Source organism: Dryas octopetala, chromosome 5 (genome assembly GCF_963921425.1).
Source record: "Dryas octopetala chromosome 5, drDryOcto1.1, whole genome shotgun sequence".
NCBI classification, from domain to species: Eukaryota; Viridiplantae; Streptophyta; class Magnoliopsida; order Rosales; family Rosaceae; genus Dryas; species Dryas octopetala.
In genome coordinates this window covers 3,762,441-3,828,354 of record NC_141370.1, presented here as the reverse complement: position 1 = coordinate 3,828,354, position 65,914 = coordinate 3,762,441, and the positions used below count along the sequence as shown (strand labels likewise).

Here is a 65,914-nt window from a genome sequence, read left to right as displayed (position 1 = left end):
TCTTTCCAGAAAAAGAAGATCTTGAGGCCGGAGATTGGGGATTGTTTTATCTGTTTACTCTCCCTTTCACTGAGCAGTGACCTTATCAGTTTCTCACGGGGAGCATAAGGACCAAAAAATGGGAGACTGACATGGGAAAAAGGAACCTCCAGTTTGATTTTCCACTTAAAGATACTTTAGCCAGTGTAATTGACTATGCTAAGAAAGACCATATTGATCTTATTGTAATGGAGTATAGATTGATTATAAAGGAGGGAGCAGCTAAAATGAAGGTAATGAACATTTATCTGCTATCATTTGGAAGCGTGAAAATGTGTGGGAACAGGCAAATGATATTGTGCTCTATTACTCTTAAATTTGTTAGCTTTCTATTTCTTGACCACAAATTTGATCAAACTGCAGTCAGCACAAGTTGTGGAGGATGATTCTGGTTCCGTGAATGATGATCATCTAGCTGATTCTCTAAAAAGCAACCAGGTTTGCACTTTTCACCGCACTTATCAGTAGAGTTCGCTTTCTATATATTGACCTCACATTTGATCAAAGTGTAAGAACCAAAAGTTGAGGAAGATGATTCTAAGATCGACGATGATCTCATAAATGATTCTCCAAACCGCTACCAGGTTTGCAGTTTAACCTAGCTTATCAGTAGAGTAAGTTTTTTATTTGTTGACCTCACATTTGATCAAAGTGCAAGAACCAAAAGTTGAGGACGATGATTCTAAGCCTGAGGATGATCTCCTAGCTGATTCTCCAAACCACCACCAGGTTTGCACTTTAACCTAGCTTATCAATAGAGTAAGTTTTCTATTTGTTGACTTCACATTTGATCAAAGTGCAGGAACCAAAAGTTGAGGAGGATGATTCTAAGCCTGAGGATGATCTTCAAGCTGATTCTCCAAACCGCCACAAGGTTTGCACTTTAACCTAGCTTATCAGTAGAGTAAGTTTTTTAATTGTTGACCTCAAATTTGATCAGAGTGCAGGAACGAAAAGTTGAGGAGGATGATCTCCTAGCTGATTCTCTAAACCGCCACCATGTTTTCACTTTAACCTAGCTTATCAGTAGAGTAAGTATTCTATTTGTTGACCTCATATTTGATCAAAGTGCAGGAACAACAAGTTGAAGAGGATAAGTCTAAGTCTGAGGATGATCTCCCAGCTGATTCTTCTACCAAACCGAAGCTAAGAAAAGGGGACGTAGAAGAAGATGCTTTTTTACAACAGGCTCTTCAAATTTCCTTGAATGAAGACGAAGCAAAGATGTTTTTGAAGAATTATAATACTACAAAATTCACCCGCTGTGGGTACAGCGACTTACATGACATAATTTCTAAAGAGGAGCACCAGCTTTGTGTTTTCGTTTGGAATTCCTACTTTTACACCATGTGTATGGTTAGTTATTGATGGTATAATATTATATTTATAGGTTCTCAACTTCTTGGAAAAAAATCTACATAACTCATTCTATTCATTCCATTTGCAGATTGAGGTTAAGCTTTCTGTTTTGGCAGCAGAGATGGATAAGCCTGATTTGATTTGGGAAGAGCTAGATCAGGTAAAGTTTTTCTTGATTTTTCAAAGGATAGATAATACCTGAATTTCTCTTTCATTTCATTTTTTCACCATCTGCTTTTTCTCTTTCCAGAGAAAGAAGATCTTGAGGCCGGAGATTGGGGATGGTTTTATCTGCGTAGTCTCCCTTTCACTGAGCAGCAACCTTTTTCAGTTTCTCGCGGGGAGCATAAGGACCAAAAATGGGAGACTGGCATGAGAAAAAGGAACCTCCAGTTTGATTTTCCACATAAAGATACTTTAGCCAGTGTGATTGACTATGCTAAGAAGGACCATATTGATCTTATTGTAATGGAGTATAGATTGATTATAAAGGTAATGAACATTTATATGCTATTATTGTTTGATAGGTGAATTGAATTCTAATGGTCTTCTTCATCATCTATTATGACAGGCATGAGTTGAAAAGTTGCGTGAATAAGACTTTATTGGGAAGATTGTAGCTTTAGTTGAGGAGGAGGATCTGCCATCTGGCCCATTTGACTTTCCTTGGATCGAAGAAGGTGTATATTCTCCAAAGCTTGAGGTTGAAAAGGTTGATGGAATCGAGCTGCTAATGAGTGAGTGGTTTCTAACCCGTGAAGTAACTCAACGTGCATTTGGTCAATGGATTAAATAGATCATTTGGAAGCGTGAAAATGTGTGGGAACAGGCAAATGATATTGTGCCCTATTACTCTTAAATTTGTTAGCTTTCTATTTGTTGACCTCAAATTTGATCAAACTGCAGTCAGCACAAGTTGTGGAGGATGATTCTAGTTCCGTGAATGATGATCTTCTAGCTGATTCTCCAAAAAGCAACCAGGTTTGCACTTTTCACCGCACTTATCAGTAGAGTTCGCTTTATATATGTTGACCTCACATTTGATCAAAGTGCAGGAACAAAAAGTTGAGGAGGATGATTCTAAGACTGAGGATGATCTCATAAATGATTCTCCAAACCACCACCAGGTTTGCAGTTTAACCTAGCTTATCAGTAGAGTAAGTTTGTTATTTGTTGACCTCACATTTGATCAAAGTGCAGGAACCAAAAGTTGAGGACGATGATTCTAAGCCTGAGGATGATCTCCTAGCTGATTCTCCAAACCGCCACCAGGTTTGCACTTTAAACTAGCTTATCAGTAGTGTAAGTTTTCTATTTGTTGACTTCGCATTTGATCAAAGTGCCGGAACCAAAAGTTGAGGAGGATGATTCTAAGCCTGAGGATGATCTCCAAGCTGATTCTCCAAACCGCCACCAGGTTTGCACTTTAACCTAGCTTATCAGTAGAGCAAGTTTTTTATTTGTTGAACTCACATTTAATCAAAGTGCAGGAACCAAAAGTTGAGGAGGATGATTCTAAGCCTGAAGATGATCTCCTAGCTGATTCTCGAAACCGCCGCCAGGTTTTCACTTTAACCTAGCTTATCAGTAGAGTAATTTTTCTATTTGTTGACCTCATATTTGATCAAAGTGCAGGAACCACAAGTTGAGGAGGATAAGTCTAAGTCTGAGGATGATCTCCTAGCTGATTCTTCTGCCAAACCGAAGCTAAGAGAAGGGGACGTCGAAGAAGATGCTTTTTTACAACAGGCTCTTCAAATTTCCTTAAATGAAGACGAAGCAAAGATGTTTTTGAAGTATTATAATACTACAAAATTCACCCGCTGTGGGTATAGCGAATTACATGACATAATTTCTAAAGAGGAGCACCAGCTTTGTGTTTTCGTTTGGAATTCCTACTTTTACACCATGTGTATGGTTAGTTATTGATGGTATAATATTATATTTATAGGTTCTCAACTTCTTAGAAAAAAATCTACATAACTCATTCTATTCATTATATTTGCAGATTGAGGATAAGCTTTCTGTTTTGGCAACAGAGATGGATAAGCCTGATTTGATTTGGGAAGAGCTAGATCAGGTAAAGTTTTTCTTGATTTGTCAAAGGATAGATAATACCTGAACTTCTCTTTCATTTCATTTTTTCACCATCTGCTTTTTCTCTTTCCAGAGAAAGAAGATCTTGAGGCCGGAGATTGAGGATGGTTTTATCTGCGTAGTCTCCCTTTCACTGAGCAGGAACCTTTTTCAGTTTTTCGCGGGGAGCATAAGGACCAAAAATGGGAGACTGGCATGAGAAAAAAAAACCTTCAGTTTGATTTTCCACATAAAGATACTTTAGCCCGTGTGATTGACTATGCTCAGAAGGACCATATTGATCTTATTGTAATGGAGTATAGATTGATTATAAAGGTAATGAACATTTATATGCTATTATTGTTTGATAGGTGAATTGAATGCTATTGGTCTTCTTCATCATCTATTATGACAGGCATGAGTTGAAAAGTTGCGTGAATAAGACTTTATTGGGAAGATTGTAGCTTTAGATGAGGAGAAGGATCTGCCATCTGGCCCATTTGACTTTCCTTGGATCGAAGAAGGTGTATATTCTCCAAAGCTTGAGGTTGAAAAGGTTGATGGAATCGGGCTGCTAATGAGTGAGTGGCTTCTAACCCGTGAAGTAACTCAACGTGCATTTGGTCAATGGATTAAGGAGATCATTTGGAAGCGTGAAAATGTGTGGGAACAGGCAAATGATATTGTGCCCTATTACTCTTAAATTTGTTAGCTTTCTATTTGTTGACCTCAAATTTGATCAAACTACAGTCAGCACAAGTTGTGGAGGATGATTCTAGTTCCGTGAATGATGATCATCTAGCTGCTTCTCCAAAAAGCAACCAGGTTTGCACTTTTCACCGCACTTATCAGTAGAGTTCGCTTTCTATATGTTGACCTCACATTTGATCAAAGTGCATGAACCAAAAGTTGAGGAGGATGATTCTAAGACTGAGGATGATCTCATAATTGATTCTCCAAACCGCCACCAGGTTTGCAGTTTAACCTAGCTTATAAATAGAGTAAGTGTTTTATTTGTTGACCTCACATTTGATCAAAGTGCAGGAACCAAAAGTTGAGGACGATGATTCTAAGCCTGAGGATGATCTCCTAGCTGATTCTCCAAACCGCCACAAGGTTTGCACTTTAAACTAGCTTATCAGTAGAGTAACTTTTCTATTTATTGACTTCGCATTTCATCAAAGTGCAGGAACCAAAAGTTGAAGAGGATGATTCAAAGCCTGAGGATGATCTCCAAGCTGATTCTCCAAACCGCCACCAGGTTTGCACTTTAACCTAGCTTATCTGTAGAGCAAGTTTTTTATTTGTTGACCTCACATTTGATCAAAGTGCAGGAACCAAAAGCTGAGAAGGATGATTCTAAGCCTGAGGATGATCTCCTAGCTGATTCTCGAAACCGCCGCCAGGTTTTCACTTTAACCTAGCTTATCAGTAGAGTAATTTTTCTATTTGTTGACCTCATATTTGATCAAAGTGCAGGAACCACAAGTTGAGGAGGATAAGTCTAATTCTGAGGATGATCTCCCAGCTGATTCTTCTGCCAAACCGAAGCTAAGAAAAGGGGACGTCGAAGAAGATGCTTTTTTACAACAGACTCTTCAAATTTCCTTGAATGAAAACGAAGCAAAGATGTTTTTGAAGTATTATAATACTACAAAATTCACCCGCTGTGGGTACAGCGACTTACATGACATAATTTCTAAAGAGGAGCACCAGCTTTGTGTTTTCGTTTGGAATTCCTACTTTTACACCATGTGTATGGTTAGTTATTGATGGTATAATATTATATTTATAGGTTCTCAACTTCTTGGAAAAAAATCTACATAACTCATTCTATTCATTCCATTTGCAGATTGAGGTTAAGCTTTCTGTTTTGGCAGCAGAGATGGATAAGCCTGATTTGATTTGGGAAGAGCTAGATCAGGTAAAGTTTTTCTTGATTTTTCAAAGGATAGATAATAACTGAATTTCTCTTTCATTTCATTTTTTCACCATCTGCTTTTTCTCTTTCCAGAGAAAGAAGATCTTGAGGCCGGAGATTGGGGATGGTTTTATCTGCGTAGTCTCCCTTTCACTGAGCAGCAACCTTTTTCAGTTTCTCGCGGGGAGCATAAGGACCAAAAATGGGAGACTGGCATGAGAAAAAGGAACCTCCAGTTTGATTTTCCACATAAAGATACTTTAGCCAGTGTGATTGACTATGCTAAGAAGGACCATATTGATCTTATTGTAATGGAGTATAGATTGATTATAAAGGTAATGAACATTTATATGCTATTATTGTTTGATAGGTGAATTGAATTCTAATGGTCTTCTTCATCATCTATTATGACAGGCATGAGTTGAAAAGTTGCTTGAATAAGACTTTATTGGGAAGATTGTAGCTTTAGTTGAGGAGAAGGATCTGCCATCTGGCCTATTTGACTTTCCTTGGATCGAAGAAGGTGTATATTCTCCAAAGCTTGAGGTTGAAAAGGTTGATGGAATCGAGCTGCTAATGAGTGAGTGGCTTCTAACCCGTGAAGTAACTCAACGTGCATTTGGTCAATGGATTAAGGAGATCATTTGGAAGCGTGAAAATGTGTGGGAACAGGCAAATGATATTGTGCCATATTACTCTTAAATTTGTTAGCTTTCTATTTGTTGACCTCAAATTTGATAAAACTACAGTCAGCACAAGTTGTGGAGGATGATTCTAGTTCCGTGAATGATGATCTTCTAGCTGATTCTCCAAAAAGCAACCAGGTTTGCACTTTTCACCGCACTTATCAGTAGAGTTCGCTTTCTATATGTTGACCTCACATTTGATCAAAGTGCAGGAACCAAAAGTTGAGGAGGATGATTCTAAGACTGAGGATGATCTCATAATTGATTCTCCAAACCGCCACCAGGTTTGCAGTTTAACCTAGCTTATAAATAGAATAAGTTTTTTATTTGTTGACCTCACATTTGATCAAAGTGCAGGAACCAAAAGTTGAGGACGATGATTCTAAGCCTGAGGATGATCTCCTAGCTGATTCTCCAAACCGCCACCAGGTTTGCACTTTAAACTAGCTTATCAGTAGAGTAAGTTTTCTATTTATTTTCTTCGCATTTCATCAAAGTGCAGGAACCAAAAGTTGAAGAGGATGATTCAAAGCCTGAGGATGATCTTCAAGCTGATTCTCCAAACCGCCACCAGGTTTGCACTTTAACCTAGCTTATCAGTAGAGCAAGTTTTTTATTTGTTGACCTCACATTTGATCAAAGTGCAGGAACCAAAAGCTGAGAAGGATGATTCTAAGTCTGAGGATGATCTCCTAGCTGATTCTCGAAACCGCCGCCAGGTTTTCACTTTAACCTAGCTTATCAGTAGAGTAATTTTTCTATTTGTTGACCTCATATTTGATCAAAGTGCAGGAACCACAAGTTGAGGAGGATAAGTCTAATTCTGAGGATGATCTCCCAGCTGATTCTTCTGCCAAACCAAAGCTAAGAAAAGGGGACGTCGAAGAAGATGCTTTTTTACAACAGACTCTTCAAATTTCCTTGAATGAAGACAAAGCAAAGATGTTTTTGAAGTATTATAATACTACAAAATTCACCTGCTGTGGGTACAGCGAATTACATGACATAATTTCTAAAGAGGAGCACCAGCTTTGTGTTTTCGTTTGGAATTCCTACTTTTACACCATGTGTATGGTTAGTTATTGATGGTATAATATTAGATTTATAGGTTCTCAACTTCTTGGAAAAAAATCTACATAACTAATTCTATTCATTCCTTTTGAAGATTGAGGATAAGCTTTCTGTTTTGGCATCAGAGATGGATAAGCCTGATTTGAGTTGGGAAGAGCTAGATCAGGTAAAGTTTTTCTTGATTTGTCAAATGATAGATAATACCTGAACTTCTCTTTCATTTCATTTTTTCACCATCTGCTTTTTCTCTTTCCAGAGAAAGAAGATCTTGAGGCCGGAGATTGGGGATGGTTTTATCTGCGTAGTCTCCCTTTCACTGAGCAGCAACCTTTTTCAGTTTTTCGCGGGGAGCATAAGGACCAAAAATGGGAGACTGGCATGAGAAAAAGGAACCTTCAGTTTGATTTTCCACATAAAGATACTTTAGCCTGTGTGATTGACTATGCTCAGAAGGACCATATTGATCTTATTGTAATGGAGTATAGATTGATTATAAAGGTAATGAACATTTATATGCTATTATTGTTTGATAGGTGAATTGAATTCTAATGGTCTTCTTCATCATCTATTATGACAGGCATGAGTTGAAAAGTTGCGTGAATAAGACTTTATTGGGAAGATTGTAGCTTTAGATGAGGAGGAGGATCTGCCATCTGGCCTATTTGACTTTCCTTGGATCGAAGAAGGTGTATATTCTCCAAAGCTTGAGGTTGAAAAGGTTGATGGAATCGAGCTGCTAATGAGTGAGTGGCTTCTAACCCGTGAAGTAACTCAACGTGCATTTGGTCAATGGATTAAGGAGATCATTTGGAAGCGTGAAAATGTGTGGGAACAGGCAAATGATATTGTGCCATATTACTCTTAAAATTGTTAGCTTTCTATTTGTTGACCTCAAATTTGATCAAAATACAGTCAGCACAAGTTGTGGAGGATGATTCTAGTTCCGTGAATGATGATCTTCTAGCTGATTCTCCAAAAAGCAACCAGGTTTGCACTTTTCACCGCACTTATCAGTAGAGTTCGCTTTCTATATGTTGACCTCACATTTGATCAAAGTGCAGGAACCAAAAGTTGAGGAGGATGATTCTAAGACTGAGGATGATCTCATAATTGATTCTCCAAACCGCCACCAGGTTTGCAGTTTAACCTAGCTTATAAATAGAGTAAGTTTTTTATTTGTTGACCTCACATTTGATCAAAGTGCAGGAACCAAAAGTTGAGGACGATGATTCTAAGCCTGAGGATGATCTCCTAGCTGATTCTCCAAACCGCCACCAGGTTTGCACTTTAAACTAGCTTATCAGTAGAGTAAATTTTCTATTTATTGACTTCGCATTTCATCAAAGTGCAGGAACCAAAAGTTGAAGAGGATGATTCAAAGCCTGAGGATGATCTCCAAGCTGATTCTCCAAACCGCCACCAGGTTTGCACTTTAACCTAGCTTATCAGTAGAGCAAGTTTTTTATTTGTTGACCTCACATTTGATCAAAGTGCAGGAACCAAAAGCTGAGAAGGATGATTCTAAGCCTGAGGATGATCTCCTAGCTGATTCTCGAAACCGCCGCCAGGTTTTCACTTTAACCTAGCTTATCAGTAGAGTAATTTTTCTATTTGTTGACCTCATATTTGATCAAAGTGCAGGAACCACAAGTTGAGGAGGATAAGTCTAATTCTGAGGATGATCTCCCAGCTGATTCTTCTGCCAAACTGAAGCTAAGAAAAGGGGACGTCGAAGAAGACGCTTTTTTACAACAGACTCTTCAAATTTCCTTGAATGAAGACGAGGCAAAGATGTTTTTGAAGTATTATAATACTACAAAATTCACCCGCTGTGGGTACAGCGAATTACATGACATAATTTTTAAAGAGGAGCACCAGCTTTGTGTTTTCGTTTGGAATTCCTACTTTTACACCATGTGTATGGTTAGTTATTGATGGTATAATATTATATTTATAGGTTCTCAACTTCTTGGAAAAAAATCTACATAACTCATTCTATTCATTCCATTTGCAGATTGAGGATAAGCTATCTGTTTTGGCGACAGAGATGGATAAGCCTTATTTGATGTGGGAAGAGCTAGATCAGGTAAAGTTTTTCTTGATTTGTCAAAGGATAGATAATACCTGAACTTCTCTTTCATTTCATTTTTTCACCATCTGCTTTTTCTCTTTCCAGAGAAAGAAGATCTTGAGGCCGGAGATTGGGGATGGTTTTATCTGCGTAGTCTCCCTTTCACTGAGCAGCAACCTTTTTCAGTTTCTCGCGGGGAGCATAAGGACCAAAAATGGGAGACTGGCATGAGAAAAAGGAACCTCCAATTTGATTTTCCACATAAAGATACTTTAGCCAGTGTGATTGACTATGCTAAGAAGGACCATATTGATCTTATTGTAATGGAGTATAGATTGATTATAAAGGTAATGAACATTTATATGCTATTATTGTTTGATAGGTGAATTGAATTCTAATGGTCTTCTTCATCATCTATTATGACAGGCATGAGTTGAAAAGTTGCGTGAATAAGACTTTATTGGGAAGATTGTAGCTTTAGTTGAGGAGAAGGATCTGCCATCTGGCCCATTTGACTTTCCTTGGATCGAAGAAGGTGTATATTCTCCAAAGCTTGAGGTTGAAAAGGTTGATGGAATCGAGCTGCTAATGAGTGAATGGCTTCTAAACCGTGAAGTAACTCAACGTGCATTTGGTCAATGGATTAAGGAGATCATTTGGAAGCGTGAAAATGTGTGGGAACAGGCAAATGATATTGTGCCCTATTACTCTTAAATTTGTTAGCTTTCTATTTGTTGACCTCAAATTTGATCAAACTGCAGTCAGCACAAGTTGTGGAGGATGATTCTAGTTCCGTGAATGATGATCTTCTAGCTGATTCTCCAAAAAGCAACCAGGTTTGCACTTTTCACCGCACTTATCAGTAGAGTTCGCTTTCTATATGTTGACCTCACATTTGATCAAAGTGCAGGAACCAAAAGTTGAGGAGGATGATTCTAAGACTGAGGATGATCTCATAATTGATTCTCCAAACCGCCACCAGGTTTGCAGTTTAACCTAGCTTATAAATAGAGTAAGTTTTTTATTTGTTGACCTCACATTTGATCAAAGTGCAGGAACCAAAAGTTGAGGACGATGATTCTAAGCCTGAGGATGATCTCCTAGCTGATTCTCCAAACCGCCACCAGGTTTGCACTTTAAACTAGCTTATCAGTAGAGTAAATTTTCTGTTTATTGACTTCGCATTTCATCAAAGTGCAGGAACCAAAAGTTGAAGAGGATGATTCAAAGCCTGAGGATGATCTCCAAGCTGATTCTCCAAACAGCCACCAGGTTTGCACTTTAACCTAGCTTATCAGTAGAGCAAGTTTTTTATTTGTTGACCTCACATTTGATCAAAGTGCAGGAACCAAAAGCTGAGAAGGATGATTCTAAGCCTGAGGATGATCTCCTAGCTGATTCTCGAAACCGCCGCCAGGTTTTCACTTTAACCTAGCTTATCAGTAGAGTAATTTTTCTATTTGTTGACCTCATATTTGATCAAAGTGCAGGAACCACAAGTTGAGGAGGATAAGTCTAATTCTGAGGATGATTTCCCAGCTGATTCTTCTGCCAAACCGAAGCTAAGAAAAGGGGACGTCGAAGAAGACGCTTTTTTACAACAGACTCTTCAAATTTCCTTGAATGAAGACGAGGCAAAGATGTTTTTGAAGTATTATAATACTACAAAATTCACCCGCTGTGGGTACAACGAATTACATGACATAATTTCTAAAGAGGAGCACCAGCTTTGTGTTTTCGTTTGGAATTTCTACTTTTACACCATGTGTATGGTTAGTTATTGATGGTATAATATTATATTTATAGGTTCTCAACTTCTTGGAAAAAAATCTACATAACTCATTCTATTCATTCCATTTGCAGATTGAGGATAAGCTATCTGTTTTGGCGACAGAGATGGATAAGCCTTATTTGATGTGGGAAGAGCTAGATCAGGTAAAGTTTTTCTTGATTTGTCAAAGGATAGATAATACCTGAACTTCTCTTTCATTTCATTTTTTCACCATCTGCTTTTTCTCTTTCCAGAGAAAGAAGATCTTGAGGCCGGAGATTGGGGATGGTTTTATCTGCGTAGTCTCCCTTTCACTGAGCAGCAACCTTTTTCAGTTTCTCGCGGGGAGCATAAGGACCAAAAATGGGAGACTGGCATGAGAAAAAGGAACCTCCAATTTGATTTTCCACATAAAGATACTTTAGCCAGTGTGATTGACTATGCTAAGAAGGACCATATTGATCTTATTGTAATGGAGTATAGATTGATTATAAAGGTAATGAACATTTATATGCTATTATTGTTTGATAGGTGAATTGAATTCTAATGGTCTTCTTCATCATCTATTATGACAGGCATGAGTTGAAAAGTTGCGTGAATAAGACTTTATTGGGAAGATTGTAGCTTTAGTTGAGGAGAAGGATCTGCCATCTGGCCCATTTGACTTTCCTTGGATCGAAGAAGGTGTATATTCTCCAAAGCTTGAGGTTGAAAAGGTTGATGGAATCGAGCTGCTAATGAGTGAATGGCTTCTAAACCGTGAAGTAACTCAACGTGCATTTGGTCAATGGATTAAGGAGATCATTTGGAAGCGTGAAAATGTGTGGGAACAGGCAAATGATATTGTGCCCTATTACTCTTAAATTTGTTAGCTTTCTATTTGTTGACCTCAAATTTGATCAAACTGCAGTCAGCACAAGTTGTGGAGGATGATTCTAGTTCCGTGAATGATGATCTTCTAGCTGATTCTCCAAAAAGCAACCAGGTTTGCACTTTTCACCGCACTTATCAGTAGAGTTCGCTTTCTATATGTTGACCTCACATTTGATCAAAGTGCAGGAACCAAAAGTTGAGAAGGATGATTCTAAGACTGAGGATGATCTCATAAATGATTCTCCAAACCGCCACTAGGTTTGCAGTTTAACCTAGCTTATCAGTAGAGTAAGTTTTTTATTTGTTGACCTCACATTTGATCAAAGTGCAGGAACCAAAAGTTGAGGACGATGATTCTAAGCCTGAGGATGATCTCCTAGCTGATTCTCCAAACCGCCACCAGGTTTGCACTTTAAACTAGCTTATCAGTAGAGTAAGTTTTCTAATTGTTGACTTCGCATTTGATCAAAGTGCAGGAACCAAAAGTTGAGGAGGATGATTCAAAGCCTGAGGATGATCTCCAAGCTGATTCTCCAAACCGCCACCAGGTTTGCACTTTAACCTAGCTTATCAGTTGAGCAAGTTTTTTATTTGTTTACATCATATTTGATCAAAGTGTAGGAACCAAAAGTTGAGGAGGATGATTCTAAGCCTGAGGATGATCTCCTAGCTGATTCTCGAAATCGCCGCCAGGTTTTCACTTTAACCTAGCTTATCAGTAGAGTAATTTTTCTATTTGTTGACCTCATATTTGATCAAAGTGCAGGAAACACAAGTTGAGGAAGATAAGTCTAAGTCTGAGGATGATCTCCCAGCTGATTCTTCTGCCAAACCGAAGCTAAGAAAAGGGGACGTCGAAGAAGATGCTTTTTTACAACAGGCTCTTCAAATTTCCTTGAATGAAGACGAAGCAAAGATGTTTTTGAAGAATTATAATACTACAAAATTCACCCGCTGTGGGTACAACGAATTACATGACATAATTTCTAAAAAGGAGCACCAGCTTTGTGTTTTCGTTTGGAATTCCTACTTTTACACCATGTGTATGGTTAGTTATTGATTGTATAATATTATATTTATAGGTTCTCAACTTCTTGGAGAAAAATCTACATAACTCATTCTATTCATTCCATTTGCAGATTGAGGATAAGCTTTCTGTTTTGGCGACAGAGATGGATAAGCCTGATTTGATGTGGGAAGAGCTAGATCAGGTAAAGTTTTTCTTGATTTGTCAAAGGATAGATAATACCTGAACTTCTCTTTCATTTCATTTTTTCACCATCTGCTTTTTCTCTTTCCAGAGAAAGAAGATCTTGAGGCCGGAGATTGGGGATGGTTTTATCTGCGTAGTCTCCCTTTCACTGAGGAGCAACCTTTTTCAGTTTCTCGCGGGGAGCATAAGGACCAAAAATGAGAGACTGGTATGAGAAAAAGGAACCTCCAGTTTGATTTTCCACATAAAAATACTTTAACCAGTGTGATTGATTATGCTAAGAAGGACCATATTGATCTTATTGTAATGGAGTATAGATTGATTATAAAGGTAATGAACATTTATATGCTATTATTGTTTGATAGGTGAATTGAATTCTAATGGTCTTCTTCATCATCTATTATGACAGGCATGAGTTGAAAAGTTGCGTGAATAAGACTTTATTGGGAAGATTGTAGCTTTAGTTGAGGAGGAGGATCTGGCATCTGGCCCATTTGACTTTCCTTGGATCGAGGAAGGTGTATATTCTCCAAAGCTTGAGGTTGAAAAGGTTGATGGAATCGAGCTGCTAATGAGTGAATGGCTTTTAACCCGTGAAGTAACTCAACGTGCATTTGGTCAATGGATTAAGGAGATCATTTGGAAGCGTGAAAATGTGTGGGAACAGGCAAATGATATCGTGCCATATTACTTTTAAATTTGTTAGCTTTCTATTTGTTGACCTCAAATTTGATCAAACTGCAGTCAGCACAAGTTGTGAAGGTTGATTCTAGTTCCGTGAATGATGATCTTCTAGCTGATTCTCCAAAAAGCAACCAGGTTTGCACTTTTCACCGCACTAATCAGTAGATTTCGCTTTCTATATGTTGACCTCACATTTGATCAAAGTGCATGAACCAAAAGTTGAGGAGGATGATTCTAAGCCTAAGGATGATCTCCTAACTGATTCTCCAAATCGCTCCCAAGTTTGCAGTTTAACCTAGCTTATCAGTAGAGTAAGTTTTCTATTTGTTGACCTCACATTTGATCAAAGTGCAGGAATCAAAAGTTGAAGAGGATGATTCTAAGCCTGAGGATGATCTCCTAGCTGATTCTCCAAACCGCCACCAGGTTTGCAGTTTAACCTAGCTTATTAGTAGAGTAAGTTTTCTATTTGTTGACCTCATATTTGATCAAAGTGCAGGAACCTTAAGTTTAGGAGGATGATTCTAAGTCTGAGGATGATCTCCTAGCTGATTCTCTAAACCGCCGCCAGGTTTTCACTTTAACCTAGCTTATCAGTAGAGTAAGTTTTCTATTTGTTGACCTCATATTTGATCAAAGTGCAGGAACCACAAGTTGAGGAGGATAAGTCTAAGTATGAGGACGATCTCCTAGCTGATTCTTCTGCCAAATAGAAGCTAAGAAAGGGGGACGTCGAAGAAGATGCTTTTTTACAACATGCTCTTCAAATTTCCTTGATGAAGACGAAGCAAAGATATTTTTGAAGAATTATAATACTACAAAATTCACCCGCTGTGGGTACAACGAATTACATGACATAATTTCTAAAGAGGAGCACCAGCTTTGTGTTTTCATTTGGAATTTCTACTTTTACACAATGTGTATTGTTAGTTATTGATGGTATAATATTATATTTATAGGTTCTCAACTTCTTGGAAAAAAATCTACATAACTCATTCTATTCATTCCATTTGTATGTTGAGGATAAGTTTTCTGTTTTGGCGACAGAGATGGATAAGCCTAATTTGATGCGGGAAGAGATCAGGTAAAGTTTTTCTTGATTTGTCAAAGGATAGATAATACCTGCACTTCTCTTTCATTTCATTTTTTCACCATCTGCTTTTTCTCTTTCCAGAGAAAGAAAATCTTGAGGCTGGAGATTGGGGATGATTTTATCTGTGTAGTCTCCCTTTCACTGAGTAGCAACCTTTTTCAGTTTCTCGCAGGGAGCATAAGAACCAAAAATGGGAGACTGGCATGGGAAAAAGGACCCTCCAGTTTGATTTTCCACGTAAAGATACTTTAGCCAGTGTAATTGACTATGCTAAGAAGGACCATATTGATCTTAATTTAATGGAGTATAGATTGATTATAAAGGTAATGAACATTTATATGCTATTATTGTTTGATAGGTGAATTGAATTCTAATGGTCTTCTTCATCTTCTATTATGACAGACATGAGTTGAAAAGTTGCGTGAATAAGACTTTATTGTGAAGATTGTGGCTTTAGTTGAAGAGGAGGATCTGCCATCTGGCCCATTTGACTTTCCTTGGATCGAAGAAGGTGTATATTCTCCAAAGCTTGAGGTTGAAAAGGTTGATGGAATCGAGCTGCTAATGAGTGAGTGGCTTCTAACCCGTGAAGTAACTCAACGTGCATTTGGTCAATGGATTAAGGAGATCATTTGGAAGCGTGATAATGTGTGGGAATAGGCAAATGATATGGTGCCTTTTTACTCTTAAGTAGAATTTCTGATTGATATGTGTTGAGACTTGAAACAAAAAGATACTAACTATCTGATTGAGGATTGAACCAAAAAGATACAAAAAGATCATTTTGTTATCCTGTTTATGTTTTAGTTGGTGTGTTGTTTTTTGCTTTCCCTACTTATTCTTATCTGAGTGAAGTGCTTTTATATATTTATTTTTTCTGCATGCCTGATTCTGTCTTAACTCTTAAGAGTAGGATGTGCTATGTTTTACCCTGCCAAAGTTCTTCCACTCCCACCCTGTTGTGGTTTTAAAAAATTATTCTATTTCACTCCATCCAAATTATTGCTAACTCCATCCAAATTATTGCTAACACCATGCAAACCCACATCACTTTTTCTTTCTTCCCTTTGCCCAAAACCTTATACTGCACAGAAAATCATAAAGATTCTTTGGAAAAACCCTGGCTGCTTTAACTTTTCCAAACAACTTTCACCACAATCGTAAAGCAAAAGGGCAGTGATGAAAAACATGAGCAACACTTTCACGTCCATTCTTATATTAGAATACACAAATGTAGGGAAATACATACACATAGCCTTCTCCTTTGAACTTGATCACAAGTATTGATCCTACCATTAGCCACTAACCATGCCAGAATTCTTTTTAAACACGTTTGTTTCATACCAGGCCAATGTCATATACATGCAATGTCATATTGGTTTAACGTTTACATATAGAGATCAAATGTGTGTTTTTCCAGAGCCAACATTTGTTGTCTAAACTGATGCACCATTTGTGAAAATGCGGAATCAATCCTCCACATTAATCAAAATTTGTTTCGATATTAAATTATCAATTATTAAATATAGACCTAAATACAGAAAAACTTACATAAGAGGAAAATTTGTCAATGATAGCCCTAACTTCTTACTTTCCAAGCCTATTTTCTTCATCCAATTAATTTGAATCCACACAAAGAACCTGTAAAAAGAAATCTACACAAAGATCGAAACTAAAATTGACACCGAAAATTAAAGAATGATAATTAATCGAATGTAAATGGAAAAGAAAATACAAAAGATTGGAAAATAACACATACATGTTGCTTTTATAACATTAAACTTCGACAAACAGACATTCATTCAAACTGAATTTTTAAAAACTAAGTAATTATACAAACCGATATCTTGTGTGTTAAGGCAATGTATGCCTAATATGAAAAAATATATCTATATAATAAAACAGAACTGTTTTTTAATCCTAAAATTTATCTCCATGTCCGAATAACTGAGATCATTTCGGCTTAAATCCAATGGTCAGTTATCTAGCTATTTCCCAAATTTACTTTTCCGCCCATGAGAATTGGTTTGCTGCCTCTCTCTCCTTAATTAATTTCCCTTTAATTTCACATATTCAACTTCCGTAGACATCCACTAGACTATGGCAACCAAACTTGCTATAGCACTTGTCGACCAAAATTTGCGGCTGTCTACTAGATGGCGACCAGATAGTCTACATCTGCAAATTTTATAAAATGCGAACATCCTCTCTAGAGAAAATCCCTAAATATGTATATATATAGGAGGTCTTTTCTTTTATTATATGTGATGGTGTGGTTGTTGTACTTGAGAGCTACCGAAATTGGGAGATCACAATTTCCACGACTGACATTGGATCACCTTCGATCTATAAATTTTTGACATTGGACGACCTTCTATAGTTTGAATCTAGATTGTATAAATTTCAGTTAGTCCCCCACCCCCCTCCAACAAAAAAAAAAAAAACTAAGTCTACATGAGCATTAAGCTTCACTTGAGTTTCCTTGGACGATATGATTTTTTTTTTTTTAAGATAAACGATATATAATATCTAATCCAGGGCACTAAAAAAAATAAAATGACTTTAAACTCATTAGAGTCAAACTCCATTTAATCTTTCCTTAGCTTTTCTAATTCAAATTTCACTCTTTAACTTCAAAATGCATTTAGTAACTCAAGTGAAAATATTTATAGAGTTTAAAATTTTTTAAAAAAATAATTATAACATGAAGATAATATATGCAATTTAATGAAAAAAATTTCTATTTGCATGCCAAAATATCAAAGATATCATGTATTACCTAACGTTAAGCATTGAATTAAAAAAAAAAATTAATCTCATAATGGTGAAGTAATAACGAAAAAACAAAACAAAATTGTTTTTTTAAGTAAATTACTCTAAAATAATCCATTTTACAGCCCCTAATGATTAAAAAACTCACCTAAAAAGTTGCAATGATAAATAGATCCACTTTGTACAAATAAAACTCACGTTATAATTTCTTCTATATTTTCAGTGTCGAGCGCTCGACGTGTTTTTTTTTTTTTTTTTTAAACTGGGCAAACTGTCGCATATTGTCACTGTCAAACAATGACAATTAGTAACAATATAACACAAGTGTTTTATGCAATTCAAATAGTTATTGTCTGATAGTAGCAATTGTCGAGCGCTCGGTGAAAGTGTTGAGCACTCAACTCATTAAAGTTGATCGGCCTGTCACCGTGTTTTTGCAGGGGGCAGGCCGATCATGGGCATTTTCATTTTGCATTTTGTTAAAAAAAAAAAACACCTTTTTTTTTTTAGAAAATTTTGACACTAAATATTCAAGAAAAATTAAAAATTTCATGTAAAATTTTAAAACCCTACTCCTAAACCTAAATCAAACATTGTCCTCAATGTTTTAAAGTAAAGATCATGAGAATGATAAGAATTAATAAGAAAGAAAAGCATAGAAAGCTACCTGAAAGGGGATTCCTTTATGACTCATAAATTACCACCAATGATATAAAAGATATGACAACTCCCAAAGATATGAAGAAAATGCACAACATAAAAAAAAATCAAATAAATGAAAAGAAAATCCTAAAACACTAAATAATCAAGGAACATTAATTGTGATAAACAGGATCACAAAGCAAGACTTCCTCAACCTCAAGATTTTGGAACTCAAGAAATGGTTTTAATCTTTGACTAGACTTTAAACCCATCACCATTTTTAGGATTTTTCAATTTCAACCGCCCTATGAGGATGAACAATAAGAACAATAGAAAGATCTGTCCAACGAGATCTCAATTTTTCAGGAAATAGATGCAAATGAGAATTATACAAAAGGACTTTTTGACTAAGTGTAAAGACTTTGAGGCATTAATTTGGGGCAAAGCGTACTCTTTCTTCCTTTTTTTCTTGGGCAGATGCTATTGTTCTCATTTTCATTTTTGGGCTTCTTCTCTTCAATTAATCCTACAAATAAAATAAAATTAGATTAAAACAAACCAAAAAAATCAACTAAAATATAATAAAAAGGGGGTAAAAACTAAAATTATCCAAAATTTAACTAAATATTAAAAAATATGAAATAAGTTACTAAACATGTTAATAAGAAAGGACTAAAATGCATGATCCAGTAAATTAAATGCTATAAAACGAGTACAACATGTTCTGAGAAGCAGGGTCGAACAAAGAAGAAAAGTAAAAACAATAATATTATACTTACCACATTATTATACCACATTTTTATACCATTTTATGTGTCATTACTTTACTGAACAGAGTTTTTCCTTTTCTTTTAGAATTTTTATTTTTATTTTTTAGTGTCCAATGTATGAATGCTATGTAAATTGTCATATAAGGTGGTATGAAATTGTGGAGGGGTGAGGGAGGGGCAAGGGGTGGCCTGGGTTTGGGGGGGAAGTGCGGGGGAGGTGGGGGGTGGCCTGGGTTTGGGGGGGAGGGGCGGGGAAGGTGGAGGGGGTGGCCTAGGTGGGGGAAGGGGATGGAGGGTGCTAGGTGGGGGTTGGTTTTTTTTTTTTTTTATATATAATTTTAAGGGTTTTATTGATTTTTTTATTAATTTTTGTATATATGTCTTTTTTTTAAAAGACAAATCTCGCGTGTGCCACGTCAGCGCCACGTATGCAGATAACGGTCAGACTAACATAGGTACTAAGTTGACGAAATATTGAAGTTGAGGTACCCAAATAAAAATTTTTGAACCAGAGGTATCTAGTTGATAAGTGATGTATAGTTGATGTATATAAATGAAATTAACCCATATATTTATTAAAGAAAAATGAGTGAGAAAAACCTTTAAGTTTTAAAATTAAAATAGGAAGTTTGGTGAAAAAAAATGATGATTTAGCAGAAAATGTCACCTAGGTGCATGTGCCACATTGCAACACGGCACAAAGTGTGGGTGATAAATAGTAAAAATGTTTTGGTTTGGTGGTAAATGCGCACAACCCTCTGGGTGGTATTTTTACAAATTTCTCTTCATTTTGTAACAATCACTTTTTTATCGATCATTGCTCCATCTAATTCCAGACAACAGTGAGGCCATAGCTCAAGCCATGAAACCAAAAGTCTCATAAGTAAGATCAAAACTTGTTGAATGACACTTCCTACTAATCAGAAATGATTAGCATTGAGGATGTATTGATTTCCTCACAGGCACTCATCCGGATTAAATGGCGAGTTTTTTTTTTTTTTTCTAGGACTGTTTTTTTCTCTTTATTTGCTGGTCTTGGATGTGGTTGTAGTCTTGTAGACTTGTAGTCGGAATAAAATTTTGTGACATACAAAACAAAATATATATATATATATCTAATGATGCTCCATGGCCCACCCAGCACAAAAGAAATCAGTTTCTCATATTCCACACTAACAAGTAACAACCACAGTCAAGACTCAAGAATCGTTGGACTACATACAGTGTAAAAAATGTGAGATTTTAAACGCTTCTCTCAGTCTCTTTCTCATGCTGCCGCGTGCGCTTTGAGTCTTTGGAGTTTGGAGTTTTGGGGCCTGGCGTATACTTTAAGCTCAATTCAATATTGGCTGGCTGGGTGGCATGGACCCATAAAGGACCATGATAATTCCAAAGCTCAAGTCGATGACCCATATTCACTTGAGAAGAGAGAAAGCCTAAAGAGGTGAGCTTTGATCATCCAATTCCTATATATTCGATCACAGTTTCTTTTCTCTTTGAAACTGTGATCGTCTAATTCAGTTATGCAGATTTTGATAGGTCCCCCAATTGGAGAATCTAATACACACCCAATTGAATTTTGGAAGGTCTGAAAAAGACCCAATAATCATACATGGCTCTTCGATGCAAGAATTGAGTCAACCCCGTTTCAGTTCCAGGTCTGATCTGTAAACTTTGCTCATTTTTATTTTGAAGGGAGGGTTTTGGAGGAGTTTCAAGGGTGGTCTACTTTTTTTTTTTTTTTTTTTTAAAGGGTGGTCAATCTTACTGATTGCTTGCTTTTGTTTCATTTAATGAGATTCAGAATTGTGTGTATGTTGTGAATTGTGCAGATTATGCATATAAAAACATAGAATTGGTAGCTCCGTATTGTTTGTTGTAAGTTGAATCGTCATGTCCTCTGAATGCTGTGGCTCGAGCTTGCTTCTGGCTCTGTCAGATGATGTGTTTTCAATTGTCACCTGGTCCCTCTCACCAAGAGACATATGTAATCTCGGTCTATGCTGCCGGAGTTTGTATGCACTTGTGGAATCTGAAAAGGTCTGGCTCACCCAATGTGAAATGGTTGGAATTGTACCTCTCCAAGACCTTGTTGAGTGGCGTAAGGCTGTCTCGTCGTACAAGGCACTTTGCTGCTTTCTCTTTAGTGTTCAGCCACTAATGGGAATATGGGTTCACCAGAATCCCGAGCTTGGCAATGTAGTCTATGTCATGCCAGGTTTTGTTTCTGTTGTTGGGTGCCGCATAATACCTCAAGAACTTGGCCCATTAGGCATTGAAGATGGACCTATTCTGTGGGCTCCTGTATTTGAAATTATTGGTGATTTTGATGGTTCCACATCCTTTTTTCTACACGGAAGGGAGAAGGGATATGACTATGTGTATCCTGGTTTAGTAAAACCTGTTGGCCGATCATGCAATGTGCTATTGCTTGAGATTGAGCCTAGACAACAGAAAAATGGGGGTAAATCATTGCATAACCAGAGTTTTGTTCAATATTCCGATAGTGAATTGTCAAAGAAGATATGCAGGTCACATAGTGGATGGTCAAGATCACAAAGGGTGTTTGGACAGGGAGAGACATTGGTTCCCTTCAGTCGATTGGCTTTCAGTGACAGAAGAAAATTGCTTGACGTTGTTACAAGCCAAATTCATTTAAAGGTTCCTGATGCAGCGATCGGGCCACTCTTTCCTCCGTTGAGGGATGATGAGGAGAACTTTCAAAAGGATGTGGTGCTCTTACTGGAACGAAGATCAATGCTTATTCAAATGCGTAAGCTTGGTGGAGGTCACATGGATTCGAGGGCAAGTAGTCTGCTGCCCTCTGACCCTACTCAACTGCAATTGAGTGAGTTCAGAAAGAGTCTTGATCGGTTAAGTGATTTTCATAATTCTATTAATGAGGACGATGGTCACAGACAATGCAACAGGAGGAAAACTCTTGGCAGGTACTTTAGGAATAGCCTCAATCAAATCTTGGGGAAGTCGATCTCAATCAATGGTAACTCAAAGAATAGTTCTTCGAGCAGTGAGAATAAGTATGCACCCCTTCATGAGTTTCTGAGGTCAGGTGATTCAATAGGACTGACTTTACATGCTTCCACTGTGAAGTTATCTTCTTATCGAGCATGGCCAAACATGCATGACAGTCGATTTGCCATTTACAAATTGCCGTTGCGGATCCCAACTACTGAGCAAGAGTATGCTGGTTTATGGGGAGGGACTTTTGGTTGGCCTCCTGGGAAGCCTACCAAAGACAAGCCTGGAAAGGCTCTCTTCTTTCTTTTGATTTCTTATGAAGAGTGCGAGGGGCAACAGCATCTAATTGCAACCAAAATATTAGAGGGTACCCACTATGTTCTGCATCCTAATGGCTCAGCAATGTTTATAGTGAATATCGATGAACCTTCATTGGATCCATTCCCTTGGGATACTGACGCAGATTCCCTTCCAGTGAATATTACGCATGTTTTTAAAGGGGAGGGTATTGCAAATGGGTATGGTTTTAGATACCCAGGCTCGAAACCCGGTTCCCTCTTTGTATTTCAAGATGGTCACCTTGCCTTCATTTGGAAGGAGTCTAAGGCTGTCTTGACTTTGCAGAGACTTAACTTGCAAGAGCTTTTGAAAAAAGGTGAAAGGGTGCCCGCGCTACCACCAATTGCTAACTTTTCATATTTGACCAAGTCTTACTCAAATGTGTTTGCTGAGTTCCCAAACACCTCAACTTCTTGGGCATCACCAAGGTATCCTTACCTCCCCTGTACATGCTTATAATATTGCTCATCTTTTCCACTCCCTAAATAATTAATTTCATCTCCTTACCTATATCGTTTACTAAATTCTATGCAAACAGGGAGGAGCAATCTGATGCTCTAGGCGAACACCATAGATGAGGCCTTCTCAAATAAGCAGGAAGGGTAAGTACCAAAAGCCAAAAAAGGAATCTTTATAGAGACAATAGTATCAACTACATTAGGATTTATTAGTCATAATTGGGAAATCAAGAAACAAAAATGAAATAAAACTTGGGTTTTTTTTTTTTAAACTCAAGTAATGAGAAGAAATAGAGGGATTGTTTTATGCAACTAGTCAGATTTAGATGTTTTTCTTGATTAAAAATAGAGAGGCAACAGAGGGAAGCTATAATCTCTAGAGAGAGAGAGAGGGGTCTTGGCCCTCGAAGTCTTTCTTTTTGGTGTCTGTGTATACCCCAAAGTCAAAAACATTTGTAAATTAAATTAAAGGCTATTAGGTCGTTTTTGTCTTAGTAGCGTACTAAGGGACCCTTCCTTAGTGCGTGGCCTGGGTGACAGCCTAGTCCACCTAAAAGTTGGGCTGACCCTGGTTGTGTTTTTGAGCTACACTGTTTAACAAACCATTTGTGGTGTAAACTACTGGGTGGCATTAATAGGAAGCCAAACAATCATGTAATATATTACAGACTATGCAAAGGTTGTTTCACTGTTATTTCATTCCCATAACTCTAACATACTGAATGAATGTTCTTTTGAGGTGACGGTCATATGTTTCTTTTCGACAGGTTATGACATATCTAAGACGCTAATGGGACATTTGCAATGTGTAGAAAGGAACAGATATTGTGCTCCAATTGCTTTAATTTCAACACAAGGCTATGAATTTCTCTGCTGCTAATGATGGCTGGGATACATCAGACTTCATGTCCTTGCGATGGCAAATGTTTATAATTTCTGTGAGGACTCCTCTCCGTTGGATAACACTAAGGTGACATTTACTTTGTATTTGCATGGTCTATGTATTTTTTATGTTTAGATAATAAGTATGTAAGAGCATCTAGCTCTTAAGTGCCCATGCAAGGAACCCAAAAAGTTCTGCCATTTGTATAAATGAGAGGAGGAAGCATATGTAAGGTATTCTTAATAAAACTTCTCCATGCATTTGAAACAGAATTTGAATTTTACTTCATTCACAGCTTGTCTTTCTTCTAAGTTTTCAGTACAAGGACGCTTCATACTACTGTTTTTACCCCTCTTGCTTTTAGAATATCTAAAGGAGTTTAAGGTTGATCCAGATTACTGAAATCTGGTAGATACTTCTACTTCGAATATTAAGAATTGGAGAAAAAAGGTGTTTGATTATTAGTTCTTATTTTCAATATGAAAAATGATTCTTAGTTCTTAGTTTATCTTAGTTCTGCATGTCAGGGATTGCTTAGTTTATCTTAGTTCTGCGTGTCAGGGATTGCTTAGTTTATCTTAGTTCTGCGTGTCAGGGATTGCAACCATTCTAACTTGTTATAATCTCGTAAGCAACCACCCAACTACTTGTGCACTCACAATGATTTCTAGAACAACTAGGGGTGTATAGTTGGATTGAAAATTTTGATTTCGTGTTAGTAGTTTGAAATTTTTTTTTTTGGTATTATATATTAAGTCTTGAAATCCAAGGAGGACGAGGAGGAAGGAGGTGGCCACCCCTCTGTTGCCGGTGCCTTCCCTCCCTTCGCCAGCCACTCTCTCTCTCTCTCTCTCTCTCTCTCTCTCTCTCTCTCTCTCTCTCTCTCTCTCTCTCCTTGTTCCAGGCACTCCCCTATTGTTGTGCCACCGATTGGCATCACCTCTATTGTGGCGACCCACTCCTCCAAATCCGGCACCCAATCCTTCCTCTATTCCTCTTTCCCTTTCTTCTCTTTCTTTCCTCTTTATCTTCTCTCTCTCTCTTCCTTCTCTTGCGCCAGATGGATGGCAGGAAAAATGTTGCAATGTGGAGCTTTTTTTTTTTTTTTTTTTTTCTATTAATCAATTATCGTCCATGAGATTTGAATTTATGACTTACTCCAACAAAACGAGACTATGTTCTTTCCACTATATCAAATGGTCCGCGTTGCAATGGGGAGCTTAGCTTACTATTTGGATCCTTTACTAATCCAAATTGTGCTAATCAGTGCTAATCAATGATGTTACATCATTTTGATTAGTTCTCTCTTCCCCCTTTAATAGCACACGCCAGTTTCCCTTTTTAATTTGTTGTATTATTTCTACTATGTTTTACTAAAAAACTTAATGTGCTTATAGTTCCAGAAATCACAGCAGCGACTGTTGACATCCGAGGTAGCCATGACCAATACCATTGTCGATGTTTGTAGCTGTCGCCGATCCTCTGTTATCGTCCTTGGGTAGTCATTGTCGTTGACGATCTACTGTCATCGTCCTTGAGTGCCCATCACCGTCTGAGGAATACCAGTAGCTGAAAAATTGTAACTAATATATACCAACAAAGCATGTTGTAATTGATGTTGGCCTTTGAGGCTAATTAGGATCTGTTTTTTTTTTTTTTTTTTTTTTTGACCATCTATTGGATGAAGGAAAAATCTATTTTAATATGTTTGTCATCCAGAATCTGAAAAACAAAATCTCGAAAAAACAGCTTTTTGTTCAAGAACTGGAAGGCCTTTAAACACAGTTATACTTGATTTCATAAAACCCAGCACCAATTACCACCCATTGGTTAACCCCTCAAATGCCTATTTCCATGTACAAACAAATATCATGACAATACAAACAAATAAACTAGTAAAAGAAGTTAAGAGCTGCTGAATTTCCTTTCCTAGCTCACCATCATGTCCAAAGTCTACCACTTTAGAATTTGTAGCTCTTTGTGCTTCCATTCGATTATTCGGCTTTGTGGCAATATTTATTTATTTATTAATAATATAATCCAATTCTTTTATTTCTCTGTTATTGCTCTTTATCACAAAAGTGATAATGATCAAATTATTTGACCCCACAACTAATATTAGGACTAAAAGTTTTTCGATTCTTGGAAAAATTGATTGTGAGCCAGACGATCCTTTATCCACTTGAAATGGATTGAGTGCTAGAAGTTCTTCAACTCTTATACAATCGAATGAGCGCAAATTGTCTTACTTCTTGAACAATTAATGAGGGCCTGAAGATCTTCACATTTTATAAAAATCAATGAAGGCCATGAAGATCGTCAATCGTATACAAAGATCTTCAAATCTTATAAATCCAAATAGCCTTGAAGATTCTCAATGCTTGTACAATTAAATTAGGGACAAGAGATATCAGTCTGTATACAATAAGAGTTTGTATACAATAAGAGGGGGCTTGAAGTTCTTCTTTTAAATCAGAACTAAAGTTCCTTGATAAATCGGAATAAATTTTTTTGATTAATACATGGGAATGCACATAGATATTTAATGGTTTGACTAAAAGCTAATACAATTTCAGTGCTTATAATCCTAACTAATTGAATGCTCTAAAAGAGCCATATTATATCACCCAAAAGAATAAAGTTTCAAATTGGTGATGTTAATTAATTTGCAAATACCAAGATAATATATTTGCTCAATTTTGATGATATTCATTTAAATTGACATCATATTTATGCATGAATTCTATTATTTCATGTTAAAATCATGTATTACAAAATATCTATTGGAACCAAAAGTTTCTATGAATCTATACATCATCAATCCCGAGCCTAAAATTATTTTCAGGTATTTACATCAAATATGAACACCATGAAGTTCGTAATATATTTTCTGTCAAGATTAATCTAAAGTTCTGGTAGCTAGGGATGGCAATGGGGATGGGTGGGGATGGATATGCAACATCCATATCCATAACCGAATTTGTTTCTAATCCTCATATCCACCCAATCTCCTGATTGTTCAATTTGGGGACTCCCCGTACCCATATCCGCGGCGAATAGGATCCTCATCCCCTAATCCGCTCCATTAGTTAAAATATTTTATTTTTTATTTTTTATTTTTTAACAAATAAATTTTACTTTAAATGCAGATAATATAGCTATATGAAAAGATAGTCCAAAACTAGTTATATATATATATATTGGTAATATAAAATATTATACAAAATGAAAATATTATAATATATTTTTATATTAATAATATTATAAAAATAAAAATGAAAATATATATATTTAATTCAGGCGGGTTAGGGGATGGGGATTGCAATACCATCCCCGCTCAAACCTGATTGAGTTTTTTCAAAAAAATCCCTAAATCTATACCCATATCCGCCCTGTTCATTTTGGGTAACCACAAGTACCCAAATCCACGGTTTTTTTTTGCCATCCCTACTAGTAGCATATACACAATACACAATTAAATTGGAACATAAAGTTCAATCAAGAACGTGAAGTTAATTTCTTAATTTTCTATAGGAGCTAGAAGTTCCATAAATAGTCAAATTCAAGGATTTGTTAGCACCTAAGGCTGCATTTGGCATCCAATTAAAAAAAAAAAAAAAACATGGATCCATTTTTAAAATGTGAGATTATAAATCCAGTTTTTAAAATTTGAAAACTTGTTTAGTATGGAACTTAAAAATTGCTTTTAAATTTTAAAATTTTTGAAAAACTTGTTTGGTTGATATTTTTATACAATCATTTTTTTTTTTCAATTTGTTGTTTGTATAAGGATTTAGACTTAGAGTTTGAACTCAAGACTCAATACTCAACCCTCGAGACCCAAGATTTGAAAACCAAAGCCCAGGATCCTGGACCTGAGACCTAGGACCTGAGGCTCTATACACAAGGTCCGTAACCTAAGACCAATAACAAAATTTCATAGCACAAATTCAAGAATCATTTAAAATAATACAAAGTTTCCTTCAAATTAACACAAATTCAAAAATCATTCAAACATCCAAGATAACAAAAAGTTCAAATTAATACAAATACTAAGACCAATTATTAACATAGTCTAGCCACATAGCCCTAGCTATGTGATCTCTAATATCACTCATTTGATTTTCCTCATTCAAGTCCATGTTTGCCTCATCTTGACTCGCCCCCGAGCTTTCTTCGTCTACTACATTAAGGTCTTCAGGTTGATATTGATGAAACATTCTGTATTGATGAAACATTCTATCACCCCTTGATTATAGTCTAATGAAGTTGTCCAATGTTCAACATGCAATAAGAATGAGTCATTGTTTTCTAAGTGGACAATTAGGCATTAAGCACTCCGAAACACCGTTCATTGATGAGTGCCTATAATTGAACAATTCCATTGGTCCTCTTGCTTGTCTGTTTCTTCCTCTATAATCACGCAAGTGATAACGTTGTCCACGATATGATGCATATTTGCGTTTCCGGAATCAACAACATAATATTTTCCTATTGAAGAACAATGTAATTAATTATTTTACTATTAAAATATATTATATATATTATGTTAAAATAATTTAAACATATTTGAATGACTTTATACCTTCCTTAGGCAATGGAAACCAGTTCTCTTCTCTATTTATTGCATCCATCAACGCTCTTGAGTCATTTGTCGTTCCTTCCCATCCCGTGTAGACAAATGTGAACAACATGTCAAAGGAACACGCACACATAACATTTTGTGTCACCTGCACTTTTCTACCTCGATATGGGACTTCCTTCGATGCAGGTGCCCATGCACTGATATGTGTTCCATTAATTGCCCCAATGCAATTCTACCAAGTGACAATTCAAGTAATCAATGTTAGTACCAAACTATATTAGATTTAGTACAATTATAAAATTTGTATTATATACTAATACTAATATAATTTAATACCTCAAACCATGGATAATACTTGGGATTTCCCATGATCTCTGAAGGAGTCTCATCCATATTTCCAGGTTGAATTATATGAGCGCCAAGTCGACATATTGCTTTGAGAGCTCTCTTAAATTGTCTTGATATAGTCTCCTTAGAATTTTGAAATGTCATAGCAACCACCCTATTGTGAACTGTATGACTAATAGTATACAAAAACATACACAATGCCTTCTCGAAACAAACTAATCTATCATCTTGTAAAAAATTTGACCCCTTAATGTCGAGCACAAGTTCACAAATATATCTTTGTTCATTCTTACTAAATAAAACAACCTATCAGAATGCTCATTTAACAACTTTATCACATATTGACGACATGATAGTTGTGAAGTCCCATACGACTCTTTACTTAAACGTGAGTGATATTCATGTAGATTTGTAATTACGAGCAACTCTCCAACTGAATCCTCTAAATCAGTCGATGAATCACTTTCAGAACTTGAATCATCATTATCAATCTCATTTGGGTTCATCTTATAATAAACACACACAAATAAGCTATTTATATATAAACATGTGTTATTGAAGAACCAAGCTGTATTGGAACTTGATAAGATTAACAATAAAGTAACCTAATTACACATCATTACTTGCCATTATCATAACAAGAGATCACATAAGCTACAACTCTTATAAGCTCGCTAGATTATGCATTTTCCAACAAATCATTGGAGAGCTAGCTAATATTTAATTACTTTCCTCAAACCATTTATGTCTAGTTATTATACAGTTACACAATTAAAAAAAAAAACCTTATACAAAGATCTTCAAATCTTATAAATCTAAATAGCCTTGAAGATTCTCAATGCTTATACAATTAAATTAGGGACAAGAGATATCAGTTTGTATACAATAAGAGGGGGCTTGAAGTTCTTCTATTAAATCAGAACTAAAGTTCCTTGATAAATCGGAATAAATTTTTTTGATTAATACATGGAAATGCACATAGATATTTAATGGTTTGACTAAAAGCTAATACAATTTCAGTGCTTATAACCCTAACTAATTGAATGCTCTAAAAGAACCATATTATATCACCCAAAAGAATAAAGTTTCAAATTCATGATGTTAATTAATTTTCAAATACCAAGAGAATATATTTGCTCAATTTTGATGATATTTGTTTAAATTGACATCATATTTATGTATGAATTCTTTTATTTCATGCTAAAATCATGTATTACAAAATATCTATTGGGATCGAAAGTTTCTATGAATCTATCATCGTCAATCCCGAGCCAAAAATTATTTTTGGGTATTTATATCAAATATGAACACCATGAAGTACGTTCATAATATATTTTCTGTCAAGATTAATCTAAAGTTCTGGTAGCTAGGAATGGCAATGGGGATGGGTGGGGATGGATATCCATCCAACATCCATATCCATAACCGAATTTGTTTTTAATCCCCATAATCCACTCAATCCCCGGATTGTTCAATTCGGGAATTCGGGGATTCCCCGTACCCATATCCGCCGGGAATGGGATCCCCATCCCTTAATCCGCTTCATTAGTTAAAACATTTTATTTTTTATTTTTTATTTTTAAACAAATAAATTTTACTTTAAATGCACATAATATAGCTAAAGGAAAAAAAAAAATTCATACTTAGACCAAAAGGAAAAGATAGTCCAAAACTAGTTATATATATATTTATATATTGGTAATATAAAATATTATACAAAATGAAAATATTATAATATATTTTATATTAATAATATTATAAAATATATATATATATTTAATTCGGGTGGGTTTGGGGATGGGGATTGCAATACCATCCCCGCCCATACCCGATTGGGTATTTTCAAAAAATCCCCAAATCCATACCCATACCCAAATTTTCTCCCCATATCCACCCATTCAGTTTAGGTAACCACGGATACCCAAATCCATGGTTTTTTTTTTGCCATCCCTACTAGTAGCATATGCACAATACACAATTAAATTGGAACATAAAGTTCAATCAAGAACTTGAAGTTAATTTCTTAATTTTCTATGGGAGCCAGAAGTTCCATAAATAAACAAAGTTAGGGATTTGTTAGAACCTAAGGCTGCGTTTGGTATCCAATTCCAAAAAAATGGATCCATTTTTAAAATGTGAGATTTTAAATCTAGTTTTTTAAATTTGAAAACTTGTTTGGTATGAAACTTAAAACTGTTTTTAAATTTAAGATTTTTGAAAACTTGTTTGGTTGATATTTTAAAAAAAATATGTTTTTTTTTTTTTTTTTTTTTCAATATGTTGTATATATAAAGATTTAGACTTACAGTTTGAACCAAAGACTCAATACCCAACCCTCGAGACCCTAGATTCGAGAACCGAAGCCCAGGATCCTGGACCCGAGACCCAAGACCTGAGACTCTATACACAAGCTCCGTAACCTAAGACCGATAACAAAATTTCATAGCACATATTCAAGAATCATTCAAAATAATACAAATTTTACTTCAAATTAACACTAATTCAAGAATCATTCAAACATCCAAGATAACAAAAAGTTTAAATTAATACAAATACTAAGACCGATTATTAACATAGTCCAGCCACATAGTCCCAGCTATGTGATCTCTAATATCACTCATTTGATTTTCCTCATTCAAGTCCATGTTTGCCCCATCTTGACTTGCCCTCGAGCTTTCTTCATCTACCACATCAAGGTCTTCAGCTTGGTATTGATGAAACATTTTATCACCCCTTGATTGTAGTCTAATGAAGTTGTGCAATGTGCAACATGCAATAAAAATGAGTTGTTGTTTCCTAAGTGGATAATTGGGCATTAACTTCAGAATAGGAAAACAAGCCTTAAGCAATCTGAAACACCGTTCAATAACGTACGTTACGTAGTGACGAGTGCCTATAATTGAATAATTTCATTGAGCCTCTTGGTTGTCTGTTCCTTCCTCTATAATCACACAAATGATAACGATGTCCACGATATGGTGTGAGAAATTCAGGCATATTTGTGTATTCGGAATCAACAACATAATATTTTCCTATTGAAGAACAATGCAATTAATTATTTTACTATTAAAATTTATTATATATATTATGTTAAAATAATTTAAACGTATTTGAATGACTTTATACCTTCCATAGGCAATGGAAACCAGTTCTCTTCTTTATTTATTGCATCCATCAGCACTCTTGAGTCATTAGTCGTTCATTCCATCCCGTGTAGACAAACGTGAACAACATGTCAAAGGAACATGCACACATAACATTTTGTGTCACCTGCACTTTTCTACCTCGATATGGGATTTCCTTCGATGTAGGTGTCCATGCAATGATATGTGTTCCATCAATTATCCCAATACAATTCTACCAAGTGACAATTCTTAATCACTGTTATATTAGATTTAGTACTAAAATTTGTATTATATACTCATACTAATAGAATTTAATACCTCAAACCATGGATAATACTTGGGATTTCCCATGATCTCTGAAGGAGTCTCATCCATATTTCCAGGTTGAATTATATGAGCGCCAAGTCGACATATTGCTTTGAGAACTCTCTTAAATTGTCTTGATATGGTCTCCTTAGAATGTTGAAATGTCTCAGCAACCACCCTATTGTGAACTGTATGACTAATAGTATACAAAAACATACACAATGCCTCCTCGAAACAAACTAGCTAATCTATATATTGTAAAAAATCTGACCCCCTTAATATTGAGCACAAGTTCACAAATGTATCTTTGTTCATTCTTACTAAATAAAATAACCTATCAGAATGCTCATTCAACAACTTTATCACATATTGACGACATGATAGTTGTGAAGTCCTGCACGACTCTTTACTTAAACGTGAGTGATATTCATGTAGATTTGTAATTACGAGCCACTCTCCAAGTGAATTCTCTAAATCAGTCGATGAATCACTTTCAAAACATGAATCATCATTATCAATTTCATTTCGGTTCATCCTATAATAAACACACACAAATAAGCTAGTTATATATAAACATGTGTTATTGAAGAATCAAGCAGTATTGTAACTTGATAAGATCATCAATAAAGTAACCCGATTACACATCATTACTTGCCATTCTCATAACAAGAGATCACAGAAGCTACAACTCTTATCAGCTAGATTATGCATTTTCCAGAAAATCATTGCGAAGCTAGCTAATATTTAATTACTTTCCCCAAACCATTTATGTTTAGTTATTATACAGTTACACTAGTAAGAAAAACCTTATACTTGCTCTTTTTCTTTTCCCTCAAAATCCCTATAGGAAAGCATAATAGAACCTCTCTCTCTTTTTAAATAATAAGGTCATCTAGTTATTAGAGAAATTAGTTGGGGTCAAACCTGGGTTTCTTGAGAAATTGAAGTTAGGCAAGTTTCAATAGCTAGCCTTCAAATGTGTCATTCAACAGCTGATCAATAAGAGAGCTTGGTGAGATTCAGCTATGGACTAGAAAGAGAGCTAAGATCTTTTTGGGTGGGTTGAAGTTAATGTAGGTAGGTAGAGTGGTGACAACATTCATTGGATATAAAATCTGTGTATCTCTTACATTGCTTCATCCTTTTCCATTTACTGCATTTATTTGCTTCATCCGTGTATCCATTGACTGACTTGTTATGGTAAAAAATGCTCTTTCCACGTGTAAGGCTGAGATTTGATCCATACATTGGTTCGTTTTGGAAATAAGGAGTGCCACCAAGAAAGTTCATGCTTGGACGATTACAAAATGATCAATAAGATAGAATAAAATAAAATATACGTAAAAGTGGATCAAACGATGGTTCAAACTAAGGAATCCAACTTAGCTAATGGTTCTTTTCTTTGCATAGGCATTCCAGGACTTTTCAATGCTCAGATCTGATAGTAATAGTGTTTGTGAATTCGAAGGTGTTGACCGTTAGGCTTAAGGTAATTGGACTTAAATAAGAAAAATGGATCTTAGCTAGAGAAAATGACGAATCTAATCTCATTCAAGCTTGGCTGACAAACATTAGTGGTTTGCACTACAAATCTAGCCATAGAAATGAATGGATAACCAAAAGAAATACCAACAATAATGATAACGTGAAATAATAATAGCTAATGATTCATAAGTAATAGATCTCACCTTGATTATCTTCAAATCCCAAAAGCAGAATACATTAAAGATGAAAATAAATACTTGTAGAAATAAGTGCAAGTAATGACCAAACTTAGGTAACGTACAATAACCTAAATAAACGAAAACTAAACAAAGAATTTGTAGAGACAAAGTTCTAAGATCTAGACAAATCAAAAATATGACTTAGGACATGTCAGAGATAATTTGCAGTGTATGCAGATTTTTCAGGGCTGTGTGTGTACAGGTTCGGATTTCTTCTTTTAGCATGATATTTATAGCAGGGTGCGGCCCAAAAACCCTAGCCTCTCTCCTTGGGATTGCTGACAAGTGTATGCTTCTGAAGTAACCTAGGATCTTGGCACCCGTGACCCATGACAGCTTTTGACAGCTTTTACGAAACGCGTGTCGTCACCCCAGTGGATTCATTCTTTATGTTCTTCAAGGATTCTCTTGGCATGGTTTTGCAGTGAGTTTTGTTCGCCGAGGCATCCTTGCTTGCCTGGGCAAGTTGGGTATGCCTTCATCATATGGGCCTAGGCCACCAAGAAACCGGCCTTCTTCTTTGTAATTCTTCAAGCTCCAAGATTGGGCTTAGACTTGTGACCCTACATGTGGTACTTCCAAACTATGCTATAAACATTGTCCACTTTTAATGTGTGTGTGTTAGTATATAGTAGCTTCATCTCCCTCACTATAAGCTCCTTTCCCACTTTCAATGTGTGCCCCAGAAGTAAGAAAGTCAGTCTCTAAATCTCTCTCATCATCAGAATTTGGAGGAGAATGAGTATATGCATGAGACATTTGTCCAGTGGCAGTGGTGTTGTTGAAAATCTCACTAAGCACGTACATGATAATGTGGACATCCTTTTTTTCGAAAACGGCTCGCAAACTTGTTTTTTTGTAAAGTTGAAACAATACACAATATAAATATGTAAATAAAAAGCAAATACCAAAAGAAAGATTATAATTATATAATAATAGAGAAAGCATATATAAAAAAAGGGACAAGCATATATATAATCATGGTATAGCGGTTCTGTTTTTCATGCTAAGAGGAAACCATTTAATCATGTTAAAGGGGTTGTGCAGATTAACATGTCCAAGTAACCTACTGTCACATTCATAAAAGGAAATTGAAGCATAAGAAAAAAAAAAAACAAAGATATTCTTATATCAACTAATTCTAATTAAATATGTACTATTGCTAGCTAGTTGATTTCTAATTCGCCAAACAGAAGCCCTTGGATATATATATATATATATCAAGCATCAATTTAATGGTTTTAAGAAACATTGATCCAGCTAGCTAGTAGGAACAACAATTGTACCTTTGCCATCCATCTAGCTCATAATCCAAATTCATTCCCTTGCTTTCTTTACTTATTCTCTTGTACGTCGTCCTAGTTATCCTAGTTAAATATTGGAAAAGATGGAAAGTCCCCATTCTCATAATCATCCGGTTGATGTTCTTAAGTTGCCCCCAGGGCCATGGAAGCTACTTTTTATTGGAAACTTGCATCAGTTAGTTGGCTCTTTACCACATCATTCCTTAACAGACTTGGCCAAAAAATATGGTCCGATCATAATAATAGTATCACATAGTAGCTAGCTAGCAATCATATGTACAAATTGATGAAGTTCCAAAAACACAATTCAAATAACCTAGTAGCTAGCTAGCAGGAGCACCAAATAGCTCACTCAATTAATTATGCTTAGCTAGTATCATATGAGATTATCATTTATCAGATAGAAATGCAAATTTTTTGGTGTATACTTTTCAGCCTTAACAAGAATAAAAGTACCTCAATCTCAAGTGCAAACACAGTGCAAGGTAATTTATATATGCATACCTTAATATAGGATGCCCAAACCTCTTCAGATGCTTGAACTGTGTTGGCATTCGGGTCCCACCCCATTCCCGTATGAGCCACAAGCTTTGCAAATTCACGGTGTAATTTACGCAATCTATTATATTTGAACTTCATCTTCTCACGAGAGTATCTCTTACCAAATTTAGTAAAAATGACATTTCCTATGTCATCTCATTCATTCTTATCCAAAGTTGAGGTTTGTAAGCCCTTTTTGCTGATTTATGCAATAAGTGAATGACGTGCTCCTCAATAAAAGGTGGCCATAAAGCCGTATCATCAATGTCAAGGTCCGATTTTGAAGCTATCTCGTACACTCAATAGCCTAATAACAAACATAATTATAAAACATAATTATGTGAGAATAAGAGTTGAAAAGAATCAGATCACACTCCAATATATTAATAGCGCCATCAAATTAATAAAAATTGCCTCCTCAGATGTTGGAGACTTCATCACCTAGCATCAAATTAACTACCAAACCCAATTGCCTCTGTGTGTACGTGTGTGACATTCATATACTTATTTTTAAGGGAAAACACATTGACATGAGCTAATTAATAACATCTTTCAATTTTCAAACAAATGACGGTATGTATTCATAAAAAAAATTTATACTAAAAGCATAAAGGAGTAAAACTAGAAATAATAATAAAAACCATAAAATTGACACAAGCAGATTTGTATATCTCACCTTCAAATTTGCTGAAATTCAAATCACCAGTAATTGGCTCCTTGAGCCGCCTAAAACAGAATCATGTAGACATTATTTGAGACAAAAAAAAAAATAACACAAGGTAATGGATAATTACATATACACAACAATCAAATTGGAATAAGGCAATGGACAATTTTCTATACCTAGTAACCAAAACATAACCCACTACAAAAAAAAAAAAAAAAAAAAAAAGACCTTAGGCGAAGAAATCATTTCGTCACCCAAAACACGATTCCGTCGAGGGGTCCATCGCCCAAGGCTCGTCGCTCAAGACCTTAGGCGATTTCGTCACCTATGAGTACCTTTGGGCAACTAATTTGGTTCGTCTCTCAAAGGTACTTTAGGCGACGAATCATGACTTCGTCACCTAAAGATATCTTAGGCGACGTATTTATTCGTCTCTCAAAGGTAATTTAGGCGACAAAGTCTTGATTCGTCGCCTAAAGATACCTTGGGTGACGCATTTGTTCGTCTCCCAAAGGTACTTTAGGTGACGAATTCATGATTTGTCGCCAAAGATACCTTGGGCGACGCATTTGTTCATTTCCCAAAGGTACTTTAGGCGACGAATTCTTGATTTCGTTACCCAAAGTGTATTTAATAATTTTTTTTATTTTTTAAGCAATTTTTTTTTTAATAAATTTATACTAACACGAAATAGCAAAAAATTCATATTAGCATTCCATAATTATTTCTAGATCAAATTATACAAAATGACCCTAGTGGTTAATCTATCCTAAACTAGTAGCATCATCATCTATGTTTGGCGGCGGCTGATGATGGGACGGTGGCTGGACAAACGTAGGTAACGCCTTGGTTAGCACGGCGTACAACTCCTCCTTCTCCGCTCTCTCGGAACATAGGTCCTCTTGCAATTTCTGCACTTGAGTAGACAGCCCCGCGAAGACTGTAGATGGCTGAGAAGAAGACGGAGACGAAGAAGAGGAGGCCCGAACGTCACGAATTAGCCCATATCTCATGTCGCGTATTTCCCTACCGGGTCTAACACCCAATGAGTCCATCATAATACGAAGGCCGACATCAGGATCGGGTACTGGGATCAACTCCAACGGAGTATCCGGAGGGTGCTGCTCGGCCAAGCTCTCCAAATATCTTCTCGAGTTGGCCACCATCTCATCCTTCAAAATGTTATATACACAAGTAACCAATTAGGAAATTAAATATAAATATAAAAAATTGTAAAAAAAATTAAAATATAAAAAACTAACATGTAGTACGTGCCTTGGCCGCATCACAGCCGGGATGTGCATAGATATCCCCAAAAGTGTCTATCTCCGGAAATTGCGACCTACCCTGAAAAAGAAAATAATGTTATCAAAGACCCAAACAAGGCCAAAAGACGTTTTTGGTCCCTGTACTATGGATGAGTCGCACTTTGGTCTCCGTCATTTCAATTTGAATTTTTCAAGAACTGTAGTTCCATCAATGTCGCAATCAAGTCCAATCCGTAAAAATCATCTACTTCAGAGCCGATTAGGTGGTGTCACATTGTCATTTTTCATCTCGATTTTGACGAATTGGACATGATTGCGACATTATGAAAACACGGTCCTTAAAAAATTCAAATTGAAAATGACGACAACCAAAGTGCGACTCATCCATAGTATAGGGATCAAAAAAGTTTTTTTGTCCCCAAACAATACTAAAGAATATATATGTATTAAATTAAATAATGACGTATCCGACGTCGTGACTCCACTCGATATGAGATGGGCGTCAGACCACTATGATGGTTAAACGGCTTCCCTTTCCGGTTCGTGACGTTGACAACCGACTTCTTCTATTAAATATTAGGCAAATTGTAAATGTGTTAGTGTATATACAATAATAGAAGAACAAAAGAATAATCGGTTTTTTAAAGTCTTAAAATGATAAAACGTTTACCTGAAAAGAATATTAAATTGTTACAAATGATCAAATTCATCATTTTGTATTAACTATCGAGCTATACTTACTGAGATAGAGCATATCACTTTGTTTTAGGTCTCTTTTAGCAGTTTGTTCCAAGTGATTGCAACCAAAGGGCACTCGGCACGGACAATCGCCCCCCAGTTCGTGCGAGAACAAACTGTGCTTGTTGGAGTCTAACGGTCGTCAATGTCTGGGATATTGGAATCCGCACCCCAGTGGTGCGCACAATCCAAGAGGACTTCAACCCACTACATGGTCCCCTCGTCATAGCCGTAGTGGATGAAGCAGAAGCAGTGACATGACCGTAGCGGTGAGATCGACGAACACTCCGTGGCACAGAAGGGCTCCCAATATTCAAGGGTTGGACTACGTCATTGGGACCTCACTCCATCGTCTTCCTCCGTATAAAATAAATTTCAAAATACAACTAAATTATATAATTAATAATATATTAATAAATCTAATTTTGCAATTAATCTAAATTTTATAATTAATCTAATTTTGCCATTAATCTAAATTTAACAATTATCTAATTATTTTATATTTAAATTTTATAACCCAAATTTTATAATTAGTCTAAATTTTGCAATTTAAAAAAATTAAACAATTATGCCATTAACAACTCCGCAATTCCTCAAATCAATATTTTCCTGGTACTCGAGAATATTCCTGCAAATCAATCAAGGAAATTAAAACCCCACAAATTATGATAAATACCAAAAAGCATAAAACAATAAAAAAATGCAAAAAAAAAAAATCAGAAAATTACCACACACAAAAAAACCCAAATTCGAGAGAGATGAGAGAGAAAGTGTGGGGCTGGGTGGGTTTTGGGGTTAGGTGGGGCAGGGCGGGTTGGGTTGTGGGTTTCGGTGGTGATGTGGGTGGTTTTGATGGTGATGTGGATGGGTTGGGTGGTTTCACTGGTAGAGAGAAAGAGGAGAGGCAGAGAGGGAAGGGGGTGATGGGGAGAGATGAGAGAGAAACTGAGTGGGAGAGAGAGAGAGAGAGAGAGAAGAGTGGCGGGGAGAGAGAGTGCGGTAGCTGAGAAAGAGTGAGGCAGCTGAGAGAGAGTGGGTGGCGGTCTGGGTTAGGGTCGGGCGGCGATCGGGTTTGGGTTTTGCTGGGTTGGGGTAAGGGAAGAGAGGGGAGAGGGGGTCTGCAGGAGAGAGGGAGGAAGAAGAAGAACTGAAAAGGGGTTTTGGGGGGTTTAGTTAAAAAAAAAATTTCTAGACTTTAAGAGACAAAGTTCATTTCGTTGCCTAAAGGTCCATTTAGGTGACAAAATGTGAATTTCGTCACCTAAGGCTTCTTTAAGCAACGAAACGCACTTTGTCTCCTTGAGTGTGAAATTTTTTGCGGGAATTAACCGTCAATTTTTTTACACCTTAGATGACGAAATCATTTCGTCTCCAAAAAGTTCCTTAGAAGACAAAATCTAGATTTCATCACCCAAAGCAGTTTTGGGAGACAAAATTGTAATTTCGTTACCTAAGGTTTTTTTATTTAACCACAATCGTTCATAAGTTCGAACACCGTTACATTACTTCTACATCTCCGATTGAGCTAAATTTTTTCAGGGATAATTTTTTATTGAGAAAATGAAAAATGAACGGTTCGGATCGTTGGAAACACGATCAAGATGTGAGCTTCTATATATAAATACATTTGAAGAGTATAATTCTATTAACTTTTTCATTGAAACCATGTCATTTCAATAATTGTGAAGACCACAACGTAATTTCAACAATCGAACCCATTCATTTCTATGTTCATACTCAAAGATCATTTCTGCAAATAATCGGCCAAATCAGAATTCATTTACTCATTCGATTATCATAAGAAAAACCACAATCGTTCATACGTTCAACCTCCGTTACCTAAATTCTACATCTCTGATTGAGCTACTTTTTTGAAGGGATGATCTTTGATATGAAAACTAAAAAAAGAATGGTTTAGATCGTTGGAAAAACGATCAAGATGTGATCTTCTACATATAAATATATTTGAAGAGTATAATTTTATTAACAAATTCGTTTAAACCTTGTCGTTTTAATAATTGTGAAGACCACAACGTGATTTCGACGATCGGCGCCATTCATTTTCTAGTTCCTCACTCAAATATCATCCCTGCAAAAAATCGACCAAATCAGAATTCATCTACTAGTTCGATTATCATTAGAAAAACTACGATCGTTTATAAATTCGACCACCGTTACCTTACTTCTACATTTCCGATTGAACTAAATTTTTGCAGAGATGATCTTTGAGTGAGAAACTAAAAAATGAACAGTTCGGATCGTTGGCAACATTATTGACATGTGAGCTTCTACGTATAAATACACTTGAAGAGTATAATTCTATTAACTTTTTCTTTAAAATCCTGTCGTTTCAATAATTGTGAAGACCATAACGTGATTTCAACGATTGGAGCCGTTCATTTTCTAGTTCCTCACTAAAAGATCATCCATGCAAAAACTCGGCCAAATCAGAATTCATTTACCCGTTTGATTATCATTAGAAAAACTACGATTGTTCATAGGTTTGACCACTGTTACCTAACTTCTACATTTCCGATTAAGCTAATTTTTTACATGGATGATCTTTGAGTATGGAACTAAAAAATGAACGGTTTGGATCGTTAGAAAGATGATCAAGATGTGAGCTTCTACATATATAAAAGCTTTTTATCATAAATAGTCACTCAAGTTTCACCAAAAAATCAATTTGGTCCCTAAAGTGCAATCACTCAATGTCATCTCTTATCTTTGCCACTAAACATCAATTTGGTCCTTTCGTCCACTTTTGTCTTATTTCTGTTTAAAATACCATTTTTTCAATTGCAAATATGTCTTAACACCCTAGACACATTTTGAAAATTCGTCAAAAATAGTTCGAGACACAGAAAAAAAATTTCAAAAATTCCTACGGACTCGTCTTGACTACTACTATTTCTATATGGGATTAAATTATCAAATTGACGTTTAGTATTTTCTAGAAAATTGGAATTTCCAAACTAATTTCTAGAAAATTAAAATAACCTTTTGTTTTAATTTGATCTCATATAAAAAAAGTACTAGTCAAGACGATGAATCTTAAATTTTGTCGCCTAAAGTCACTTTGGGGGACGATTTGAGTTCGTCGCCCAAAGACTTTTTTCCTGTAGTGACCAAATGAAAAAGAAAACGAAAACCCCACTAATTCATTGTCTCAAAAAACCTAGATCAGAAAATTACAACCAAAATTAATACACAAAAGAAAACCCAAAACTCAATCTCAAGGTGAAAATCTATTTACCTTGATCTTTGAAATGGAAGAGACTGCAAGCATAGAGAAATAACTAACCAAACGACTCAATTGTAAAGAGATAACCAACAAATCGTCCAGGTTTAGAAAGAATGAGCACAAAAATGAGCAAAGAATCAAAATGATTTCTTACATTTTGATTTTCTCAGTAAACAAACAATATTTAGGTCGAGGGGAGAGAGAGATGAGGCTAAGGCAAGAGCTAGATCAAGGGCATCGAGAGTAAGATCTAGAGTTAGGTCGAGGAGGTCTGATAAAAAAAATGACAAAAACGATGTTTTATCATTTTTAGGAAACCTCATGTTTTTTAATTATTTTTAAATATTTATTTTTGAATATTGGCAACGAAATGCGTTTTTAAAACTTAAAGATGATTTCTGAGTTTTAAAAATGAAAAATTGTTTTCAAATAGGATACCAACCGGGCCCTAAAGTTCTATATCTATGGATAAAATTATCAAGTACCAATTGTTCGATCTATGATATGCGAAATAGTCTACAATTTTGAGGCTCATTGAAGTGATAAAAATTCTGAATCTTGAACTTAAAGTTATGTATATATATCAAATCCATATTGGATCACATTTTCAAATGATGAATCTTGTCAAGTTTAATTTTAATGCCAACTATCTTTTATGGATCATTGATGTTAAGATCCCTTCTTAAGCTGTGGATCTTGGAGGAATTATATACTAATAATGATAGTGAAAAACGAGTAAATGGCTCAATGATCTTTTGATCATATGAAATTTTTTGATGAAAATATGATATATTGAACCATAAAGGGTGATACAATTAGGTGGAGAAATATGCCGATTCTTGGGGAATGACGTGAAATTTATGGGATGCATTTTCATTATATATGCTTGATCCTCGCAAAAATAGATGTGAACTTAAAGTTCAAGTGATCAATCACTTGCACAAATTGTAAGTCAATTGTTACATGCATTGATATAAAGAAATTGACAAAGTCGATCCGATTGCAAATGCTCCAGCCAACATGCATGGGCTCAGAACTACATTACATGCTACCATGGGTTGTAGCTTAGGTAGCTTTTGTGTAAAATACCAATATTATGTATGTTTTAGCGTAAAAGTTTATATATATATATATATGTAGCCCACCCAATTAAGAGTTATTTAGTCCAATTTATTGAGTTTTAGCCCAATTTTTTTGTCCTTAACTCAAAATTTAGCCCAAAAATTTATATATAACTCACCCAATTTTTTTTTATTATTGACAGGACCGTCCCCATATTCCATCCTAGAACCCAAACTGATCCTGTGGGGTCCAATACCAAAGAAATTCTATCAAAATTTTGGCAAAACCTCTCTTGAAATTGGACTAACTCATACTTGCAAAACTTGTAGAAAACACTTTAATGTCCAACATCCACCTCTACCTCAACCAAAAAGGGTCTCAAACCCAACAAAAGACAATAATACAATTTAGTTAAATGGTTCAAGTGTTGGTTATCAGAGACACTACTAAACTTTCAAGTGTTGTTCATGTGTTTGTTTTTTATTTTTATTTTTTTCAATTGGGTATGCGTTTGTTAGGTATATTAAATAGAAGGCCGAATTGCATAAATGTCATCCAAACTATGAGGCTTGTGCGTAAATGTCATCTAATCTTTCAATTGCGACAATTTGCCATCCAATCTTTCAAAACTATGCAAATTTGCTATATGTTGTCATAATTTCTGTTAAATTAGAATATTCTGTTAAATCTAAATTTTAAATAAATTTTTTATTTAAATATAATTAATACAAAAACAGAACATTCTTCTTCTCCACCCCTCCCCCAGCCCCTCCACTCAACTCACCTATAGCCCTTCAACCCCCTCACCCGACCTACCCGGCCCCCTCACCCGACCTACCCCCTTCACCCGAACACCTATCCTAGCCCCAGCCCCGCCCAGCCAGCTCCATTGCACCCCCCCCCCCCCGAAGCCCCCTCTCCCAGCAACACCCCCCGGCTCCCCCTCTCCCTACACACTCACCCCCGCGCCACCCACCTTTCCCTCTTCCCCTTTCTCCTTCTCTTTCCACCACCACCCACCCAGCCACTGGCCAAGAGAGACATAAGAGAGAGAGAGAGAGAGAGAGAGAGAGAGAGAGAAGATATGTTTTTGCAAAAAAAAAAAATATATTTTATAGATTTATTAAATATTTTTTTAGATGAATTGACGAAAATACCCCTAATTTTAACTAATGGATGAAATTGACGGCAGATGACAAATTTGCACAATTTTGAAAGATTGGATGACAAATTGTCACAATTGAAAGATTGAATGACATTTACGCACAAGCCTCAAAGTTTCGATGACATTTGTGCCATTCAGCCTAAATAGAATTGATATATAGGTGTTATGTTGAGTTTAGTTGTTGGGTTTTAGTAAGGGTACGTAGTTTAGGAAAACATGTTGGGTATCCTAATAAGTTTTAATATTTTTTTAAAAAAATGTGGGTTTAATGTGTTGGGGCTACTAATATAAAAATTGGGTCCAAATAGCGGCACCCAAAAGAAAATTATATAATTCTACAAATGTTTTTGTAGATTAAAAGAAGAAAAACAAACATATATAAAAAGACTGAACTTAAAAGAAAGGGACACCATTTAAGCACCCTGGTTGATTTATTAAATATAAATGCAATAGATCTAGGGGTCGGCAATGGGCCGGGCCGGGCTAGCCCGGCCCAAATTTTTTGGGTTCCGGCCGGGCTCGGGCTTGAATTATAGAAGCCCAATAGGGCTTTCGGGCCGGGCTTGGGCTTTAATATACAAGCCCAAGGCCCGCCCATCGGGCTTTGGCTTGCGGGCTTGGAGGGCCGGGCCGGGCTAGGCCCGAAGGGGCGGCCCAAAATGGGCCCAAAGCCTATTTAGACACATATATATCTTCAAAAAAAAAAAAAAGGATTTTGGCTATATTGTGATTTGAACATGAGACCTCACATAACAAGCTTCAACTCTCAACCAACTGAGCTGACTAGTTTATTTGTCAAGTTTGTGAATCATAACATATTTAATAGCTCTTTCGTTTATTTACTTCAATAAATTATTAATATACTTATTAAGTTATTATATAATACTATTATGTTAGTAATATTGTAATACCATAAATAATAAACTTTTAAAATTATATACAACATTACAAGTTTACAACTATAATAAAACATAAATGTACATATATATTATTATATATTTTATTACATATTTTTATAAACAAATGATGCAATTGTGTAGTCAACGATCCAAACCGTTCAAATTTTAGTTCCTCACTCAAAGATAATTTGTGCAAAAAATTAGCTCAATCGGAGATGTAAAAGTGACATGATGGTGGTCAAATTAATGAACGATCGTGGTTTTTCTAATGATCATCGAATGGGTAGATGAATTTCGATTTAGCCGATTTTTTGTACTAATGATCTTTGACTATGAATATAGAAAATGAACAGGTCAGATTGTTGAAATCACGTTGTGGTCTTCATAATTATGGAAACAATAAGGTTTCAACGGGAAAATTATTAGAATTATACTCTTAAAGTGTATTTATATGTAGAAGCTCACATATCGATCTTGTTTTCAACGATCCGAACCGTTCAAGTTTTAGTTCTCCACTCAAAGAGAATTCTTGCAAAAAATTAGCTTAATCGAAAATGTAAAAGTGATTTTTCTAAATGTAACGGTGGTCGAATTAATGAACGATCGTGGTTTTTCTAATGATAATCGAATGGGTAGATGAATTCCGATTTAGCCGATTTTTTGTAAGGATGATCTTTGACTATGAAAATAGAAAATGAACGGTTCAGATCGTTGAATTAATGAAATGACAATTGTGGTTTAATAACTTTAATTATACTTGTATTATAAAAGTTGTATATACACATATACATTTATATTTTATTATACTTGTAATGTTGTATATAATTTTAAAAGTTTATTACTTTATTATTTATGGTATTACATAGTTTACACTATTACTATTTACTAACATTATAGTATTATATAATAACTTAATAAGCATATTAATAATTTATTATAGTAAACAAACAAAAAATCTATTAAATATGTTATGATTTCCAAATTGGGCTTTGGGCCGGGCTTTGGGCGGGCCTAAACGGGCGGGCTTCGGGCGGCCCATGGGCTTCAAGGGGATGGCCCAAGCCCAACCCAAGAGACTTTCGGGTCGGGCCGGGCCGGCCCAATTTTCGGGCCAAATCGGGCTTCGGGCCTAATGGGCCGGGCGGGCTTCGGGCCTTTGGCTTTTTGGTGAGGCCTAAATAGATCTTAGTCTTTCAAATTTTGTACTTCAAAATCATGGAAATTATTTCCCCCGAGAACCACCAAATACAAAGAAAGACTCTTATCCTCTCTCAAACCTCTTCTTGTTTTGGCATCTCTCTATTTAATTTCCAGTCTTCCTCAAAAGAGAGAGAAGGTGGAGATTGATCTTTCTAACTCAAAATATTGATTTTACAACAATTTAAGGTATCAATATTTATCAATCAGTCGAATTCAATTCAAGAGATTGAAGCAGAGAAAATATAGATTTGAGAAGATACAAAATTAAACAACTGTTTGAGTTGTTCTAAGCGGTCAAGAGAGTGGTGCCTGACAGTTTCAGTTTCATATGAAGACTTTGCATACTAGAGAGAAGGGAAAACGAGAGATTTTATGGGGAGAGAGAGAGAGAGAGAGTCCAACAGAACTTTTGATTACACACGTTTTCTATTTTTAATATTTTATTTGAAATTATTACTCTAAATGAGTGTGAATCTTATAATGTTATGAAAGACACATGTCACTCTATAATTAAAAAAATTGACTAGGTTAGAAGATTAAGGAGTTTTAGGAGATGATTCAGGTTTCTAATTAGTCTACCAACTAAAAAGTCAATGGATTGCAATTAAAAAAAAAAAAAAAGAGTTGGAGGGTTTGAGATCCAATTAACCCTAATAACAAATTGCAAAGTACAAATTGAACCTCTCTCTCTCTCTCTCTCTCTCTCTCTCTCTCTCTCTCTCTCTCCGGGCCGTGTGGGTGTGGGTTTGTTTTGATAAAAACTATGCATGTTTTACGTAAACAACTTTTGAATATGTCCATTACCATATGAAAACCCTGTCTGTGGCCTCAATGCAACAACATTTGCACGCTGCGCAGGCTATCTCTCATGGATGACCCTTGTCCAGATCAGATGAACAAAATGGAGGATGAAATATTAATAGATGAATTGCTGTTCAAGGTTTCCAATCATTGACATTCTTTTTGGCTGCTAGTATTACTAATGCCTTTATCAGGTGCCGAAGGTCGTTCATTCATATGGCTCGTTTCTTGCATGTTATGTGTGGTTGTTGTGGCCGGAGGTGGCTTCCTTTTGATGTACTTGATCCTACCTGAAACACATCACAGATCTAGTTGGTTTCTCATTGCTGGAGTGGCATTGGTTTGTATTCCATGGTTTTTTTGGTTCCTCACATGCATTTATCGAGTCATATCTCGGGCTTGTGGATTTAGAGGAGGAGGAGGTAGTGCTGGTTTTGCAAATGTTGCCAAAACGGCCGGGAATAATGTGGCCAGTAATGGGGCTGCACCTGTCGATATTGATGCCACTGGTGCTGCAATGGCTGCCGGAGAACAGAGAGATGGTCATGGTGAACAGGAAGAAAAGGTTGTAAAACGAAGTAACTCGTTGTTAAGCAATGCATCTCATGAGAGTGAAAAGCCTTTGGCCACATCAATTGCGTCTTAATTAATCAATTGTCCGCAGCGCTAAATACATAATTATAACCATGCATATAGCGCTGTGGACAATTGAGATCAAGCAGCTGCTTCACACATATGATCGATTAGATCGCGAGTCGATCGACCAGTTAAAAACTGGCCGGATATTTGATAAGGAGAAATTCATTGAGCAAAGGATATCAATACCTTTCACCAGGGAAGCTAGCTATTCCTTAATTTTCTTGATAGATTTGTAGTCTCTAGCTATTTCAAGTTTCCCCACTACATACATGCATATATATATATATATACAAAATTTCATGACTATATCTATATTGATTACAATATTAATTTGGTGAATATATATCTCTGATCCTAACTACCAACTACTCTAGCTTGCATCAAGTTTGAATTAAACATGCATGCAAATTACATCTATATACGTATCAAATCCGCATAATTAGAAATTCTGAATTTTCAGAAACATTCAGCCTCATCTGTGAGCAGTTTATGTCCATGTCTTTGCAAGAACGTACAATATATATGCATGGTAACCAATTATATATAAACGGTAAGAATTAATTAAATTTTATAACAAATCGATAGATACCCCATTTGCTCAACCAATATACTTTTCCTTGGATACATGAGAGATTTTTTCGATCTTCTTAATCTAAGAGGAGATTTTTCATTGCCATCTATTCTCCTATGTTAATTCATTAATCAAAGTATGTACCCAATTTTAATATAAAGCAACATATAATGTGGTATATAAATTGCCTCAATGAGTAACTTCATTTGATTTCGAAGCTTAATTAACAATGTTGCTAAAGATCAAGACTCCTCCTTATCACCTGATTCGAATTCAAAAGTATCTTCAGCTGCATCATTATTTTATTGCTGATATATCACTTGCATGTCTTATAATGTATTCAAATAGTTATTTCCATTATATATGACTCTTGTAATAGACTATTACAAATAGATTAATACAATACTCAAAGTGTATCGAGAATTCTAGGGTTTAGGAATTCTCTGCACTCAAAACCCAATCACTTGTTCAACAAGTTATGAATTTAATTAGCACTTCTAAAGAGCCCATTACCCTCAAATAAACAAAAATTTATATGAATGACTAGTTATACAATACAAGCTTTCCAATGCAACAAATATTTTTGTATATATAGAATATTTTGGTATAAAGGTAATCTGTCAATTCCTTTATATTATTATCTTGATGGCATCATTACCTATAATATAGAATATATGAAAATATTTTTAATTGTTTTATGCAGTGAATGCCTTAGAGAAAAATTGCCTAGATTGTTTTTGGTATTATTCTAACGTAATAGGTATATATACAAATAGATAATGACAAACATACATTATTACCTACTGATACCGTCAAAAGATGTTTCATACAAGCACTACAAAGTTCACTTTCCAAAAGATGATATACAAGAACATTGGTAAGACCAAGAAATAATCAAATTAAAGTCTGCAATTATCAATGGGTATTTTCTTTGACTATGTTTTGATCGAATAGGGTTTTTTATAGTAAGGTTTTAATGAAGCAGACATTATGCCCGTCAAACATCATATCAAATTATAAATGATTTAATATGAAGTTATACTCTTTTTCCGTTGCGGACATTCAAGAGAAAGCGATATAAATAGTGAATGTTCTTTAATCAAGTTGGTAATTAGAGGAGATTGTACCTATGATTATGTAATTGTACACACTTTACTATGGTTGATTAGTTGACTATGTAACCTTCCATTTTCTACTACTTTTGTAATCAGTATAGAAAGGGGTTTGATCCCAATGAAATAATACACTTTTTTTTGACCAATTCAAAGATAGAGGTGCAACACGAGGACTTCCAGGAGGTTATCCATCTTAGTACTACTCTCGTCCAAACACGCTTAACTACGGAGTTCTGATGAGATCCGTTGCATTAGTGCTGATATGATCGCACCCAGTACACTTATCTCTATAATAGTCCCATTTTCTCTTCATTATATACATTTGGTTTTTTTTTTAGGTCAAGATCAAGAGTAACAATTTGGTTTGTACGTTCCTTCAAGTTCTTACTAGTCACCAAAATTTTTTAAAAAACCCACAAAGCGGGAAAAAGAAAGATAATAACATCGAAAAGACCACAAAATTAAATTGACAAAAAACCCCATTCCACTTCCATTGCTGTCTCTCTATTCTTTCCAATATAAACACAGCAATCGCACATTCAATATTCAAATTATTTTGAAAATGGCGGAGAGCAAGAGCAGCAGGAAACCACAGAGTCTAAACGACAGCCATTATCGCCTCCTCCAAGACCTCCGTTCTGCTCCTCCCAAACCCTCTTCCAGACCCACGGGTATTAATCCCAACTCTTACTCTCTATCAATAGTAATGTTTTTTTGCGTTTTTAATATTTTTTTGTGAGTTTTGATTTTTGGGTTTCAAATATTGAATCAATAGAGGAGGATAAGGAGGAAGAGGAGGACCCAAAGCCATCTATGGTGAAGATCGGCGGCAAAGCTTCATCCAAAGACCAAAACAACAGCGACCATGATCATAGCATTCCCCATTTCTCAATCACTGATTTTGATTCTTCTTCTGGTACTCATTCTTCACTTTGCCCGCAATCTGTTTGTATTTATGCATATATGAATGTGAAATCCAAAACTATTGGATGTTTTCTTACAAGTTTTTTTGTTTGTTTTTGGAATGAATTTTAGAACAAGAAAAACCCATAAAGGTTAGGATTGAAGGTAGACGCCGTCTTTGTAAAATTTCATCTCTAGATGATAATGATCATACTGAGAAAACAGCGGTGCTTGATGAGCCCAAGTTTTCTGATATTACTGATTTTGAGTCACCTCCACTACCACAACGGAATCAGAGTAAGAGTGGGAACGAGATTAGGGATATTCTTGATGACTTGAGCTCGAAACTTCAGTTTCTGTCAATTGAAAAGAGGGGTGCCAGAAAAACTGACATGGTTGAAAATTCTTCGCCTTTGGTGATTTGTGAAGAAGTTGATGGTGCAAACAAAGTTGAATTGCTTGAGTATGAGAGTGCGGGGTCTTCATTTTCACTTGCTTCTGACTTGTCTCATTCCTCTTCAGACATGACTAAGAATGCTAGAAATGGTGTTGAGAGTGTGGTAGATGAGTATGAAGAGAAGGGACATCTTCAATGTGAGTCTGAGGGTGATAAATTTGGTAACCAGACCCATGGAATGGGGATTATTGGTAAAGAGCTTGGTAGAAAGGAATCCAGAAAAGTGGGTGAGAAATTAGTGCTTGTTGGGCAATCTTTTGTGTCTGAAATTGAAGAAGAGCCAGATGCTTATTTGCAGAGTGAACGCAATGGTGATAATTATGGCGGCAGGCTGACAATGAAACATGATGAAGGACAAAATAAAAGAGGACCGTCATGGGTGGACAAAAAATCAAAAACTGTGGGACGATCCTTTGTTTCTAGAGTTGAAAAAGGAGAGGTTGATGATGAGGATGATTGTGTAGTTTTGAGTGACAAGAATATAGTCAAAGATGTGGGGAGGCGAGGGGGTAATTTTAAAGATGAGTACTATGATGAGGTCAGTGTGGTTGATGATTCTACTGATGATTGTATTCTGGAGGATGACAGTTCTATTACTTTGCGCGGTCTCAAATATACTTACAAGTTGCCAGGTAAGATTGCAAAGATGTTGTTTCCTCATCAGCGAGATGGCCTAAAGTGGCTATGGTCTCTGCACTGTCAGGGTAAGGGTGGAATCTTAGGGGATGACATGGGCTTGGGTAAAACAATGCAGGTAAGAAATAGAGGATAGTTTACTGGATATTTTATTTTGGGCCACTTTTTTTTTTTGGTGTACTTGATGGATACTAGTTTATTTCTTATTGCAGATTTGTGGCTTTTTAGCAGGATTATTCCATTCACATTTGATTAAAAGGGCAATGGTTGTGGCCCCTAAAACATTACTTTCTCATTGGATTAAAGAATTATCAGTCGTGGGTCTTTCGGATAAGATAAGAGAGTGAGGCTGCTTGGTCTTATTTCTAATATGATTAAAACAATCATCTATGTACGAAAACCAAATAGTAATCATATACTTGTCCTTCCATGTAGATACTATGGGACTTGTGTAAAAGCCCGAAAGTATGAGCTTCAATATGTACTTCAGGTAATTGATGTGTCCTTTTTTATCATTCACAGTCAGTTTTCACCCCAAATTACAAGTACTTCATATTTGTCTACCTATATCTGAGATGTAATATATTTACTAGCAAAAAATATGGTTAACCATACATTTTGCTTTTAGTTTTAAGATTCAAATTGTATTTTTAAATTGAGGGAAGTTGATTTAATTATTGAAGTAAATTTCTAAATCATTTTTTTGAATCACATAAGTTTTAGGGTTTTTGTTTAAACTTTTATTGTTGAAGTAGGAAGCCTCATTGTGCCATCCACGTGATATGCAATCTTTAATTTGAGTAAAGTTGTAGTATGAGTTTGGCTGCATTTTCCTTTGTTCTTTGCTACTGATAATTATATTAAGATTCCATTTTTTCCCCACTTTTCATTGCCTTTCTCATAGGACAAAGGCATTCTTCTCACAACTTATGATATTGTGCGGGTCAACTCAAAATCTTTAAGAGGGGGCGAGTGTTTTCATGATGATGGAAGTGAGGATATTGTATGGGATTATATGATACTTGATGAGGTAAGTATCATCATATTAATGATTGTTAGACATTCTAATCACAATTTCTCTCTCTCTCTCTCTCTCTCTCTCTCTCTCTCTCTCTATCTCTCCACCTCTTCCCCTCCCTCCCTCCCTCTCTCTCTTTCTCTTACATACAGACACACACAAACACAGATACGCTCATGCATGTCTGTAATGTTCTTTATAGCAAATCTGAAAATAAGTGATCAACTTAAGTTGACTCAAAGTGAAAGCTTTTTTTCTTGCCTATTATCGCTAGGTCTTGGAAAGCCATAAGAGGGTGGTACTGGAGATTTGAATCAGTAGTGCAGGTTAAGAAAACTAGATACATATGAAAAAATTGGGCGTCCTTAACTTTGAGAGACCTTGAGCATGTTCTTCTTACCTTTTTCTTGAGCCTTTTGTCCTAGTATTGATACCAAAAAATGGTGAACATGAACTCAATTAAGCAACTTTCATAAGTAGAACCATTAATTATTGTAAATTTCATAAACAGAACTTAAGGTACATTTTCCTTTTAGTTAAGGAAGTCTTGTTTTTAATTAAATAAAACAGGAGACCTAATGTTGAGATCTAGCTGAACGCAAGCTCAAAAGCAAAGATTAGGAAAGGGGTACGCAAATTTTTTGTTGAGTAGAAGAAAGGTATTAGCCTTATGGTTATAAAGAGTGGTAATAATGAGTGACTATATAAGAGTGGTACATGGATACACACATTCTTTGGCCTGCATTCAAACCATTGCAAAAAGGTTTTTTGGGCAACGCCTTGTGCCTTAGCATATTCATGTTGTGTTGTGTGAAATAATCTTAAACCCAAACACGACTCGTTAAATTATCGCGTTCAAATAACAATATCAAAAACTACAAAATAATACCAAACATAACATAAATAAATCACCTTACAATACTATAAAACTTAATTCCATCACCTTACACTCCAAGTATGATTTAAAAAAAATTAAAAATACCTCCCTGATCATCATTAAGAAAAAGAAAGATCAAGTATGAATTTAGTTTCAGGTCTAAAGTCCTTGCGCCTTATTGAATGAGTACTAGTGTTTCTTAAATGCTTCCTTAATAACCATATCCACTAACTCTTTGTCACTCAAGTCTTGAGTTCATCCACCCTACAAAACAAACATCATCACTGTAAACCAAAACTGACCTAACAAAAATTTATAACGAAAAAATTATGATGTCAAAGTTTCCCAAGAATCCTAAAAGCACCCTTATTGATGAAATTAGCCAATCAAATAATTTTAGGTATTACACTAGAGTTCATTTGTTAATTCAATACGTAATTTATACTTGAAAGGGTCTTGTTTTCCTGCTCATGTGAACAACCCTGGATTTCTTTCTATGGTAGGTGTATTAAACAACCCATTGTATTTGTCTAAGAACTTGCTCTACTTTACTATAAAACTTTATGCTGCCATGCCCATCTTATAAATAATCACTTTCTTTGATTGACCTATTTACTACTCCAGGGGCATCTCATAAAGAATCCTAGTACACAAAGAGCCAAGAGTTTGCTTGAGATACCTAGTGCTCACCGTATTATAGTAAGCGGAACGCCATTGCAAAACAATCTGAAGGTACTGTCTATGATTTTGTTGAAGATTCATATTTTCCGGTTTTATTTGATGTTTTTCTTCCATCACTTTGTACATTTTCAACCAAACCTAGACTTATAATTTTATATATTTTCTGTGCTTTTGACTTTCAACATAGGAGTTATGGGCCTTATTCAACTTCTGTTGCCCTGAGCTACTGCATGATAGGCAATGGTAGTAATCTTCTTCATGCTCTTGTTGCCTTGAGTTAAGTTTCTGCTTTCGTATAAAACTCTGAAAGCTTTTCAGGTTCAAGGATAAATTTGAGTCTCTCATTCTTCGGGGAAGTGAGAAAAATGCTTCAGATAGGGAAAAGCGTATTGGTTCCACAGCTGCAAAGGTAATGTTATCATACTTCTTTTAATATTCTCTGTAACCTAAAACTTTAAAGAGCTTCGACAAGGAGATTGTCCTAAAGTTGCCTTCCAATCTAGCAGAATAGTTGAAAGAGATAGACTCTATTTAGACTAAAGTTCAAAGTGAGGACAAAACCACCCAAACCATCCCCATATAATCATAAAAAATTATCTTGTTCCTCTCCGCCCAAACCACTTACAGGATAGCCATCCTGCAGCAGCCCCACAGAACTTTGGCCCCCTTTTTTTCAAAAGCGGCATGAGTTTCGGTAAGATGAGAATGGCACCCACAAATTATGCCACAAATTTAGAGATGAAGGACACTGAACAAACAGATGATCTGCACTCTCCCCCTACTTCTTGCACATAATACACCAGCTAGGAGAGAAACAACAATTAGGCCTCCTTTTTTTTGCAGTAAGTCACATGTATTCACCCTCTTATGAGCCACTAGCCAACCCAAGATCATTACCTTGGTTGGAACCCTTGCGTCCCATATTGCCCTGGCTGGAACAAACACCGGAAAGTCGACTGTATCATTCAAAAGTCTGAAAAAGATTTGCAGGAAAAGTTTCCTGAAGTCTCCAACCTCCATCGCCTCTAATCCTCCTCCACTGTATCATCAGGAATCATTGTACAATTATGCTAGTGTTCTTTCTGCATTCCATAACCTCTGTCATACATTTCATCTCAGTCTCATGCTGCCAGTTTAACAGAAACAGATTATAGAATCAAACTTTTTTGTAGTGTTTGGGAAGACTATGTTTGAACTCTAGTGTTAGATTTTTGGAATCATAATGTTTTTTCCAACTATGCCTTTAGCTTATGAATTATGATCAGGTTTTAGTGAGGTTCCAAGTAATGCATCGTAGAAATGGTCAGAAATTCATTGGTGAGATTGCAAGTATTGTAGGGTGTCTGTGTTTGTGGTATTGGAGTTATCTATAATTATACATAGTTGCAAGTGTGGTACGTAGTTGTACGTGTAAGTTTTCTAAAATTTTTAATTGTTCTCTTTTGTTGTTTATAGCTACAAACTATGTTTCATAATGCCTAACAATGTTAATAATGGATGGTTGTTACAGGAGCTAAGAGAACGTATTCAACCTTTTTTTCTGCGTCGCTTAAAGACTGAGGTATTTAATGAAGATAATGACCAAACAAATGCCAAACTTTCTAAAAAGAATGAGATCATTGTTTGGCTAAGATTGACCAGCTGCCAGGTTTGATCTGCTACTCGGATGACAGTTTTTTAATCTCTTAAGTTTCACATATTATTAGTACATTTCTCAAGTTAATCACTTATTTGGTGTAGCGGAAACTTTATGAAGCCTTTTTAAAGAGTGAGCTGGTCCTTTCGGCTTTTGATGGCTCACCGTTGGCTGCACTTACGGTACTGTTTGTTATTTTTTTCTTGGTTCTTGTTACTCTATTTATTTCTAAAGTAGCTGGTTCTTTTTTTATTTTATTTTAAATCCTTTCCTGTTGCTCTGCCTTTAATTTACTGAAAAGATGAAAAGTTTGTCTTTCTTAGTTATAATACTAATCATATAATACTGAAAAGATGAAAAGATGGAACTTGTTGATCTTGCAAAACTAGTTATCTTTGTATTTGTATACAAGAAATTCATATTGTGATGAATGTTAGTTCTTTTTGAAACCTGACATCCCTGGAAGATTTTCCATTATTAGATTTTGGATCAGAAGTCCAGGAGAAACATTGTCTTGCACTCTCCATGATTTTAAACTATTCTGATATTTAGCCATTCTATAAGAGAATTGAAATATAAGTTTAGATTGTCAATTCTTGTTTGAACAGGATGATGATGAATAACATTTTTATATAATACAGATCCTGAAGAAAATATGTGATCATCCACTTCTATTGACTAAGCGAGCTGCTGAAGATGTACTAGAGGAGTTGGATTCAATGCTGAAGCCAGATGATGCTTGCATAGCAGAAAAATTAGCAATGCACATAGCAGATGTTGCTGAGAGAGAGGAATTTGATGAGAAGCATGCCAATCTCTCATGCAAAATATCTTTTATATTGTCTTTATTGGTAAGGGTCATGCACTCTAATAGATTTTTATTTTATTTTTTCTGGCCAGAGCACTCTAAAAGATTTGGCGCTTTCAATCTTTTATGTAATTGCTTGATATAGCATTAAAATGTGTTTGATGCCATTTTACAGGATGACTTAATTCCTGAGGGGCATAATGTTCTTATCTTTTCTCAAACTCGAAAGATGCTTAATCTTATTCAGGTTAGTTATTTAAAAGCTTTCTTAAATAAGCTACGAATATGAATTCTTGGTAGATTTAATAATATGGTCATTTCAAGGCACATCATAATGTTTTCCTTAATGAGAAGCATAATCTTAATTGCTTGGAGTTTGTGTAAATTTAAATGACTTTATGCATGCCAACTAGGTGCTTGCAAAGGTTACAAGAATTTGGCTTGTATTCTTTACCAAGTGCTTACTAGTAAAGTAATAATGATTTAGGGCCAAGTTTCATTCTTTGTAATATAAAATGTATAGCTATTTGAGACGCTTATCCCAATCAACCATTATTGTGCTGAATTTTGACTACTTTTTCATAACCACATGCTTGGTGCATAGTTTGGACTCTAAAATTAGTTAAATGGTTTTGAGGGGCACAAGTTCATGAGGAAGTTGGAATAGGATAACAAAAAATTGAAGGTTTGGAATTAGGAGGTTTTCGTGGTTATAGAAAGGGACACAGAGGCAAGGGCATCTGCTTGGGGCAAAATAGGGGGGGGGGGGGGGGGGTTGAATGGTTCCTTAAGGAATGAAAGAGAAATGTTAATCCTGAGATTTAAGAAGTTTGATTTCAAAGAAGAGATTCTTTGGAGTCATAAAGTGAAGGTTGCTTGGGCAAAAGAAGTAAATAGGAATTCAATATTGCATCACAAGTTGGTCAACAAGCGGAAAAGGAATGTGATCAATAAAGTGGTGCACGAGGATGGGAGGCCCGGGAGGGTGATTGAGGATGTGAAGTTAATTGATTTGGAGGTGGTGGACATTTTAAAAAGTTTTATTCGGTAAGATTAGGTCAAGGCTTAGATTACCAGACTTGCATTGGAGTCCAATTAACGAAGGAAAAGCTGATTGGTTAGAAAGGCCTTTGAGGAGGAGGAGGTATGAAACACAATTTGAGTGTAGCTAAGATAAGTTTTTGGCCCCAAATGGATTTATTTCAACAAAATGGGATGTTTTGGAGTTGGACCTAATGAGTCTCCTTTTTTTTTTTTTGGTAATAAATTCATTATTTAATTTTTTTACTTCTCAAGACTTCGGACTTCTTGAAGATTAGTGACTCCTGGCCCATGAGCATTGTTTCAACTTTCAAGTCTATGTAAAGTGTCTAAAGTTATATTCTTCAGATTAATGGACGTTTCAAGGGATTCAGTTTTGCCATTCCAAGGTGCTTTTGTGAAAGGTAGGCAGATTTTAGATGCAGTGTTGGTGACTTATGAAGTAGTTGTGTACAAGAAAAAAAGGTTGGCATTTAAGATAAACTTTGAGAAGGTGTATGATAAGGTTGACTTGGACTTCTAGAGTCATTCTTGGAGGCAAAAGTGTTTGGACAGAGATGGAGGATTTGGATATTAGGTGTTTGTCCTCAGTAAATTTCTCAATTATGATTAATAGAAGCCAAAGGACAAATTTAGGGGAACAAGGGATCTTATGCATGGTGATCCTTTATGACTCTACTTGTGTACCTTGGTTGTTAGCGCCCTTAGTCCCATAGTGGACATGGCCGATCTGTAGTTGGTTGAAGGTTGTTCAATGGCTAGGGAAGGGGTTGTGGTTTTTCAACTCCAGTTTGCTGATGGTACTACCTTTTTTTTTTTTTTTTTTTTTTTTTTGGAGGATGAGCAGAAGTTCTAAAATTTAGTATCAGTAATTGAGATTTTTTGTGCTTGGTCAGAGATGAAATTGAAACATGACAAAAAGTCTAATTTATTGTTGTGCTTCATGAGCATTTGCGTTTAGGAGAATAACTAGGTTGGAGTGGAATTGCCTTGTCTTCCAACCTTCCTCTTTTTACCACCTTCCCCTGTCTTTATAGGATTTCTTTGCATCGTAATGCTTCCATAACTAGTCTGTTTCCCACCTTTGCTTCGTCTCTAGAATGGAATTTCAATTTTCGTAAAAAGTTGAGAGTTATTGAGGTTTTGGAGCTTTCCTCCCTCCTCTCTTTAATTGTGAATACTCCCCTTTTAGCTTCGAGGATAGCCAGAAGGTCTTGAGTCCTTAGGTGTATATTTCCGTGCAAGTCTTATTAGTACTTTAATTGATGATCACACTATCCTTTTTTTCAGTCCATCCTTAATGATTCGGAAGGCTAAGGTTCCTTGCAAGGTCCAATTTCTCGCTTTGATTGTTGCTCATGGAAGAGTTAATACATGTGAGATCTTTCAACGAAAGAGACCTTTTAGGAATCCAGATTTCGTCATCTTGTAAGGGAGGAATTGAGAATTGAGGTCCAATTTTTGCTTGTCCCTTTTTAGTGCACGAATCGAGAATTGATCGCTTCCTTCATTGTCGTGTGGCTTTGAGACTTTGGTATAAGCTTTTTCAGGTAGTCAGAGTGAGCTGGGTGGTTCCCTCTTCTTGTGACTATTTATTTAGAAGTTTTGTGCCTTTGGCAATGGACAGAAGGCAGAGGATATGTGTTGGTGGAGTGTGTTATCAATTTTTTGGGTGGTTGGTGTGAAAAGAATAGTTTAAATTTTTGAAAGTAGGGGAGGGAGTGAACTTCTTATGAGGCAAGATTAGATTCTTGGCCTTGCTCTGGGCTCGGGTTCTTCTAAGTTTAGATTGTCCATTTTGGTTCTGAACATGGATTGAGAAGCAACTATCTCTTAGTTTTTGGGGATCTTTGGTTGGTTTTTGTCTGCTTGCTGCCTTGATGTTGTCTTATTTGTTGTTTCGGTCTTTGGTTATCATAGCTGTGATGATACAGCCTCTCCACAATTTGTACAACTCAACATGGCCTTTTGTCATTTTCCAAGGCATTTGAGCATGTGCTATTAGAAGGGCATAACTTTTTTCAATATCCCATAGCCATCCATTTTAAGATTAGAGTGTGGTCAACCAACAACTGCAAACTTCAAAGGGAGGGAATACTTTCTCTAATTCAAAAGGATTTTAAAAGAGGAATAAATCTTGTTCACTTAAAATAAGTGAGTTTTGAAGCTCAAAATAAGTGAACTGTTATTATTGGTGGATAACATTTTCTTTACAGGAATCACTAGTATCCAATGGTTACGAGTTCTTACGGATTGATGGTACCACAAAAGCTACTGACCGAATGAGGATTGTTAATGTAAGTGTTCTAAATCAACAAATATAGTAACAATGATTTATTAAGAATGTTTAAGAAATTCATGTTCATTTTATTCTTAGGATTTCCAAGAAGTTAATGGAGCTCCCATATTTCTCCTGACATCTCAAGTTGGTGGTTTGGGTCTTACACTTACAAGAGCAGATCGTGTGATAGTGGTTGACCCTGCTTGGAATCCGAGGTGTTTTCTTATGCTTTTTTATTTTGAAATTCTTTTGTTTACGTTTAGTGGCGTTTGATAAAACTCACTGTTCGAAGAGTACAAAAGATTTGATTCATATTTGCTCTTTCATACACTACAGCTGATAAGGATTTGATATTAATTAAAAAAAATAACTTTTGATGATTTCATGGTGGCCAGACCCTTTTTTTCTAATTAACGGAAAATGAGAGTATCTTGTTTAGCAATCTCTAAGAAATTACATTAACATAGCAAAGGCAGCAAGAACAAAGGAATGAATTGTGATACCCCTGAATCCCACATGGGTATGAACTAGGGAGATCTAGGGTGCTTAAGAAAGGCTTTGGAATTCAAAAGTCAACTTCAGTTATCTTTCTTCTCCTTCTCTATGTCCTACTGAATTTTGAACTTTTGAACAAGCATCACGAGAAACCACACCCATCTATATTTGTTCCTAGTGTTACAGATGATAAATGAAGATGACATATTATTAAAGGAAATGCTTTTGACGGTTTCAAGGTTGCCTTGCTGAACATATTGTCTCTCTTCTCTTTCTCTATATTCTGCTGAACATTAAACATTTGAACTACCAGGCACCGGGGTCATGCCCAGCTCTATTTGTTGTTTTTTTTTTGTAAATTAATCAACCTGTAGCATTCTTCTAAATATTTGCAATTTATGCTGGTTAAGTTTAAATGTCATGTGTAAGCAATAATAGACTTTTGAATTTTCAGTCTACTCTTCACTTTCTTCTCTGTTAAGCTTAACAAGTATAGTAATGGTGTAATTTGTGGTTCATAATTTGTTAGTTGTGGTTCTTATTTTTGCAGTACGGATAACCAAAGTGTGGATCGTGCCTATCGCATTGGGCAGAATAAGGATGTCATTGTATATAGATTAATGACTTGTGGTACTGTTGAAGAAAAGATATACAGAAAACAGGTTAAAGATTGCTTTCCCTTCTACTTATGTTGAGTGGTATGAATGTAATATTTTACGATGGTTAGATATGTGCTTGTGGCTCCTGTACTCGGGTTTTGTAGATCACTGCAAGTAGTGAAAACTACATGCTATAGAACCTTACATATAAATTATAATTGCTTAAATGGTTTTTGTCCCTTTGTGCTTGATACAAAAACATGCCACTGGACCGCTTCTTTTATTCTGTGATAGCATGCCATGTTATTGACCTGTTTGAATTGCATGTGTTGTTCAATTTTAATTCATATTTTGATGCATTATGTATAGCATCATCTATTAACTCATCAAAATATGTTCAGATATTCAAGGGGGGATTGTTTAAAACTGCAACTGAGCATAAGGAACAGATTCGATACTTTAGTCAACAGGTGATGCTTAAAAAGTTGTAATTGTTGCTACACCAAGAGAAATTTTATATCCTTACAAATAGAAAACATTATGCTCTATATTGAATTTTGAATAATTTTTCAGGATCTTCGTGAGCTTTTCAGTCTCCCAAAACAAGGTTTTGATGTTTCCCTTACGCAGCAGCAGCTATATGAGGAGCATGATCGCCAGCACACAATGTAATGAATCAATAGGAGTTAATATTTATGATTTGTAATTATCTTATCTTTCTAATATAAAGTACCTGTGCTTGAAAATGCATATTTTGTTTTATTTTGCAGTTTGGTCTTTGTTTTTAAGTTTGGCATGTGTATTTGGTACTATAGCTTTGTCTGGCTCATTGTTCCTTAAATGTCCTCATGTATCTGGACTACACTATTTTTTGTTATTTGCTTATGCCTTCAATTAGTTTCTACTAGAAGAGGCATTTTGTCTCTCTCCTTTTGTTCATCTATGTGTGGTTTGGTTTATGGATTCGTATTTGGAATGACTTTCAGGAACTCAATTCGTTATTTTGTTTTTCTTGTCATTGTACTATTTACTATAGGGTTGAGTCCTTGAAGTCCCATATAGAATTCTTGGAAACTCAAGGTATAGCAGGAGTCAGTCATCACAGTTTACTCTTCACCAAGACAGCACCTGTACCAGCTGCAGACGAGGAACATGAAGTTGAGAGGTGAAGCTCATTTATTTCTTTAACTTCTATTTAGGTGCTGGTCTTTTATTGTTATACTTTACTTGACTGTTTTTTCCTTGGAATTTAGCTTCTTTTTTTTGCATAAGAAGAAAAATTTATTACTATAAAAAAAACAGTACAAGAGTGGTGGGCCAGTAGTCCACCTGCAAAGATACAATCATGAATGTCTAAAAAAATGCTGATTACTACAAAGACAAACAGAAAACAACAGCTCTCCAATAATATAAAATGGTTGAAACGAAGTATCTCTAAATTTTGGACTGAAAGTACAACAGTCCTAAATAACAAAAAATAAAGTTTGAAGAATGGGTCATAAATTACAAAAGTAACAGAAGAAAGATAAATAACAAAATAATAAAGCCTATAAGTTACAACGAACTTTATGAGTCCTGAATAGAGTTCCTAGTTTTTTGACTTAATTTTGAGCTGTTGCAGATAATTTTTGTTTTCATATACAATTTTGTATGAAATAGTTGTAAGCTAAAATCAGATTACTGTAGGACTCTGACACAGTAAATATCCTATGAAAGATGTCCAAAAGAATTTATGGTGAAGTATTGAAAGATCAATTACTTTTGAGATCATAGTTTTAGCTTATGTTTTCTATTAAAAGCTTGGATTATGTACTGGGCATATATGATCAATTACTTTTGAGATCTTAGAGCATCTCCAAAGCTCATGGTATATGAGGTAGTAACTTAAATTTGAGGTGCCACATGGTGCAGCAACTTTTGTGGAGCCAATTTAACATGGAAAGCTTGCTGTATGAAGCTGAGGAAGCAAATTCAAGGCCTGCTATTATTAAATGAAGGAAACAGCTAGGACCTCAGCAGAAAAATAAAGCCAGCTTCCTTAGTTTTCACTGTTCAAATTTTTCAGCAAAAACACTACCATACTATTGTTTTTTTTTAAAGTATCACATTACTCATAGTTTTTCCTATATGTTAACAATTTTAGGTTACAAAACTCCAAATCTGTACTTTTATCTTATTATTCTATTTTTTTAAATTTATCTCAACATGAAATTTTCAATTTCCTGCACATCAAAATCTTAATCAATCCTCAATGTTTTGTGTTCTTTAATTTCTCAAAAGTAACAAAAGAAACAAATAATAAAATGAGAATGTTTAAATGATGAGTCATAATGTTTGAAGAGTTGGTTGGAGTAAATAGTACACTTTTGATTTAAAGATTGGCTACGTGGTTGGAGATCTCTTAGTTGGTTACTTTGTTGTTTTGGGCACAGGGTGAGAGGACCTTCGACTCATGGAGGTGCATCTTCAAGCTCTTTACTTGAACATAATGTGAATGGGTAAGAGCTCTATGAAACATGGCAGAAACTATCAACAAAAGAATATATGTATATTGCATGTTGTGAAACCTTTGGTTTGAATTGTTGACAGGGCTGAATATGCTTTCAAGCCAAAGGATGTAAGACTAAACAAGAAGCCTTCTTCACCAGATGTTGGAGGTAAACTGACAGAATCAGAGATTAAAGAGAGAATCAATAGGCTGTCACAAACTCTTGCAAATAAGGTATTCTTACACGTTATCTTCTATGATTCGGAAATAGGGCATGATTTTCGGTAAAGACATGGTCTGGGGAACTCAATCATGTTAAGAAATTGATTCGGTTTAGTCTAAATAATCTGCAAGGGCAAAAAATGTCAGTAGTGTGTAAATCATAGTTTATCTTGTATTTAGTAGAGATGTTTGTGCTCATTTTTGTTTTAACCTTAGTCATTATATTTTTAAATAATGTCTGCAGGCTATGGTTTCAAGATTACCAGATCAGGGGATGAAAATACAAAAGCAAATTGGTGAATTGAATGCTGAGCTGTATAGACTTAATACAATGGAAGGAAATGAGAAAGAAGTAATTAATTTAGATGATATAACTGGGGAGCTTCAAAGAGTGTTGATATAAGACATTGTTTCTGAACACTGAACGTGGAAACATAAAGGACTGTTACGTTACCTTTTATTTTAATTGTTTTTGGTCGAAACTGTCAAATGCAAATATAATGATGTATTTTGCTAGGTTCATCTACTGTAGTTCTCCAGTGGCCAAAAGAAAAAAAAAAAAAAAACTACTTTTCATATTGGCATGGTATTTGTAATCTTCATAAGCTTTTGTATCATGTGGTGCATGGCTTGAGCACCGAGTATCATGTGTTGTATGGCTTAAGTACTGAGTATCTTGTGGTGTATGGCTTGAGTCATTAGGTTTGCACCGTTGACTTTGGTCAAAGGATCACTTTATGTGAACTCAAATTTCGTACAAAGGGGAAAAATTAAATTTCCCACAAAAATAATTTTAGAAAATTTCTAGAATATCATAAAAAATTTGAGAAAATTCTAAAATAAATTTGAAAAAAATTCCGGGCCTCACATATGGGAAACCAAGGCTAACTCATTAGCTTACCATGTTCCTCTCGTAGATTCCATGAACTTATTATTCATTTACAATTCTATTTTAGAATGCATAATATAATGAATGATGTAAATGGTCATTAATTGAAGTCATACACCAACTACATTGGTTTCAAGGCATATTTCTTACATCCTGGACTTTTAGTTTATTTGAGATGTCAATGGGTCATCTTACGGGGTGTAATGTATATAAATTTATAAAGAGTTTTGTAGACTTTTTAAGTGACGGATTTTTGCAGAATTTACAGATTTTCACAGAGTTTTATAGAGTATAAAAATCCTTGTAAATCTGCAGGAGAGAGGTCGAATTTGTAATAACTTTGAAATGCACATACAAGGCTTTCAAAGTTTAAAAATCTATCATTTAATGAATAAAAGCCAATGATTTTTTAAATACACATAGATTTTTATAGACTTTTTAAAAGTCTTTAAAAGTCTTAATTGAATACCACATAATTTTTATAGACTCTTTAAAATTCTTACTTAAATACACATAAATTTTTACGAACTTTTTAAAAGTCTTAATTGAATACACGACTTTTAAGCTCTACAAAAGTATTTTAAAATCCATATACAATACACCCCACTTAATGTTTTTTTATTTTTGAGTGAGGTATATTGTCTAGATGTTTTTCATTTTAAAAATATCTAATATTATCCTAAAATTAATGATATTTAAATCAATATTATCCTAGTATTATCATAATATTATCCTAGTTTTATATTATCTTAATATTATAATATTATAATAATATTCTAAAATTAATTTTGGGATTTAAATTATATAAATCTAATAAAAATGTATAAGCCCACAAAATAGAAAATAATCAAACAAGAAAAAAATCTTTATGGATATATTTTAATTGTACCAATCGATCGATAGTTTGTTGGCGTTTATGTCATAGTTTAGCTACGGAATTTTGTATTAAAAATGATTATTTAATAAAATTTTCCTTAAAACTAACATGGGAAATAAATAATGGAGCTAGTAGCATGTGATGATGTGATGCACCTCTATGAAATATCATATATAGGAGGGTGTGGCCTGAAACATGGCAGCCTATGAGCAGGCCTTGAAATTGTTGTAAGACCTGTTGGGGCTAAAATGCAAATTTAGAAAAGATTGGGGCCAATGTGTAATTCTGGCAAGTCATGAGCTTGGCTGACCTGGAATTTGTGGCAACCCTATACAGGTTTTCCTACAGGAACCGCAAATTCTCTAGGTTAGGAAGCTTCCTAGATTCTTCCATAATGTTCTCCCAAAGTTTAAGGATTTCTAATCCAGATTACACACATGGCATTTTTAATTTGACCTCATTGTCAACCAAGAGAAAAGCAAGTTATTGTTATTTCTAGGTACACTCACTTCCTTTGTTTTGGCTTTTAATTATATTTTGATTACTTCTGCTGACGTTTTTGTTTCTTTTCTTTGTGTGCTTATGATCTTGAATTGTGTCTATTGTATTCTCATTTGTTAAATTTTTTTATTTTTTTTTATTTTTTCATTATACAATTTATTTTCTAGCATGATTTTAAGTCAATGTTTTGAGTCATTGAATGTTTTTTTTGTTGCTAATAAGTGAATGTTTTAAGTCAATACAAAATGAAATCACAAACTCTAGCAGTCATATTTTCACTTTTGCACATATGTTAGAGGTTTGCATGTGCCCGTAGTTTGCTTTTATGGTAATTAATTTATGTATGTTTTGAGCCTAAGTTCAATCAAAGTGAAATTCTACAATGACTGCAGGCATATAATGCTGTCAAGAATGTGGTAACTCAGGGTCTCGCCCCAAATTGGGGCCCAGGCAGAGGCACTCGCCCCAAGAACCTTAGAATATGATACCATACCTTGGCATCAT

General features: G+C 35.5%; 3 protein-coding genes and 3 pseudogenes across 7 annotated transcripts; 3 read left to right on the top strand and 3 right to left on the bottom strand.

The window, feature by feature from the left end:
• The first annotated feature begins 20,299 nt into the window (after positions 1-20,299).
• On the top strand, positions 20,300-25,314 carry LOC147283623 (F-box family protein). 4 transcript variants are annotated; one of them, XR_015122398.1, is made up of 5 exons: positions 20,300-20,699; positions 20,874-22,787; positions 22,898-22,961; positions 23,585-23,787; positions 25,098-25,314. XR_015122398.1 is itself a non-coding variant. In XM_086244951.1 (3 exons), exons 1-2 carry the CDS (start codon positions 20,935-20,937, stop codon positions 22,935-22,937), a joined length of 1,893 nt encoding a protein of 630 aa, XP_086101077.1. In that variant the 5' UTR covers positions 20,762-20,934; the 3' UTR covers positions 22,938-22,961; positions 23,585-24,011. The 4 variants fall into 4 exon arrangements, 1 of the variants encoding a protein (XP_086101077.1); XR_015122399.1 differs by lacking the exon at positions 20,300-20,699 and having other exon boundaries at positions 20,762-22,787; positions 25,104-25,314; XR_015122397.1 differs by lacking the exon at positions 20,300-20,699 and having other exon boundaries at positions 20,762-22,787.
• A 2,198-nt stretch (positions 25,315-27,512) lies between these two features.
• Positions 27,513-33,214, bottom strand: LOC147283622 (uncharacterized; annotated as a pseudogene).
• Positions 33,215-34,409: 1,195 nt separating this feature from the next.
• On the bottom strand, positions 34,410-37,354 carry LOC147283621 (uncharacterized; annotated as a pseudogene).
• A 9,503-nt stretch (positions 37,355-46,857) lies between these two features.
• On the top strand, positions 46,858-47,322 carry LOC147283620 (Putative membrane lipoprotein). The gene has a single exon (XM_086245550.1). It carries the CDS (start codon positions 46,858-46,860, stop codon positions 47,320-47,322), a length of 465 nt encoding a protein of 154 aa, XP_086101676.1.
• A 1,835-nt stretch (positions 47,323-49,157) lies between these two features.
• Positions 49,158-49,275, bottom strand: LOC147283619 (5S ribosomal RNA; annotated as a pseudogene).
• A 180-nt stretch (positions 49,276-49,455) lies between these two features.
• CHR24 (chromatin remodeling 24) lies at positions 49,456-63,892 on the top strand. Of its 2 annotated transcripts, XM_086244157.1 has the most exons (22): positions 49,456-49,672; positions 49,777-49,917; positions 50,037-51,115; positions 51,210-51,340; positions 51,433-51,487; positions 51,902-52,027; positions 53,517-53,624; positions 53,761-53,816; positions 53,892-53,982; positions 55,084-55,221; positions 55,314-55,391; positions 55,851-56,060; positions 56,193-56,264; positions 59,275-59,355; positions 59,436-59,554; positions 60,385-60,496; positions 60,835-60,903; positions 61,007-61,101; positions 61,470-61,598; positions 62,866-62,931; positions 63,023-63,155; positions 63,388-63,892. In XM_086244157.1, the coding sequence occupies exons 1-22, from the start codon at positions 49,564-49,566 to the stop codon at positions 63,544-63,546; spliced, it is 3,357 nt and encodes a 1,118-aa protein (XP_086100283.1). In that variant the 5' UTR covers positions 49,456-49,563; the 3' UTR covers positions 63,547-63,892. The 2 variants fall into 2 exon arrangements, with proteins under 2 accessions (XP_086100283.1, XP_086100285.1); XM_086244159.1 differs by lacking the exons at positions 62,866-62,931; positions 63,023-63,155; positions 63,388-63,892 and adding an exon at positions 62,345-62,506.
• The last annotated feature ends 2,022 nt before the right edge of the window (positions 63,893-65,914 follow it).

What these genes read in the sequence shown, in the direction of transcription:
- LOC147283623 (XM_086244951.1), top strand. Translation starts at nt 20,935, where the DNA reads ATGTCCTCTGAATGCTGTGGCTCGAGCTTGCTTCTGGCTCTGTCAGAT. An exon ending in ACTTCTTGGGCATCACCAAG is followed by an intron (nt 22,788 to 22,897) that starts GTATCCTTACCT and finishes CTATGCAAACAG; the next exon opens with GGAGGAGCAATCTGATGCTC.
- LOC147283620 (XM_086245550.1), top strand. Translation starts at nt 46,858, where the DNA reads ATGCCTTTATCAGGTGCCGAAGGTCGTTCATTCATATGGCTCGTTTCT.
- CHR24 (XM_086244157.1), top strand. Translation starts at nt 49,564, where the DNA reads ATGGCGGAGAGCAAGAGCAGCAGGAAACCACAGAGTCTAAACGACAGC. An exon ending in CTTTTATATTGTCTTTATTG is followed by an intron (nt 56,061 to 56,192) that starts GTAAGGGTCATG and finishes GCCATTTTACAG; the next exon opens with GATGACTTAATTCCTGAGGG. An exon ending in TTCGATACTTTAGTCAACAG is followed by an intron (nt 60,904 to 61,006) that starts GTGATGCTTAAA and finishes ATAATTTTTCAG; the next exon opens with GATCTTCGTGAGCTTTTCAG.